The sequence below is a fragment of the Melopsittacus undulatus genome, chromosome 6 (genome assembly GCF_012275295.1).
Source record: "Melopsittacus undulatus isolate bMelUnd1 chromosome 6, bMelUnd1.mat.Z, whole genome shotgun sequence".
Classification (NCBI taxonomy): Eukaryota; Metazoa; Chordata; class Aves; order Psittaciformes; family Psittaculidae; genus Melopsittacus; species Melopsittacus undulatus.
In genome coordinates, this window is record NC_047532.1 from 17,167,104 (window position 1) to 17,239,192 (window position 72,089).

General features: G+C 40.2%; 2 protein-coding genes across 3 annotated transcripts in view; one reads left to right on the forward strand and one right to left on the reverse strand.

Annotated features, from left to right (window-relative positions):
* Positions 1 to 7,700: 7,700 nt before the first annotated feature.
* SPATA6 (spermatogenesis associated 6) lies at positions 7,701 to 49,669 on the forward strand. Its single transcript, XM_034064058.1, has 13 exons — positions 7,701 to 7,748; positions 14,113 to 14,250; positions 15,764 to 15,812; positions 16,700 to 16,741; positions 18,068 to 18,192; positions 22,672 to 22,752; positions 25,537 to 25,815; positions 27,464 to 27,551; positions 29,069 to 29,109; positions 30,812 to 30,987; positions 40,620 to 40,719; positions 44,411 to 44,499; positions 49,185 to 49,669. The coding sequence occupies exons 1-13, from the start codon at positions 7,701 to 7,703 to the stop codon at positions 49,363 to 49,365; spliced, it is 1,437 nt and encodes a 478-aa protein (XP_033919949.1). The 3' UTR covers positions 49,366 to 49,669.
* Positions 49,670 to 63,156: 13,487 nt separating this feature from the next.
* Positions 63,157 to 72,089, reverse strand: part of SLC5A9 (solute carrier family 5 member 9) — a 25,673-nt gene continuing 16,740 nt past the window's right edge. The window contains exons 13-15 of one of the 2 annotated variants that reach the window (XM_031050763.2): positions 72,011 to 72,089; positions 65,864 to 66,011; positions 63,157 to 63,928 (exon numbers count right to left, since the gene is read on the reverse strand). The exon at positions 72,011 to 72,089 is cut by the window's right edge and continues 137 nt beyond it. In XM_031050763.2, coding sequence (XP_030906623.2) covers positions 63,723 to 63,928; positions 65,864 to 66,011; positions 72,011 to 72,089 — 433 coding nt within the window. In that variant the 3' untranslated portion in view covers positions 63,157 to 63,722. Of the gene's footprint in view, positions 63,929 to 65,863; positions 66,012 to 66,958; positions 67,059 to 72,010 lie in introns of those variants that run through there. The other variant, XM_031050764.2, reaches the window with a different exon arrangement.

Here is a 72,089-nt window from a genome sequence, read left to right on the forward strand (position 1 = left end):
CTTCGGCAGCCAGTGCAAAGCCAATGCTAAAGCACTAAGCTGGCACAAACTCTGTGTAAGGAGCTCTGCCTGATTTGATTTACATGTGTGAGTTTTGTTTGGGTGAAGTTTGCTCTGTTGGCGATCCAGCGGTGCAAAGATCCAGAACTGATGACTGGAACTAAGGCACTGATTGCATCTGCTTAAAATGATGTCTTGTATGGAAAGAAAAAGGGACTGATTAAGGTTTTGTTTAGCAAAAAATGAATCCATAATATTCTAGGCATATATGCAGTTTTTAAAAAGAAAGTATTTAACTAATGAGAAAACAACCTTTTCATATAGTGTTAGTTTCTTCACTAACCTTTAATGATGATTCATAAGTAAAAGAAACCCAAACTCAAACACCATGCTATTCTTCCTTATATTGCAGATAAAGCCAAAGCTAGCAATAGGAATTTTTTTATGATAGTATTGTGCAGCTTCTAAGAATAAATAATCTGTTTTTTTTATCTTTTTTGGCTTTTTCCCCCTTTTTTTTCCTTTTTTTTTTTTTTAGTAACTGTTACTATCTTCATTTCATAGGTAGTTAAACTGGCAGCACAAAAAGCAATGTTTCATATCTCAGAGCTGTAAAGGAGACCCCATAACCTCACAGTCCAGCCATCCTGCTTTAATGTCTACTGAAGTAAATGATGGCTTTAGTGGATTTTGGAACTCATCTCCAACCCCAAGGTCTGCAGACAACTAAAGACTGTGGTGCAAACACTGCTCACTGCTACCTGGTACAAGTCGCCCAACTCCTGAAGTAATTCATCTGGACTATGTGCTTGGGCAAATTTACTGCCAGAGACTGGGCAAGCTCTAGTTCCGCAGTGGTTAATTCTCCTGTAAGAGGGAGCTGTATGAATATACCATTAGAACAGTAAAAAAGAAATCAGGAGGGAGTCACTTTCTTCTAATACTAAATGCACCCTTTCAGTGGGTTAAGGAAAACAGTGCTGTCTTTAAACACAAAGAAAAGGTTCCACTTCCCAAAAAATTTCTTCTTACCTTCAGAAGTTAATTGCTTAGGACTCAGAGATATCTCCTGGTATTCTGCATTTTACTTTTGCTCCTATACTTGATGGATCTGGAATTCTCTTCTGAGCTGCTAACTCAATTTTTTCTTTTTAAAGCTCATTTAAAACCTTTCCTACTTTCCTGTGTCTCTAATCCACTCTAACCTTTCTTTTCCTACAGCTTCTTATATTCGCCCCTTGCTGCAGCCTGCAAGAATTCTAATTGGCATCTGCTCTTCTTTTTGGGTTTCCATTTTTTTCCTTTCTTCCTGCTCCATTTTCTCTCTCTTGCTATCTGGGCTGCTCTATGCCATCCTGTTATACTTTCTAGCCCAGATCTGCCTACTGCTGTAAAGGATTTGATGATTTTCTTTAGGAAGAACTCTAATAATAGCCACAATCCTGCCCCTTTACAAATCATCCTCAGAATGAAAAAAAGTTCTTTCCTCCAGAGTGAATTCCATTGAAAACCAAAAGTTCTTGTTAAAAAATAACATCTCCCCTCTCTGTTCCTGATGGATTGGAGAAATTTTAAAGGAGCAATGTTGTAATTCACAGGGAATTTGAGCATAGATCTCAGAGCTCCCTATTAGACTGAGTAACTTCAGCTATTATTTAAAGAAAGCATTTAAGTTTTCTTCTCTAATACAACAGCAAGCTACAGTTTGTAACAGGAAAACAAGCCAGCCAGAAAATCCTTGAGGCTCTCTAGTGACTTCACTGTTGTCAATCAAATTAACATGAAGATGCTAAAACACTGCTGCTTTAATGGGCAAAGGGACAAAAATCCTCACACACTGCAGAGAGCTTTTCGAAAAACAAGTGCCTAGATGCCATCTGAGCTGGATGAGGCTAAGAGAAACCAGAGCCTGGGACTATCATGGGATGTCATGGATTTTGAGCTTTAACTGACATTCAGGTGGCCTATGCCAAAACTGTGATTTCTCAGGCCCTTATTCAGATGCTGCCTCAGCCTGGCAGCCCAGAAGTGAAGATTTTCCCTCTGAAGACTGGGGTTTGATGCTCACCGCCTGGCCCTGATCAGAAGTAGTCAGTAAGACAACTCTGACAAGCTTGGAGACACATTGTGCCTTTGCTCTCAAGGTCTCAGAAGCCAGCATTCTCTGCTAACCTCCAGCATTTCCTTTGGCCATGCCAGGTGCTGCAATGCACAGGCTCCAAAGCAAATTCTTCAGAGCCCTCTCCTCTGTTCTTTGCTCAGTAAGCAATAGTTTATCATTTACATCTTTTTTAGTATCTTTTATTAGTCACAATGTTTACAGACAGAATGTACTGTTACTAAGGTAGCCTCCTATACATCACAGACCATTAAATGCTGTTGTCACTCTTCAACTACAGTATGTTTTGTTTTGACAAAAAGTCTTTCTTTAGTCAGTTCGTTTTCTTTTGGTATTGTTAGAAAATTAAAACTTCATTTTCCTTTTGACAGCTTTTTGACCCATGCTTTTCCCAGTTATATTAAAGATCTATATAGTACCCTGCATTTTTCAACACAAAGGTACTATCAGCTGTACTCAAGCCTCAGCTTTTGGTTTTCTGTTTAGACCACTGTGCTATGGCTGCTGCAGCTGCAGCCATCACAGCTAACCTTCTGCGAGCAATGGTTTTTCAATGCAGAATACAGGTGCATTTTTGTACACTTCCAAGCCAGCTGCTCTGAATTACTGTAGGATCAGAGTTGTTGTCTCTGGGATAGCAGAAGAATGGATTAGAGTACTTGGTGATTTTGGCTTCCTCCATGACCATCATCTTGAATTGCTTTGCCAACCCAACAATGTTCTCTTCTTTGCTTTTTAAATACAAAGCTGTACAGGCGTAAGGAATAAAAGCTCTAATTTATTCTGCAAAAGTGTTCATCAAGTGAGAGACAGGACTCTGGGAAAAGATTAAGAGCTTACATTTTTCATTTGACTTATTTCACATAAAATTTCATAGAGGATAAAATGATGGGAGGCAAAGAAGCAAAGATATTTCTGTTTTATCTCTGTCTAAGGACCATAAATCTTTCTGAAGTACCATTAATTATAGCAGCGCCATTCACAACGCTATTGTTAAGGGTCTATCAGCAGTCCCATTATAAACCCCTATTTTCAGGGGTTTATAACTTAGAAGAATTTTGTTTCAGGCAAGAACTTCACTGGGGCAATGTCTTTATCTAAGACATTTTTATTTTTTTTAATGTAAAACACAAAGGGAAGTGTTACCTCTTTTGAACTGAATAAGGGAGAGCCCAGGAACTGTCTAGGGGTACAAAGCTAACGCTGTCTTGGCTGATTATATCTGTACCATTTGTGAATTCTTAAGACTGTAGTCACAGAAGTTATCTCAAAGATTAATTTAGACCATTCCTTTAAAATGCAAGTTTCCAATTAGTACAACTGAATTCAAGGTCTGGAATATTCCTCTAGTGGCTGTAATCAAATCAGATTTGATTTCTTTTTTACCTGCGGCCAGCCAAGAAAGAATTTAGCAGAATTGGAAAGCAGCTTAAATGTTAAATAAACTTCAGTGTCTTTAGCTTGCCTTTTTCTTGTTGTTGTTACTGCAGGCATGACCTACATCAAGAATCCACATCAAGAATCCACTAAAGAGCATACTGGCTTAACAGCAGTACAGAGGAATTTCTTTCATAGAAATTCATAGGCCATACAGAAATGTTAGAGAGGCACTGTGTTTCCCCAGATGTCTAGTGAAAAATGCTCTTCAATAGGCACTAGTGAGATTGGGCAAGCACAGGGAAGAAAGGTCACTGCTTCACCTATATAACACCATGAGCAGGTGGCCTTTTGCCTGTAGCAACTTGTAGGTTCATCAAGGAAGCCTAGAGCTCTGCCCAGCTGTGTCCTTGCACATTAAGAGCCAGATGCTCCATAAAACAGGATCAACAAAATCATTGTGTGTTTTTTCTAAAGCAATAGATACTAATGAATGGTAAATTCTGGGCAACTTTTTCCTGCTTTAAAGTAGAAAGATTAGATGAAAACGCATTTTGCGAACTGTGCTGACACTGTCAGGTAATCTCCATCATCTGCCCTTATCAACAGTCTAACGCTCTAGCTTCCCTGTTACATTACTGTCTACAGTAATGCAAATCACTTTGGCCCTCTTAGATCCTATCAGAAGCTCTCACATTACAAAATTCTTCCAGCTCTGCTCTACAGCATACTGGGATTGTTTAGTCTTAACTTCTGCTGCCTGTTTTCCTCCACTACGGTTCTCTGCATAGGAACTGACTTTTGTGAACTGCACATTTAATCCAGCCAGAGAGTGAGATCAAAATATGTAATGCATGTGGGCATTCTCCTATGGCATCCCCTACAGTGCTCTGATTCTGCTTTGAACACTGTTGAATATATTGTTATAATGAGTTCCACTATCTAAAGTACTTTCTTCTATCAGTCTTGTGTTGTCTTTTAATTTCATTGCATGTGTCCTCTGAAAGGATAAACAGACATGGGTAAATAGAAGAACCCATTTCTACATATTATTTAATCCCTTGTGTACCTCTTTTGTATTACATCTTATTTTTCTCTTCTCCAAAGTAAAACAGTCTTAATGTTTTGTTTATTTGCCTTTTCTAATATGGAAATCTTTCCATATCTCATAATTCATTGCTGTTATTTGAGCAGATGTCTTCCTGGAATCCTCCACAGTTATTAATGACAAGACAATCATACCGGGTGATGATATCTAAATAAAGGATATGCAGTAGAACAGAGGTCTCTTCTGGCAGCTCTGTCAACATCAGGAGCTTGAAGTAAGCAGAAACAGCTCTCTGACAACACCCAGAAGAACTGCAGCAGAGAGTGGAAAATTGTGGAAAGCTCCTTTATTTCCTTCATTCTTATTGCCAGAACGATTGAGCAATGCCGCTTCGCACCTAGCAGAACACTTCCTAAGCTTAAGGAGAAAACCATTCTTGGCTTCTTAACTGAAAGTTAATCTCCTGATAAATGCAGTCATGTCAGACTTGCTCACTGACCTCCCATCTTTCATGAACTAATTCTGTTTAATTCACATTATTTTACAGATCCTGCACTTCAGAATAGCAACTGTTTGCAAACCTCACTCTTTCCAGTTTTCCTCACTTATTTTGAAGCAAGTTTTCATACATTGAAACTCCTGAGGCCTGACAGTCACCAGCACTGCAACAATAAGGTACAAATCTCATGATAATTGTATTAAATCAGTACAACCTCACTCTTTTGACAGTTACTCTTGGTCTGCAATGATAGAAATAGGAGCAGAATGGAATATTTTGATGACAACAGGGTTCTTCCATAGCAGGCATGTTGGAGGGCCTGGAGGACAGAAAAGGATGAAGCTTTCAAATGGAGGAGATTGCAAAAACCTTAGCATAATGCGAAGCTGTCATCCAGGCTTTTTTATTACATGGAACTAAGCATAAGTAGCGTTACAAGAAGATTTACTTTTCTAAATGCAAAGGAATTCATGTGCTTTCACAGCAGGGAACTTTACAGCAGTTAAAACCTCAGGTCTATTAAAGTAGCATGCACTTTCTGTGGATTTGCTTATCAGTTTTGCCTATTAGCAAATGGATTTATGCTGAAAGCCAGTTTCCCTCATTGTCCCCCAAATTCCTGCAGTGCAAATGTAAAAATAAATTGTGCATTTCAACAGAATGAGAAGGTCCAGATGGATCTCCCCCTGCTGCAGAAAGGGCTGGACAGGAAAAGCACTGCAGCAGCAACAGCAGCCTTTCTTTCCAAGACCCAGTGGGGTGAAGTGGCAGAAGCTCTGCAGAGGGATGGAGAAGCATCTCTGTGCAGACTGTATTGCTCTCCAGTCTACCTCAAATTTTCCCTAACTTACCAAGGAAAAGCATTGAAATTCATCGCTGCCTTATCACTTCAGAGGAGCTTTCTGTCCTGCCTTGTGCTCCTTTTTCAAGGGTTATAAAGTACTTCTGTTCCAGGGCACTGCACATGGATATTAAATTTTCATCACAAACATGATGCCATTTTTGATTTCAGCATTTATCTATCTTCTGTTCTTATACGGCCACACTTACCGTATATATCTCATACTTCACAATCTTTAACACATTACTTATCCCTTCAAAAAGCATGTATGTGAAAGGTAACCAAAAATAAGCAATAAACCATATTAATACTGTTCCCATCTGAAGCTACAGATCTTGGAGAATTTTTTTCTCATTAACTCTGGAATGCTATTCATAACCTTGAGGCTGATAATAAATAGAAAATTATTACGTCCAAGTGGCAACCCCTCCTTAATATATCGATTACAGGTCTGTGATTCAAAAATGAGTCTTTTCCAGAATACTGTCCTTTGTTTAGATAGCAAAATAAAAAGTCCCATTAATAAAAATAAGGCCTGCATTTCCAATCATTTATTTATGCTGAAAGACTGGTATCAAGTATTAGTAGTGATATTTAATCCACATATAGATGAATTTTGTCTGCACTGTCATGTTTTTTGTTTAGTTTCCTTTAAAAAAAACCAAATTAAACCAATTTGAGAATGCTGTTTCTTTCCAGATCACAGCAGTAGCTTTCTACATCACTCAGCATGATTTTTCTTTGACATGGTAACATTAAAATAAAGCAATCCATGGGATGTATTTGAGCCACTGCTCTCTTTTAGAGGCAATCAAAATTTGAGGCTCAGTTTCCTCCCTTCTATACAACTGTACTTGTGAATTTGAAGAGTATTTAAAGGCTTAAACTCCTTCACAGCCTGAGACTGAGATGAGCTGAAGCTGCCAAAACATAAAGTCAGACTAACTTGGTGTTACACGTCACTGCAAATACTCTGAGAACAGCATAGACTTTGGGGAACAGCGTTGTTGTTGTTGATGAATTTGAATGAATCTAGTAATGATAACAGAAAGGCAGACCTGAAAAGACAGTTTCAGACATGGAGTGTTCAGACAAGACTCTGAAGATGGGACTGGTCACAGTATACCATGTTCACTCTGCATCCCACAAGACTAGACACATTGAAATTCAGTGCTTTTGGCTTTTGAGACCAGGAACTCTGTAGAACTTCGTTCTTCCCTCTTCTGAAGGGTCTTTTGGCACCTTTGTGCAGGAGGACAAAGAAACTGGAAGTATTAAGATACTTCACAAGCTTCATGCTCCTTCTGGATGCCACATAATACCACTGCTTATACATGATCTGCTTCCCTGCATAAGCACATACTTCAACTTTTGCACCAGCAATCCATCCCCAACACAGCACCCATGAGTGTGACTGTCCCTCAGTGACGCTGAGAGGTTGGGAATTACCCCGCTTCCCATACACCCCAACAGCTCCCCATCAGCACCACAGCAGCCCTGAGGGAAGACAGAACAGCCTGTTCTGTAGAATGAGGGCCGTACCAGCGCATACTGTGTGTAAAAGGCCAAAGAGCTCTGTGGTCAGCACAGCGAGACCAGCTCAGCTGCACCACACAAAACACAACATGGCTGCCACGCGAGCGGCCATTACCACAGGGCACTGTGGGAAAGACAGGCGCGGCCGCACAGGGCATTGTGGGAAGGCGGGAGCGGCGCCGGAGGGTGGGGCAGGCGCCGGAAGTGCCGCGGTTGCCGTGACGACGGCGTCGGCCCCGCGGCGCGGGCGGAGCCGGAGCGGGCCGGGACCCCGGCGCCCATGCCGCGGAAAGCGCTGCTCTGCGGCCTGCAGCTGGACGTCCGCTCGGTGAGTGCCCGGCCCGCGGGACCCGCCGGGCTGCAGCCTGGGATCGGCGGCCCGCAGCCTGCAGGAGAAGCCGCGGTTTGCTTTTCCGGCTCCGCTTCCCCTCTCTCGGCCGCCGCCCGCCCCCTGTTTTGCCGGCCTGGTGGTTCTACTGGGAGACTGTTGGTGTGGGCTCTGTTGCTGAGCGGGAGTTGCCTTCGGTCTGAGCTTCAGCGGCGGCTGGCTCCTGGGCAACTTGTGCTGCTTTGTGTGTGCATCGCACGGCAGTCGGTCTCCAGGCTCCCCGGTGATGTTAGCACCAGCCGTGCTCCTTCACCGTCCTCACTGCCCCGTAAAAAAGGTCTTTTTTAAAGAGATACTGGTTCCTGGGGAGCTGTACGATGTGGGAAGAGCACTCTTGAACGGAACAAAGTACAAGAAATCCCGGGAAACAGCATCTTACATATGGCATATACATCTCTGTGAGTGGTGAGGTCCCTGTGAGTGCAGGATGTGGTGCTGGGCAGCTATGAAGTACCTGAAGGAGGTTGTGAGGTCAGTAGGTGAGAAAGTGGAAAATTTTCCCATTAATCATGTTAGGACCATTCCCTGTGCACTTTGCAAAGTTTTTTGCTCATATACAACGTAGGAGTAAATATGACTATCATTCTCCTGATAACTTTTAGGAATTAGTTGAAGTAGTCAGGGCAGTTCTGGTGTCCTCAACATAAAAAGGACATGGAACTGTTGGAACAAGTCCAGAGGGAGGCCACGAGGATGATCAGGGGACTGGGGCACCTCCTGTATGAAGACAGGCTGAGAGAGTTGGGGCTGTTCAGCCTGGAGAAGAGAAGGCTGTGTGGAGACCTCATAGCAGCCTTCCAGTATCTGAAGGGGGCCTACATGGATGCTGGGGAGGGACTCTTCATTAGGAACTGCAATGATAGGACATGGGGTAATGGGTTAAAACTTAAACAGGGGAAGTTTAGACTGGATATAAGGAAGAAATTCTTTAGTGTTAGGGTGGTGGGGCACTGGAATGGGTTGCCCAGGGACCCTGTGAATGCTTCATCCCTGGCAGTGTTCAAGGCCAGGTTGGATGAAGCCTTGGGTGATAGGGTTTAGTGTGAGGTGTCCGTGCCCATGGCAGGGGTGTTGGAACTGGATGATCTTAAGGTCCTTTCCAACCCTAACTATTCTATGATTCTAGTCAGTGCACTCTCACTCTGGAGTTGTTGGCTTCATACACCATGGTTGCTATAATCCAGAGGTTTGGCCTCTTCATAGGGCAAGAGCTGCCAGAATACTTGCTGCTGAAAGGAAAACCCAAGTTGCCATCCAAAACATTTAGGTGCAGGTCCAGAAAGTATATACTGGGAAGTGGACTCTGATTGCTGAGACACCTTTTTTCCCAAACTTGTGCAGCTGCTCTGAAACAGTGCTGTGAATTTCTGCACATAGACTGTGAGGGTGTCACTCTAATGGTGTTTTGCTGTCCCAAGAGTTAGTGTTCATAATGGAGAGGCCCAGTTGATTCCTGGAAAGCTACAGAGCCAATTTGGCATTTCACTCCTGGGATGGTTTGAAAGCTTTCCAGCCTGAATTTCCTTCTGGTTAGTTGATACCCTATTCTTATGCAAATATCAACACCACATTAAGTGAAACTTAAATAATTTTCTCCCTTCATTGGTGTTTGCTCTCTTGATGTATTTTTGGACAGCAGTTCTGTCATTTCACAAGTGATCTTTGTTAGCTAGAAAGACCTGGTTCTTTTGGTAGTGTTTTATGTGATAGACTTGGCAGTCTTCCGATCATCTTAGGGGTGTGTGCCGCTTTTCCTCTTTATAACTGCATTGGTCAGGATCAGAATTGAATTCAGCATTCCAGATGGGGTCTCTCTGTTGCTTTAGGTTATATCAGGGAAAGTCCAACATTCATCCTATATGACTTAATTTAATAGTCTCACAGCTGTGCTGCTGTTATGGTGTCATTTATTTGTTAAGACACTCATCTTTTCCTCAGCCCATTTGAAGGTTAGCTACCCTACAGTGAAACCAAAACCTGTTGTTGGTACACAGTAAGTACATCTCATCTCTCTCACTGTGGTGCCACAAAACAGGTTTTTCCTCTTAACATTTTGCTGACCTTTGTTGATTTCTGAATTTTAATTGGAAAATGTCATGAGAATACTCTGACTTTTTGTGTCAGGGTCATTAAAAATATTGAAAGGTGTGGATCCCAGCATATACAGAGGAACATTTTTAATAGTAACCCTTAGATTGATGCCTCCCAGTTTTGCATGTAATTGATGTGGAAGGTGTCCTTGCCCATGGCATGAGTTGGAACCAGATGATCTTTAAGGTCCCTTCCGACCCAAATCATTCTGTGATTCTGCGATGCTGTGATGCTGTCCTTTGGGCAGTTCTGTACCACCTTAGGACTCTCATACTAACTCCCATCTTCTGCATCATAAGTAAAATTTTCTTGTGTGACACCATATGATATCCTTTGTCCAGAAAATAGGTTTTTCAAGAAACTGTCAGGTTTTGCTTGATTGATCTATTTTTATGAAATGCACTGCTGAGCTTTATTCTAGCCATGTTTTCTGCCACATCTTTATTCTCTTCTATATTTAAATATTCTTGTTGATGGGGTTAGACTTCTTCAGATCTTTTTTTCTGCCTCAGGTGGTCCTTGCGTTTGTTATTTTTCAACAGATGGTGCTATCCTTGTTTTCATAACATAGGCTTTATTTATGTATAGACTCCATAAGAAAAAATACATGCTTTCAGAGCTTAGGCTGAATATGATTCAGTCTCCTTGTGGCTGCTTGGTCCAGGCCTATGGCATATTGGGTAACTTCTGTTACCATAATTTCATTCTTTAAGTTGTTTGGTTTTTTGCTCCTGTGTTAAGCATTATTAAAACCAGCGTAAATGATTCAGTTGTTTCTGGGACATAGGTTTGTTAGTTTTCACATCTTGGTTGTTTATTCTTCTTCCATTGCTTTTTTCCTTGTTTACTGTATTTGTGACTAAAGTCTTGTCCAAATTTATGATTAACTTTCCTATTCTTTTACAACACTCTACATATTTCTTAACCCTCTTTGAAACCTATCCACTTGTATCAGATGTTCTGTCCTCTTTGGTTTTCCCTTGCTTTAGGATACAGATGGATTTTGCTCCTTTTAACTTCCTGAAATTCCAAGATCTTTTCCAACCTGAGCCCACCAGCTCTTTGATTTATCTTACTGCTAGTTTTCTTCATTTCTGAAAGGCTGCTCTTCTAAAATAGAAAACTTCAGTTAAAGGCCTTATTTGGTTTACCCCAGCATTAATTAAAGTTGAATAATTCATGATTGCTCAGACTGAGATTTCATTGTTATTTGTTTTTTTGAGACTAATTTTGGTGCCCTCCTCTGCTGCTGGCATTTAGATTGCTTATGTAGGAACAGAATGAAATTCACATTATTCTTCATGTCATTGCTACATAGAGAATTCACAAATGCAGCAGAGAAGGTAGGTAAAGCTTAAGCACTGAGATGAATTAATAGATTGTGGATTACTGTCAGGTAAGGAGACTAAAATCTCTTCACACGGAGAAGATTATTTTTGCAACTCTAAGTCCAAAATGCTGTTCTTTCTGGAATCTTGCACTCAGCAGAAGTTAATACTGTCCATGGCCTTTCACAGGGAGCTCTTTGTTTGGATGGTAATGGACAATTAAAGGTATTTTTCCAGGCCTGTCTTTGTCATTGATTACATAGGCAGCTACGGTTTTAGGACAGCATGTGACAAACGGATGCCATAGGGAGTTGTGGATCAGTAGAATTCTGTTCATGGGATCACAGAATGGTTGAGGCTAGAAGGGTCACCTAGAGCACGTTACTCAGGATTGTCTCCAGATGGCTCTTGAGTATCTCCAGGGAAGGAGACTCCTCAGCCTCTCTGGGCAACAGATTCCCATGCTGAGTCACCCTCACAGTAAATTTCTCCCTCCTGTTCAGGTGGAACTTTCTGTGAATTCAGTGAATTCTTTATGGCCATTTGTGATGTCCCAACAATAAGGCTGATACACATTTTCCATCCTCCTGGAAACTGCTGCAGGGAAGTCCAGAGTAATGCCGTCCTAGGTATTCATCATAGACCTTCTGGCTAGTAGTAAGATCGGTTAATTGCAGCACTGGTATCCCTCTTCCTTAGCTAATCCATAGATAATACTATGGCAGTTTTTAAAGTGGTCCCTGCCTGAACAGTTTGCACTCAGATAAGAGCTTCAATTTGTCTCCTAAGTGTTGTGAAGCTCCATGCATCACATATTACAAAATAGATTTCATGAACTGCAGGAATACATGTGTCATTCATTTTTTGGAGCAGTTTTAAAGTCACATGAACATGTGGATCTGTTGTTCCAGCTGAGGCAGCAAATTGTGCAGTTTATCTCAAAGGTAGTAAAAGCACAAGTTTCCACATGTTTTATCTTGCCCCATATAATGATTTGTAAGGATTATTCTTCTTTTGCAGGGTAGCCAGAATAAATGGCACCTGTTATTTGCAGTTTTGTCCTCTGACGTCTTCAAACCTTTCATTTCAATAAATAGGCAAATATTGTTTGCATTCTCTAAGGTGAAAAGCATGAAACCCCAGCTAAAAATGATAGTCAATTCTACAGAAGTGTCAAGATGAAAAGCAAGAACTAAGCTAACATGACATGTAGTATGTAGTTTGGAGGATCTTGCTTTCTATGAATGAAATCTGTCTCTTTCACTCCCTGCTATTCACACTTGCAACTGCATGAGTGTCATACAAGCTGTTTAATGCTTGACAGTCTGTTTCAACTGGGATATCTATTACTCTGGCACTTCTTTTGCAGGTTTGAAGCCCTCATTTACATGGAGTGGAAACCCTTTTTTTTTCCTCCTTGGATTTTTATGAGTAGAAGCACTATTTTTTTTTCGTGCACTGTATCTATAATAATCCATCACACATTGGTTTCTGTTATTTCTTTCACCTGAGGCTGTTCTTCTGCTATTTATATAGTTTTCTTTTAAATCTGGTTAGGATTTCTCAAGTAAAACATTCACTTGGGAGTAGGAAACTGTAAGCAAAGAACTTATTTTCATTCCTGTCACTCTCCTCCTTTGTCTTTCTACCTGGCAATTGAAAGTCTGAGCACTTTCTCCAGCAACCTTAATTTGGAAGAGATAACCTCATATTTATTGTGTTGCGATAAAAAGTGAACAGTAGTACTGAACTGAAAGGTGACAATTCTCTGGCTGGCTAATAGAATAAAACCACATGGCTTGCAAGGAAACAGCAGATAGTTTTACAGTAAGTTGTGTACGTCCTTGCTGTGAAAACTCAAGAAAGAACATCTAATGTTCATCAGAGCTTTAAAAACACACCACCTTCTTCTTGTTTAAAGAATAAGAATTGTCCAGAGAAAGTTAAGTGGCAGTGTCAGGGAGCCTAATGAGGAGCCTTCACTGTCTTGAATACCCTGCATTGTGGCCAGATTTCTCAGCTGAAGCTTTGTGGCTAAGTAAGTGTCTGATAGAATCATAGAATAGTTAGGGTTGGAAAGGACCTTAAGATCATCTGGTTCCAACCCCCCTGCCATGGGCAGGGACACCTCACACTAAACCATATCACCCAAGGCTTCATCCAACCTGGCCTTGAACACTGCCAGGGATGGAGCATTCACAGGGTCCCTGGGCAACCCATTCCAGTGCCTCACCACCCTTACAGTAAAGAACTTCCTCCTTATATCCAGTCTAAACTTGCCCTGTTTAAGTTTTAACCCATTACCCCTTGTCCTATCACTCCAGTAATAGAACAGTTGTTTTTTCTTATTTACGTATTAGAAGGCAAAGTTAATAAAATGTTTGCAAATGGACTTGCCTTTTTTGGTGACTGGACAGAGTACAAATGTCTAAACACGTACATTTATCAGTGTCATTCTCTCTGTAGCTAGACTAAAATTTTGATTTTTTTTGTGTCTTGGCATCATGTAGACCTTATTCAACATGGCTCTGTGTAGAACTTCATGTGACCCTCAATGGTTAACTCTGGTATAGTTAGTCTATGCCTTAACTGTATTAAGCTGAGATTGGGATGCCTGGTTTCACTTGTGGTTGAAGACTGGAGTATGTTTACTTACAGTGAGAAGAATTTGGTCCTGATTATTTTTAAATGGTGATTATTTTTCCTAGTCAGGCTGTACAAACAGAATTGCTTCAGAAGGGATTTTTTTTCACTCTAGTCTGTTATAATCTGACTCTTGGAAATCAACCATTTCAGCCTTGACCATTTCATTTTTTTGTCTTGAAAACAGTCATTACTTCTGTAACTGAAGTTCAGTTTGTTTAATGAATGTGTTACTCTTACAGATAACTTGCCCTGGAGTGCTGCTGAAAGACAAAGAGGAGCTTTATCTCAGTGTCTCTGTACTTGGGCAGCACAAAAAAACTCAATGTGTCCCGGCAGTGTTTCCACTCTTCTTTCAAGAAAAACTAGTATTTGAGAAGGTAAGATAGTGTCAAGAGCTAATACAAGCCAAGTAAAACCTATCCCAAACTCCACAGAAACTCACTGCAAAACCCCTGGGCAGAAGCAGTCACACTGAGGGTGGGAGTCACACACAGTATTATAACGCCTTCTTTTCTTCAGCACATAGGAGGTGTGTGTGTAAATTATCCACATGGTTTACTCAAGATTTTTGCATGCTAGAGATTATAATGTATGTTGAGACTTTTCAAATGTTTGTTCATTCTTCTGTGAACTGTCCTTTTCTCAGTGTCTGTTTTCCTGGCTTGAAAGGAGCTGAATGTTGTTTTAAAAATTATGGCAGTTGAAGAACAAAAGCTACATGATACAGGAGAGTTAATTTAATTTAGTAGAAAGACAAATAGCAGCTCAAGCCTTTTTGGTGACATCTTTCTCCCTTTGAGATACTTTTCTCATGGTTTGTCACCAGAATTCCCAGGTTGGTACTCTGGCCTTCTAATTTATAGTTGTTTATTACTTATTCTGAGTCCCTGCTAGCTTCATTATTAGTACCACAGGGATAATGAAACACAGTATCTTGCCGATATGATCTGGCTTCTGGCCTGCCTATGAATAATAATACTCTGCCCTTTCTAGTTCTTTTCCTTTAAGCATCCCCCAGCACTTTGAAAACCAGACTGAGTAAACATCAGTGATGCTCTGGTGATGTGGGTAAGGTACAAACAGTGATAATTTCATCAGCTACTGAAGTGTAGAAAAGACCATAGTTCTTTAAAGGCAAACATACCACAAACTACTTAAGGGAAATGTATTGAATATTGTTTTCAGTTTAATTTAGGGGAAGACACCAGGATCCATCTGCTTATAAAAGAGGTGAACAAGAAAGCTGAGAATACTGCCTTCTTACAAATAGCTATTTGTAGAATAGATACTTGTGCAGCACCAGTACTTTGTGGTTTTTAGTGGCTAGTACCTTGAAAGTTACCTGCACCACTCTGCTGAGACTTTTGTACTGAATTAGAGGAAAATCTGTTACCTACTGAATATCCAGTACATCACCCTCCCTTATTCCTTGCCACCTATTTCACGTGTGATTCAGGTTAAGAAGCCCTGAACAGTACTCTGTACAGGCATAGTCACTTCCATGGAAATAAAGCTCAAGGCATAAATATATTAAAGAACATATTTTTCATCTATCAGAATTCTAGTACATTCAGTAATTTCTCTTTCAAAATTTTCTCAGACAATACTTATCTCTATGTGTTCAGCTCTTCACAATACTTCCTAATTTAAATATGGAGAGCTAACCCTGAATGGCTAGAAAGCATATGACAAGAGCTTCTAGCTTTCAATGAATTTGATCATGTGCCAAATGATAATTTCAGTTTCTTTTACCAGTGGGGATAGGACTCTTGGCAACTATCTTGGCAAGGGAGAAAATTGTCTTTTAGAGGGTTTTTTTAACTTCTTTTTCCCTAGAGGTCTATCTGATTACTTTGGTCTATTACTACTTTTTATTAATTTCTTTTCCAGATATTTGCTGATATAGTTGATCCTGGACACCTTGTGGAGTTACTGGAACGTAAGTTCTGCTTTTTATCTATACTATGTTGTATGCATTAATGTCACACATGTGTAGGTTCCAAAGACTTTTTTTGGGATTAACGTATGTGATAATCTTTCTGCCAGGAGCCTGTTCTCTGAAAAGCTGGTGGGTAACCAGTGTAGTATATTATGTACTAAGTAAGTAGAACAGTAACATTAGTGGGTTTCCAGAACAGAAGATTCCTGGCCAGTGCAGGTAGAGTTTTTTTGCCGTCTTACTTACTTACCCAAAATACTGTTTTTGTAACTTACCCAAAATACTGTTATCTAACAAAATGCCTCTAGAAATGTGTGCTACATGCTTTGGAACAGGAAAAGGGTAAAAAGTCATAATTAATGGAAAATCCATCTGGTTATCCAGATAAATAACAGATTACTATATCTGATCTTTTAGTAGTAGTAGTACTTTTCAAATAAGCATAAACCTTTGTTTTTCATAAAATTGCTCATTTCAATTCTTAAGAAAATTATCTCTTGCCACATGTGGAGCATAATGAATTGTAATGAGACAACACTGAACTCAAACTCCACAAATATGCCCCTTCATATTGGGAGCTATATGAAAAGGAAGCAAAGTTTGCTTCATCTTTAAAAGGAAGGACAAACTTGGCAGCAGATAGAACTTACCAAGTTCTAAGTCAATTTTAGGGTTGTCATTTGTACGCTGCTAATGCCATTGTGTTCATCTGTGGTATTATGCAAACTGTCCTGATTTTCTCTTATTGTTGGTGTAGTGGAGGTATTTCAGCTATGTACAGCGCTGTGGAGCTTAAATCAGTGAGCCAGTTTTCTTGGGTTTTGACTGGGAGAATTACTTTCCATTTTATATATTTTAACTCATGAAAAAACTTTTTCCTTTTCTAGTTGACACAACAGTACTTGAACTAATACAGCTTGTTCCTCCAGGTATTGTATCAGTCTCTTCATAAATTATGCAGTTTAATAGGTGAATTTCCATGAGGACATTGCCCCATTACAGCACAATCACTTCTTCCAAGACACAAACAGCATAGAAAGCTCTTCAACAAATAGTCCTCTGAATATAAAATGTTAATAGATCAAGAGGATCTCATTCTTGAAAGCGAATAATAACTGAATATTGAAATGTACCATATTCAAACTTAGGGAAGTGATAATATTTTAAAAATGGAAAATAAACTGAACTCATTTAGTGCACACTAATTAACTGCATCACAATTCACTTGCAAAGTGGCTGTCTGTGAAATTTCAGAGTGCATAATCTTGTTCTCAGAATGACACTTTTTTTCCTTCTATTTTAATGGTGACCATTGGGAAAACTCTTATCCTCACTATAAGTATTACAGGTCTCTTAGGATATGTGAAGATAATAAATAGCGATTTGTCATACTTCTGTTATTGGTTTGTGTGATTATAAAAATCCATTATAATGAAATTCAAGTGTTCCCATGAATAATGTAAATCTGCATTTTATTGGAAATAAAGTCAAGTTTTAAAGAGGAGTCATTTGGAAACTGGTATTAAAAGCACTCGCTGTCTCTTGTCCTTAGTACTTTCAAGGAAGCAGTTCCTTCTCTTGCGTGACTCACCAGGCTCTTTACATGAAGAAATGTACTAAACCCAGATATTTGTTGTGGGAGGGTAAAAGATCTTTCATAAGGAGTTTAATTTCAGGGGTCAGCCTAACATAAGCTGATAAGATGAATGCAATAGCACAGTTTTTCATTTCTTTTATACTATACTTTCAAGGTTTTCCCTTAAAGAAAATAGGTTTTTTAGAGAAGTAGTAAACCAGGATAGTGACAAAATCTTGGGATAATTATTTTGGTGTTGCTTGCATTTCCTTCTTATTACTATGCCCACTATTACTACTACTATTCTGTCATATGGAATGATGCAGCTTTTGATAAGGGATTGGCTGCCATTAAAAAGAATATTGATTTCTTATGTGACATGGAAGTGAAAAAAAGGGGAAAACTACGTAAGAATTGCCTAGAGAAGACTTCTTGTATGTCTCTTACAGAACAGTTAAGACAATCTTATTTATTTTTTTCCAGTAATTATGAATCATACTTTCAGAGTAGATTCTGCACATTGCTGCTGATTTAACTTGATAAGGTTGTTTCCCAGTGTGATATGAGTTTTAGAGCCTTGCTGTTAATTTCTAGAGAGCAAAAGTATGGTCTTGTGTGTGGTGTCTGTACTATGTCACTTTGTCTGTTTTCTAATTAAGGTACATATTTTTCTTTTCAGTAGGAAATGTTCTAGCTACATATGAAGAAAATACAAGAGATTTCCTGTTCCCTGACCCTAAGCTTACCCATGGGCACCATGGTTTTGATCGTGAGATTTTAATGAAGAGGTCCTCTTCTTTTACAGTGAGTGAATACCTGTGAATTGTATTTATGATACAGTGTGTTCCACTGAAGAAGCCCCTTGAACTACTTCAAATGAAAAGTGATTACTTCTGACAGATTTTGCCATTTCAGGTGTTGAATGTACAAATTCACCGTTGAACTTTGATGAAGGTATAATCTCTTTTCAAAATGCTTCAAGAAATTATTCAGTGAGAAAAAGTTAGTTTCCACTTGGTTTGCAGTGTGGCACCCTGACATCGCTTCCATACAGTTTAATCCATGATGCAGCTGGGAGTGGAAGGGGTGCAAGAGAAGAGGAAAATACCACACCAACTTCACAGTTCTCAACACAAAAGCCATGTAACCATCCTCCTCAGTCTGCCTTTGTAGCATTTTGTTTCGGACCGTTTTTCGTACTGTTTAAGACAATGACAGCACGAATGTATAGTGCTATGTCATCTGACTTGTGGGCCTCTCTGAGGTGCAACATCACCATGAAAACAGTAAGGAACTGAAATTCAGCGTAGTGCTGCATGATTATTTTTCAGTTCCAAAGCTTGTTTCTTAAGTCATTCACACTAGTTTAGTGACTTGTCTTTTCTACAGTTTAAAACAGCTATGATAAATGACAACTAATTGGCAGAATGAGTGCAATTAATTAATGTTCATTTTCTGGAGATAACAGCTCAAGTACATAGTAAATGAAAATAAATTCATATCACACTGCCCTTTCACAGAGTTTGGCTGTTGAATCTTGGGCGTTGGTGGAATAACTCAGGAAGGCACTTTGAAGACAATGATGTGGGAGATGTGTTTTGTGGCTTGCTTAATCCTATTTTCATTAAGTTATACTGGTGGATTGGCAGGACATTTGGATTTGGAAAATAGGGGCTTACTTGCCTTGTCCATTGTGATTGGATTGAAAACATGTGTCTGGAGGAAAATTATGATTAAAGGTCATTGGTACCTTTTAGCTGGTATAATCTTTCCCCTGCAAGGGCAACTTGGAAATTGCCCAGTCACTTGCAATTAGGAGTGCTAATTTGTTGTCTAATGCTGTGTTACATTTAAATGAATTAAAGCTGTGATTTTGTGATACAAAATGTATGGTTCTGCAGCAGCTTAAACCGGCCCTGCAAAAATAGCAAAATTGGATTTTGACCATAGCATTCTTTGATATGCATGTTAGTGGTGTCTCAAGAGAGGGGTTGAGACTTTATTGCTTTCATATTACTTATAGAATGCGTACTTTCCTAATGTTGGATAAGCACAGATAGAGAGACAGCAAAATGCTTTCAGATTTTTTGTGAATGCAATGTGAGGAATCTGCAGAAGCAGAACCAATAAGGAAGTTTGTTGGACTGAGGTTTTTAATACAAAAATTAGGTACCTTCTAATAAAGAGAGGGTGCTGTAATTTGTGATCTCTGAGAAGATGTGAGCAGAGTCATTTGGATGTGTAGCTGAATGATGACACTGTAGTAGCTTTAAGAAGTGTAAGACAGATGTAAGACAGAAATGTGCTTCCATGTCCTTGGGAACAGTGTAAATGAAATCCATCTCTGCCCTGGAACGAGGACTGCCGCAGCTGCTGCTCCATACCATCTCCATCGCAGAAACAGTTTAAGAAAGGAATTTGGCACACTGACCCCAGTTTTCTGAATAATAAAGAATCTGTGTTAGATGGAATTGGAGGGAGGCTCCCAAAAAGAACTTGTGGTTCCTCTCCTTGCTTGCCAAATTGGATAGCTGTGAAAGAATTTTTACCTCCAGTAGAAGTGCAGTCTCAAATGCCTCCATCTTCTAATGTTCTTTAATCTTTACTGGCAAGTATCTCCTGCCAACTCTGTCCACACCAAGCACTGAATGTGAATGCTAAGCAAAAGGCAAAAGTGTTAAACAAGGTCACGAGAACCCTCACATAGTTCCTATGCCAGTCAAAGCCATGTTCTTTCTTCATGAAATGTTATTTATAGCTAGCTGAGATGTTGAGTATTTTTGACTGACAGCTGTGCTTCAGCAGCACTTTGATTCCCAATAAATTTGTCTTTTATTAAAAAAATAAAGGTAGCAACAGCAAGGTTACGGTTGTGGAGTTCAGATAGGCAGTGACAAGCAGTGTCTGATTAACACTGCTAATCTGCCAGTTGGAAGGAATCCCAAGTTTAGAGGATCAGAACTCCTCCAGAAATCTGGCACTTGCCTGATAATGTCTCTGGCTAAATGTCTTACAAGGCTTACAAACACAATACACATACAGGACATGCCTCGAGTTATCTCTCCTGGTCCACTGTTGCCCAGCTGAGGCTTTTGCTGGCTCTTCTGTATTTCTCTGCAACCTTTGCCTTGCAGAATATGTTTAAGCCTTGACTGCTGATGACTTCTTACAGATGGTCTTATCTCCATTCCCCACTCTCATGCAGTATTTGCCATATTACTTAAAGCAGTTTCTTTTCAGCTATGCTTTCATTAGCAAACCAATACAAGGCATTCTATTTTATTCATATATACCTTTTTATGCTACAGACTTGTACTTATTCTCCTTACAATCAAAGCACATATTAGACTTGTTTTCTAACTTGTATTTTTCTAAACATGAACCACCTTGAATTTTTTTTCTATGAGCAAATTATTATTATATCCTTATCACTTCTGTTTAATGGCTCATACAGAAGGATTGACAAGCCTAATCAGGGCTGCAGACACCACTAAGCCAGAGGCAGAAGAACAGATCCCAAAAACTTTCTGGTTGGATTTTCATTTACAGATATATTTGGGGCTATGTGGCAGTCTTTTCATAATGCTATATTGAATAGCCTTCAGCAATCCCTAGTTTGGGAACTGCAAAAAATGGAAGTTCTCTGATTGCTTTTGGCCTGTAAGTTACTTTTGACCTCTCCTTGCCTGTATATGCCGGTGCCTTCCTGTATCCGCTCTCCACAAACCCATTTCTTTGAAGAAGACATAGTTTTGTGTGATTTATTTATTTATTTTAGGTAGGAGCATTTTACAATCCTGTAATCATTTCCAGTCTCTGTAAGAGCGGTATGTGCTCAGTTGTTGATTTTTGTAGAAGACTTACTAATTCTGATATATCCTTTTTTAAATTGTTGATAGCACTTGACAATTCATTAGTAATAAAATTAGTTGATTAAAGATGGTCAGCTTTAAAGTCTCTTTTATGTGCCATAACTTGACTTGATTGAATCCCAGGCTCAGTTAATTGTTATGACTGAGTTTTCGTGGCATTTTTGTAATTTCATTTCCGTAATCTAACCTGGAGTCAGATCATATTTCCTTGTGGGAAATCAGTGTGTTCAGTGTGTGTTCAGTCTGGTGGCAGAGCATAGTTTGGTTCAGCAGTAGACTTCACTTACGAAGTTCCTGCTAATTCTTAAGAACATAAGACAGTCACAAACAGACCAGCTCCTTTTTGTTTCTTGATGATTGTGTGTATTCATGTGCACAAATGCCCTTGCACACAGTTGCCTCAGGGAAGCAAACTCTGTGTTGAAAGGAGAGAGGTAGAAAGTTCTAGGGATGCTTGATTCTGTCTTTGCTTCTGCAGAGCTGTATAAGGTGCACATAGATGATCCCCACTTTTTATAGCATATGTGGCCTTTAGTTCTTTTATGCCTTTTTAATGTCACTCAACTTGTGTGTTGTAATCTCTGCCATTTACACCCAGTATATTTGTATACATTGGTCAATTCTAGATAAATTTCACAGGAGACAGAGCTCTTGGAGGTATTATGTTTCTAGACATGGCTGCAGTACAAAAGAGATGAGTTGAACAGAAACTGTTAGCCACATAAAGACAGAGAAACCTGATAGCTTTTAGTACAAGTGTGCTGCTTGTCCAGAAGGTCCAGTTGGACCTCACTGATTCTAAGTTGGTCAAACTAGGGCTGCCTCTTGCCAGCCACACGTGTAAGAGGGGACCAAGAGAAAGTGGAACGTGGTTATAGAACATGGGAGACAATCCATAGAAATCAGACTTTGATCTTATGGTTACAGAATAGAGTATTCTTAATCATGCTGTTACACATTGATGGTAATTTGAGTATAGCTGACCAATTTTCAATATGTTTTTACCAAAAAAGGTTGCACAATCGAGGCTGTTTATAAACACGTTTCCAAAGTTAGAATTAATGAAACTTCCGGAGCATGACCGGAATTTTTATTGATGCTGTATAGCATGGCATGAAAAATCTTGAAAAGTGCTTTTGACTAAGATATGTGTTGAAATAAAAGTCAGACCTTAATTGTTGTACGAAAGCAATATAATCATCTGTAATTGAATTGTCAGAAATGCAAATGTTAGCATCTTGACATTTACCATTGCTGTTCTGTCTTTTCTAATTATCTTTATTAAAGGCTGAAATTAACAAAGGAAATGGCTGAAAATTAGGAATGGTTTGTTACATTAGGTGACATTTACCTCTTTGATACCCTTTATCTTGAGTTAGAGCTTGATGTTCAATTATTGTCTCTCTTCTAGGGAATTGCACCAAAATTGAGATTTTCTACAAGCTCCCTTATTACAGAAAGCCTGTTAAGCTCAGGAAGGAGTCACATACAGGTTAGCATAATTTAATTGTTTGCAATTTAATTTTTAGATTTAATATTGATGGCCTTGCTTCCAATTTTTGCATGTGCTGCTCACTTCAAACTTTTCTCATTCTTTTGTTGTGGTTAAAGCAGTTATCATGGGTGCTTGACAACTTGATTAAATTTTTAATCAAGTATGAGTAAAGAGTGGGCTCGGTGCATGACAGCAAATGCTGAGAGTTCCTTGAATCTGAAACAATTATCAGCTGCTGTGTTCTATGATCAGCTGAAGTGTCAATCCCCGGTGTATTTATAGGTGGGAAGATGCCTTCTCACCATTTCTTACTGACACTTAAAATTAAGGACAATGAAAGCCAGGTGAAGTCAGAAAAGGTATCTTACAAAAACCAAGCCAATTAATTTAATTGTTTTCTGTAACAGTATCAGTAACAGTAATGAAGATGAAAAGAATGAAGGTTTTTTTTTGTTGAAATGGCTGTCACCAATATTAATCTGGAAATGCTGCTTCTGCAACAAGCAAAGTTGAAGGTGAAGTAGCTGAAGAGACTAGGGGGAAAAAATCTCCTGTGTTCAGTCATTTGGTAGCACTTTGGTCTCACAGATTGGAATTTTGGTTGGGTTTCCTGGCACAAGTTGTCACTTAAAGTTATTCATATGTCCTGTTTTTTGCTGTAGTACTGGAAAAATGGTTCAGCCTCATTAAAATGGAATGGTTGTCAGGAAGGCATGTATGCAGAGAAGGTTAGGGAAGTGTTTGTGGCATTGCTAATTAGTTATTGAGAAGTTTCTTCCAAATTTAGCAAACAAAACGTATTGAGACACTTAGATAAAGAATTTAAAAAATAGTAAAAACAGTAATTGTCAGAAAACTAACTTCAGTTTGATTTAAAATTTAAAATATCCTTTAAAGTATTTCATATGTTATGAATAGCATATAAAATTTGCAGAGAAGGTCTAGTTTCACAATTGGTGTAAGCCAGAAGAAGCACAGCTTACTTCTGATTAAATTGAAATTAAGCTTAGAGAATTAGGTCTGGGTTTGTCTGGGACAGTTCCATACTCCAGCTTGCTACCGGTGCACAGGTGCTAGTGCAGGAGTGAGAAAGATACTGGCATGAATAGTCCGAGTGATGCCAGATTCAAACTGTGTTGATGCAAAACAAACGCACATTGTTGTGTGTTTCATTGTTGGGCAGAGAAGAGATTCAGAGCAGTCCTGCAGAGGACTTGGGGGTGTTGGTTGATGAGAAACTGAATGTGAGCCAGCTTCAGTAATGGAACGGGTTGCCCAGGGAAGTTGTGAATGCTCCATCCCTGGCAGTGTTCAAGACCAGGTTGGACAGAGCCTTGGGTAACACGGTCTAGTGTGAGGTGTCTCTGCCCATGGCAGGATATGGGACTAGATGATCTTAAGGTCCTTTCCAAACCAAACGATTCTGTGATTCTGTGTAGAGAGAAAGCCTTGAAGTCAAGCTGGACATTTCTGAGTTCTTCTAAAGCAGTTTGTGCAACATTCCAATTTATGACTAATGTCAATTTCCTCAAGCTTGAAGAGGAATTTCTAACAGGAAAGAGAGTTTTGCTATACAATTTTTTGTCTTTTATAATTTGTGAATTTGGGCCAAATTTGAACAAAAAGTCTAATTATATCTGTACTGTGGTATTCAAAGTTAAAATGCTGCTGACTAAGTAGTCTAGTAAGAGTTGTAGAATCTAGAGTGCCTTGACCTATAAAGCTTGTAGAATAATTTATTGCTCTTTTAATGCTAGGGTTTACAAAGGAATGATAATGTATTTCCAACAAAACTTCAGTGTTGGAAACAGCTTCCCAGAATATGAAATCAGTCACTGAAGATGTTGTTACTTGGAGGGGGTGTCAGCCCTGGTTGCTAGATAGGCTTTCTGGTTGTGGGAAGGGAGGTGACGAGGTTGGTTGTTCCTCCACAGTCCTTGTTTCTGCTGTGCAATGCCAGCTCAGAGATAGACTTTTAAGGCAATATTTGATAATAGTGGGATTTTTATAAGTTTTAGCTTCAAAATCCATATTGTGGATGTCAAATGCCAGCTGTAAAAATAAACAGCTGCTTTACCTCTCCTTTTGTGGAAGCATTCACACAATTTGAGAGGATCTTTGGAAGACAATTTTCAAACGTTTTCTGTTGGGTTTTTTTTGGGGAGGATGTTTTTTGTTTGTTTGGCTGTTTTTTTACTAAACATAGCTGCTTTGTTACAACTCCTTGAAAAATTAGTAACTTCACGATGATTCCAAGAAAATATAAATTTCAGAGAATGCACTGAGACTTCTTGTAAGGCTTTAGGCAACTCTAAATGCACTTAAATTAAAATATTAAACAGGCTTCTAGTTTAATTTATATATTTTATTTTAAAGGGCAAGAGTTCTAAAAGGTTAAAAAGAGTTTAAACAGATAAAAAATGCTTCAGATCTGTGTCTGTGCAACCCAGATACAGTTTGTGTTAAATGAAGTTGTGACAAAACTCAATTTACTTTTTCACAGTCTCTGTACACTAACTGTGTGAGAAAGCTAATTGGGTAAGTATCACTCTACCTTAACTAACATCTAGTAACATGTGGTTTAGCCTCCTTTTGGTTTCAGAGAAAATGGAAAATATGTTGTTGCATTTTAAATTGCTGTTTGATTATAGTTTTATGAGGGGAACTTCAGCTGGCATAGCATCTATTTCTGTTAAAATTATCGGTTCTCTGTTTGCATTATTTTCAGTGATCTTTGTTCCACATCCTGTCAAAGCAGATAATTTCTCTTTTTCACTTTAGGATTATTTGAATTTTGTACATCACTCAACTCCAAATGGAAAAATGCAAACAAAGTTGCCAAAGAAAAATACTCTTTCACCTGAGAAAAACAGTCACAGCTTAGCAACAAAGAGCTACCAGCAGCCTACAATAGCTTCTAAATCACGTTCTCCATCTCCATACACAAAAAGACGAATGTGTGAGCTATCACAAGACGCCAGGCAACGACTGGCCCATTTAAAACTTGGTCCTTATGAATTCAGAAGAGATACCGATAAACCTCCATTTGTAGTTAGACGGGTTTGTATTCTCTCCAAAGTGCTTCCAGCTTAAGCTCAGATCAAATATTGTTCTTTCACTAAATATAGCTCCAAAATTTCATTCAGCTCTTAGTTTATATGAATAATTTTTCTGTCCTTAGCAGTCTGTCACATAGTGATTTAAATGTAAAATTAACTAAAATAAAATTTCTTTTATCCACATTAGTAACAGACAAAGATCAAATTCTTTCATGAATATCTTGGTTAAATTCTCCAAGGCTCTATTTCTTTTCTTCCAGCGCACTAGACAGGATAATAGGTGTATAAATTCAGCTTGGAAGTAATTGATATTGGTATTAAAAATTCCTGAATAAGACTTTAAAGAAAGAGTGTCTAGTCACATTCTGAACATTTGCACTTCCTCTCTTTCAACTTTTTTTATGTTGGCATCCTGTGATCTTTGAAACACTTCCTTTGCTCAGAGCTACATCTCTAACACTTTGACTCATAACACTAACACTTTGGTTCATAATCAGACCGACTTTAGCACCCACATGAGGACTTTGTTAACCATACGAGAAAAATTGTTCTGAAATTAGGTACTTATTTAACGAAACTGTGTTTAAGTGCTTTAATATGAAGGGGGCCCATTTTGCATCCTCTTGGAGGATGATATTCTCATATTTGTTTTCCCCCCTTTTACTATTACATATAATTGCAACAGTCCTTTCTTTTTAGAAAACCACTTTGAATGTGTAGGGGCAGAAATGGGATTGTTCTGATTCTCTGCTATAACATTATGATTTGTGTACAATTTTGGAAACTTGTCAAAGCCATTGAGAATTTAGTGTTTAATTAGTTTGCTTCTCACTTTATTTATTTATTTTTTAAATGTACAAATGAATTAATAATATCTTGTCAAATTTCAGAACTCTTTTCCAAGTTTTGTTCTACATATAGGTACATTCAGAAATTCAGATTAGCCTTAATAAACCATCAGTCATTCATAACATACTGTTTCTCTCTCTCTCCTTATTTCTCTCTCAGATATTTTACTTTTATCTCCTTTTAATCAATTCTTCAGTTTCTTGATCTATAGGTGAAGTTTAGTTTAATTATAGCATCTTTAAACACTGATTCAATTGCTTGGTTATATTTGTACAAAAAGGAAAAACCTTTTTTCTTAATGTATCGTATCCTGACTTTCATGGCCTTTCTAGATAGAGAATGCTCCTTTTAGGGCAGCTTTACTGCCAAGGAGTCTTTTGGCCCGGAGATTTTGTTTTAAATGAAGATTAAAATTAGATTATGTTAAATGTAACTTTTTTAATTAGAAAGAGATTCAGATCTCATTTTGTGACATTTGAACTGTTTGGATTAAGTATGAGATACAAGAATTGATTGAAAAACTGCAGACACAATAGATGAAGGAGAAACTAACTGCATTTTTTTCTTTGAAAAATATGATATTCAGAGCTTTCTAGACCTTCTTAGCACTGTTTCTGTTTATGCTCAGTAATGTTAAAAATATATATAATGTAAGCAAAGTGTAGTAAAATGATTTTCAAATAGTATTTAAATAAAAATAGTATATTTCAGGCAGGACTGGATGTGATCTTATGAACAAAACCAAAAAATAGGAACTTGTGCATCTGATCCTGATCGTTTTAACAGTATCTTTGCTTCAGGTTGAACAATCAAGTCCTGGTGCTAAACTTCATACCTGTTGCCACACACGAGAAAGTGCAGCAGAAGCCTGGAACAAGGTAGACCATGGTCAGTATTTTCTACTATATATCTCATTAATGCTTTTGTTTCCTGCAGAAATGTTGGTCTGTAATGGAGAAAAAGCTGTCCTTTCTTCCTAGGAATAGGAAGAATACTGCATAAGCTACTGCTGCAAAAGGTGGTTTTGAATACTACTTTACTTTATGAAACTTGAAACATAGTTCTATGTGGTATGAAAGTAGGAGTAGAAAATAGCAAAGCTCAGATGAGGACTCTATTTCACTCCACTTGTTTTAATGAGTTTGATAGTGCAGCAGATCTGCACCTCAGCCTATAGGTATGTTGATCAGGCTTGGAGTATTGATCATTTTGAAGTTTAAGGGCTTTTTTGCTTCAGAAATTAGTATTTATTTCAGCAGTATTTCTGACTAGTGGATCAGTGACTTACCATTATTAATGAGCATCCAGGATGTGCTCCAATATCTGCCTCATCATTCATTAGTGTCAGTAAGTGAGAGTTTAATAAGAAGTGTCAGACCAGAAATTTAAAGAAGTACCCTAAAACGCGATTTTATTGCATATGTCTGGCAATGTGAATATTTCACATCTCATCAGTATTTGTTCATTATGTGTTCTCTGCCTCATTCTTATTGTGCCTCCTCGCTAATTGCAAGTTGTTATGTGAGAAATCATTGTGAATTTGTTATTTTATATTTGTTCTTTGTAGTAACACTGAATCTACCTCGAGAGGATTCACTGGTTACCTCCTTGTGTCTTGAAGCTTAACTGTAACTTCTGAACAAAACAGATTCCTAGGATTAAAAACCTTAATGCTGACAGTAGTTTAGTCCTTTTGGCTTTTGTGCAGGTAGCTTATAGAGGGGTGTCTTTCCATTGTTGTACAGCATAGAAGTACCTCTTCGAACTTAGGTCACTACAGACTGGTAGAAATGATCAAGAAAGCAGATATAACTTAATGTCAGTCCCACAGGGATGAGTCTTGTATTGACATTGGTGAAACATCCTCACCCAATATTAACCTAATAGCTTCCTCACATATGTTTCCATGGGCTTCATACTCATGTTTGTGCATCAGTTGTGAGGGATGAAATTAAGAGATGATAAGAGAAGGGAAAAGCAGTCATAAGGAAGCTTGTCCAGAGAAGATGGGTAAAGTGGTGTACTGCACATGAGAATTTTTGGGAATGGTGGAGCCTGGTTTTATACTGATTTACGCAATTAATAGATTAACAAAAGCCAGGACACTGCGTATACCAGTTAATTATTATAAATTATTTAATTATAATAGAATAATTATTATAAATATTCCATTAAATGTGGGAATTGTTTTCAGCTAAAGAAGGTCATCTCCTGAAATATTCTGAGACTGTTTAGAATTTCAGAGGGTATAGTAACAACAATGATAATAGTAATAAGAATAATAACAACTTTAATATTGTTTGGGAGAAGAGGTAAGCTGTTTTGTAGATTTCATAAAATTGAGGACATTTGGATTATTTTATAATTTTTTTTCAATTTCTTCTGGGATATATCTTTTTCTCCAGATTCTTCTCTTCTTGGCAGCTACAGACCCAGGAAAGCCAAAGTGAGTACTCTGAAATACTACTGTTTACACACTGTTTCTTGGGAAGCTCTGAGTGAGAAGAATTGTCTTGCATATTTTCTTGCATAGGTATTTTTGAAACTTTACCTACTGTCGTAGTAAGAGCAAGAAAAGGGACATGTTAAATCTGATCTAACCCAGTTTAGGCCTGCTGACAGCTTATTTACACATAGAAAAATGGAACTTAACACTCTATATTTGTGCTTGTAGGTACAGGCCTTGCTTCTCCTTGGCATTAAAGCTTGTGACAAAGCTATAGAAGAGCTTTTAAAGGCAGTTTGCCTTCCCAGTCCTTCTGAGAGCAAACTCCACTCTAGAATTATATAGAAGGGTAGCACCTGTGCAACTGGGAAGTCACTGTTCTATTATTTCACATCCCTCCTTTAGCTGCCTTGTATATTCCATGGATCTAAAGAATGATGTCAGAGTTCCTTTGGTTTTGGTGGTTTTTATTCTTTCCATCGTCATTTAGTTCTTTTTGCCTGTCTTCCCAAAACACTGTAGGAATCATGGGTTTAGGCATTTAATTATCTATGCCCTCTTGGATTTCCTAATGGCTGGGAAAACTGATGATAACAGGGAGGAGGAAAGAAGGGGAATTACGAGGATAAACCTTGCCATGTATTAAGTGCACTTTTATCAGATTCTAAGCTTTTATTACCAAGGACTGCAGTTTTGCCTACCGTGTAATTCTAATATATTGTGCTGCTTCTAGCTTGTTCCATGGCTGTAAATGAGATACTGTAAAGAAAACAGGGAAATTCTACTAAATATACTAAATATGTATTTTTTGTTTTTTTAAGATGGCTATTTTAAAGTCGTTTCCCACATCCCTCTGCTCTCCCCCAGTGGGAAAACAGATTTTAGGAGCAGTAGATTTTATGCAGATAGCTGCAGGTTAAGTCATCATGTTCTTGATGCCACTAATCACTTGTGATTCTCTGAAAATTAGGGATGAAGAGAATGTATCTCTTTCTTGCCAGAAATATAATACCGCTTTGTTTAAAAGGAGCTGTTTCCCAAAGCTGAGAGAAAATCACCCATCAGCCTGGAAAGAGCTTATGAATAATCTGATTACTGTTGGTTTGGTTTTGTTGTGGGTTTTGTTTGTTTTCCTTAGGTTTGGGAAACAGCTCCTGTAAAAGCCCTCATGCCAGATAAAAGGTGATAACCCACAGAGACTTTTTAGTGGTATGTTACATGTTAAGGGGAATCATGAAAGGAGTAATGAGTGTAATGAAGAGCAAGTAGATGGGCCTGAGTTTTCCCTTGAGGAGCATCAGATCATGAGAGAACAAAAAGTCTAAGAACAAGGGGTGTCAGACTGAGGAGAAATCTAAGGTTTGTGTTCTTTAAACTCTGGCATCACTCTGAATCTGTGAGATTTCTGGGAAGGGCAAGCCTTTAAACTGTGCAACGAGGCAAGGTGATGAAAGGGCTGTTACAGTAGACTTTGCCATAAGATGGTGTGTAAGATACCAGCAAAATCCTCTGACACTTGCTGATTTAGTTTAGACCGGGGCTCTTTCTATGAAATGAGGGTCCTTGTTCTTTCTGCAGCAGGCAGATATTCCTGCATGTATGTGCAACCTTTAGTCCTTTTGGTTGAAAAACAGAGATATGAAATGTGTACATCTTGATACTCATGCTAAAATTCAGCAAGGTTTTGTGGGTTTTTTTACAGGCAAACTCTCCTCATCAAAAATACTTTGGCAGCTCTGATGTTTGCAATGAGGATGTGATCTCAGCTCCAGGCAACAGACAGGCCCATTCTGCTGGTTCATTAGAGCATTCAGCATCTCCAGCACTTCAGAAGCATTCTCTAAGTTCTGTGCTAAACCGATCCTCTCTAAGGGAAAGGTAATGTCCTAGTTTTGTTTGTGAAATTCTGGAGTTACTAACATGAGCAGATGATAACAGTGCTTGCATGACTGTAGTTTGCATGTTTGGAGGTATGCAGGCTGAAGAGACCGAAAAACCTTTCCCCAACAACTATATTGTTGTTTGACTTCTCTTCAGGTGCAGTGTTTGCCATCTCCTCTCTGCTTAATGAATAATACGGCAATGAAAAGGATCTTTGACATCTCTGCTGCTAACCTTCTCTGAAATAATGAAGCTCTAGATTTCAGGCTGCCAAATGTCCATCTAAAACAGAGGATACTTAAGTAATTATTGTTTCACAGACAATTAGAATCTCAGGAATGTGACTGTAGCTACATGTCAAATAGGCTTAATGGGAGGTACCTGGAAACCTTTTGTAAGCCCATACTTGTGGCTATGCTGTAGTCAGATGCATGACTAGTGTGTGCAACATGCTTGGGCTAGCCTTAGTCTAATAAGTGTATTATTTTCCAATTTTTCTGATTTATTGACATCTTAAGATTTTGTTTTGTTTAAGTGTGGGTCTCTGCAAGAGTTGTGTGTATATTAATTGCTATATTTAAGTTAGTTTTCTTACTAGTCTCCACTGACCACAGTGAGGTTGGAATGGAGACAGTTTCCAGTATCCCTTAGTTCAGTGGATTTCAATCCCTGGGTTAGTATTTTGGGCAAGTCTTACAGCTTCAGTCTCATGAGAGTGAGATAGAAGAAATGTCAAAAAGCAACAGATTTTTTTCTTGCTTAAGTCCTCCAGTCCTTCAAGGCAAGTATTCCCTGCCTCCTGCTGAGTGTATTTGGTGCACAATGCTTCTACTGTACATTCAGTTTAGCAAGTAACTAGATGGCTTTCTGGGAGCAGAAAACCTATATGCAAAGCTGGATGTGAATAAGCAAAATACATAAAATAATTGGGAGAAGCTGAGGATCAAACTGATGTCCTGTCCTAAATGCTGAAGTGTTTTCTGAGGCCTTACTTGGAGATGTACTTTGGTGGCTAGTTCACACTCGTTCTGGACTGTTTCACCCATGTTGCCAGTTGTACCTGAGATAGTCAACGTTCAGAGAGTGCCTTTTGTAGCCTACACACAGCCTAATGCTTTTTTTCCAAAGAAATATTGTCTCAGATTTTTTCTCTAAAAAGAAAAATGACAGATGGCAGGTGGGGATTGAATTTTTAATATTCATAAAGATCAAGTTGGTGTTTTAACATCTTTCTCTGCTTGAAAACTTGCTTGTTTGTTGGTCTGTGTAATAGTATTTCTTGAGAACTGTTATACAGAGATTAGGATGCAGCTGGGGTTTGGAGGAGGTTTCTTTGTCATCTTGTCTACCTCCACACTCTCTTCTGATAATGTCAGTGCATTAGTTCCCCATGTGTGGGGAAGAGATACTGTAATGGGAACTTCATTAATCCTTTTTCCAGCTGGACTTCTTTTGGGAAGGGGGGTACATTTTAAAATGCATTATATTTAAAGATGGAAGTGTCCTTTATATTGATAGCAGAAAAGTCTTGTATGTTGTGAGCTGCTGTTACATGCATGGTAATTTAGTCATCTGTCACTTAGTCTTGAACTTGTCTGAATGTTCTTGCTGTTTCTCTTTATGAGCCCCTCTTTAGAAGAGATTTGTGATCTTGTGAAATTATGTTTTTTCTTCTTATTAGAACAAATGTTCTCAGCTTTTGAGAGATGTAAGATCTCTTTATGTTACTCTTTATGTTAAAGATGTAAGCACTTAATTTTGTCATCAGGAAAATATCAAAATGAGAAGGTAAAGGGCATAGGCTCAAAAAAATTTATCTCTGTTTCATGCTGCTGAGAGAACCGTTTTAGCTGACTGTATAGTGAGAGTTATACTTGGAATGACAAACATGGAGCAGAGGTCAATGTTTGGAAATGCATGCAAACGCTGCTGTTAAGATCATAGAAATACAGAGAAAATCAGTACTACTGAAAGTACATCAGTGTTAGTGTATTCGCAAGAATATAGAGTCTTATCTCACAGTATTTGGTGTTTATTTCCTCAATTTTATTTTAAATTACAAAGACAAAGAGCTTAACATATCCAGGCTTATGTTTTTAATGCTAGTCAACCCACAGTGAATATGGAACTTGACTCCCCACCTTGACCTTCAGTTCCCTTTTTTCTTTCTTTTAAAAAGAGTAGTGTGAAGTGAATGTGTGTCTTCTTGGGAGTATTTGCCAGAGCCAGCTGCTGAGTAACTGTGAAGTCACTGCAATACTTTTCCAAGGTACAGAAAATGGGGTCATGCATAAGGTCCTCTGAGCCCTTTTTTATCCTTTCTAGCAGTTTCCAGTCCCTTTGCTTGAGGGACCACAGCAATAGTCCTCTCCCCTTTTCCCCTGGGTTTGAGCCAGAAGCAGAACTGTAAATAGATTTACTGCTGAATCAGGGCAGCAAAGTTTTGAATATTTATTTATCATATTTTAGTTTTACATTTTTCATTATTTAGGTCACTTAACATTTGCTGGTGTTGCAAACTGACTCTCAGTAGAGTGTGGCCGTACAACTCCACTTCCCACTTTGATTCTAGCTGCTGTGCAGACCAGTGGTACATACACACTCTTCAGTTCCTGCCCATGATGTGTGGCCAGCAGTGTATCATTGCACTTGACTTGTCCCCATGGTCTGGTTGTTTGTGCATACATAAGTATCCTTTTGTGTATAGATAGGTATCCTGTATGCTTTGCAAAAGAGCATTAGTGCTATATTCTCTCAGTGCTGCTGAAGGAAAGCAAAATCCATGGTGTCTATACATCCTCATGCGCTCCTAGAAGATGGTATTTTTCCTGGGGACTTACAAGCTAAGCCTTCCTCACAGCACTAAAACCTGCAGCAAAGTACCTTTCATAAAGAAAAGGAGAAATAGTGAAATGGATTCTGTAAGGTCAAGAAGCCCTATGAATGGAGCTACGTGCTGGCACAAGAGAAATCCTTTTCTGAAGAGACTATAGCAATCATAGAAGTATTTGACCATTTCTGTTATGTTGAGTGGCAAAGCTACTTCTCATGCATTTGGGATCAAAGGATTCTTTTTCTTACTCTGGAAATGGCAGGCTTTTGCTTTTGTTTCCAGAGTGAAGTGCAAGTCAATGTCTTTTTTTTATATTCTCCTGGTTACACTTCAGAAATGTGATCTTATCTGCTATAAAATTTAACAGAAACCTAAGTTCTCTTTGAAGTAAGACAGAGGTTAACTGTCTGGATCAGATGCCCTTCTGTAATATTCCTCTATTGTTTTACTACCATCTTTTTATATTATCTTTTTCCAAGTACTAGGGAAATACCGTCATCATTAGATGTTACTGATGATAGATATGATGATAGATCCTAATAGTTAAATGTTAATGAAATACTAGATCCTAATAGTTAAATATTAATGAAATACTAGATCCTGCATGAAGGCCTTGAAAAGTCCAGTTTTCAGAAGCTTTGGCTTCAGTGATCTTGAAATGTGTCACCCCAGGATCTAGGGTGCTAATTCTGTTGCAGAGCAAAATCCAGACACAGGTAGTTCACCTGCTGTTTTTGACTGTGGCATATATCCTAAGACAGGCTTACTTCTGTGAAAATATATGTTTAAGTTCTGACAAGTTTCCACTACAAATAGAACACTGAAAAAGTTAGCTTTTTTGGCAAAAAAAGCTTGCTATAGGGAGAGGCTGTAACTTGGTTTCCTGTCTGTTTCTAGTAATTTAATAGTAATCATATCCAATTTTATTTAGAATTTATTTTGGTAGTAAGGTTGTTCTTGAATCTTTTGGGTTTATCAGTCTCACCTCTTGGATAAGTTTACTTATTTTGCATTCTTTAAGTTAACTTCTGGAATCAGCACTTGAAGATCAGTTATTTCATACTATAATTTGCAAAACTGATCAGTACCTAAGCCTTGTTTCATATTTTTGAGCAGCATCTGCGCGATTTGTCATCTTCATTGGTTGATTTTGCTGCAGTGGTAAGTAAATTTGAAATGGATTGCTGTCAAAGCTGTTTTGTGTATAAATTAATAAATTCAGAGAAGATAGAAAGGAAAAGTTTCCAAAGAGAATAAGGAGGTGCAGCCCATTTATGACGTACTAATGATTTAGTACCAGCATAACTTCAACCTTTTTGGGGGCAACTGCTCAGCTAGGGTATTGTCCTTCCTTGAGCTCTCAGAGTTCACTTTTTACACGAGGGTGATTCATCCTGTCACAGCTTTAAGGGCTAGATCTGAAACTTAGAAGGGAAAAGAAAACCTTTACTGATGTGAAAACTGAACACTGAATGCATCTTTACTGCTTGAAGGCCTAACTGTAAACAGGGCTTGTGAAAATAAGAGGAGCTATATAGAAAGGATGAGAAATGTTTACTTTTTTTTCCCCCCATTTCTTACTGAAGAGATATACACCTAAGCTGTCAGCTTCTGCTTCCAAATATTTAGGCTTCTGTGCTTTGATTTAAGGTGTTGTCTGTGTGTAATTGTTTCAGCTTCATAGTAGTATTCTGGTATTGTGAAACCAGCCTACTTCTTCCACTTCAAATACCGTGAGAATGTAAGGATTTTTATGTTGGCATATTTTCATTACAATTCAGGAACTGGTATGTACCAACATAGTCTCTAAACCACTTCTGTGCTGCATCTACACTAAGGTTTATAGCAATCAGTCATTTTCAGAAAAAGCAAAACAAAATTGCATCCTTTACTAAACAGACCAGTAAAACTCTTAAGTGTAGCCCAGCCTTTCTATCGTGCCTCTATACAGACCAGTATACACTGAAAACCAAGTTCATCATACTGAATTACCACTTCACATGCTCTTAAATGAGAAATAAAGCAACTTCTCCACTTACAGTGAATGCTGCATAAGTACCTACTTGGATATAAAATCTGTGAGGTTTCTCTTCTATCTCAGAATAAAATGTATTGGGCTTTCTCAAGAATCTCTCTTCTTCCATGTTTTAAGTTCTTGCAGATTGTGTTTTCTTCAGGTTATAGTTAGCTTTAAGAGATCTTCCTTTTTCCCCGGTTACAGTAGTGTTTTTTCCAGTTGAGAATTTGGTACTACAGGACTTAATTGATTTTCGTCCTCTGATAGTTTGTCCTTGTATGTGTATTTGCTCAGCATGAAGGCTGTATCTTTGAAGCTGATGAATTCTTCATGGAGCCCCATGCACGAAGTTATTCAGAGGCTAGAAGGTGTAATGGTGGGGGAAGGGGTCATGCTAGGCTTTGCAAATATTCTGCAGTAGGCTTCTGCTTTAATTCTACTGATATGAAATGTATTAGTATCTCCTGCTGAAATGTGATATTAACATTTTGGCTATGTGCAAGAGGATGACTGGATTGTCTGACATTTGAAAATTCCTATTTATTACAGCTCTCAAGTTTGCAAGCTGCTGTTTGACTACAGTACATGAGATGTATCCTGTTTGTACTTCTAATGGAGTACTTCATCTCCATGGATAAAATTATGCATGAAAACAGCTTTAATCTTTAGCAGAGGATCCAGACTGTCTGCTTGGATTCTTTGTTTGTTTGTTTTCTTTGGGGTTTATTTTTCATCAAGGTAGATATTTTCTGTATGACCTTAAAAAAAGTAAAATCCTTATCTCATAAAAGAAAATAAATGCCTTTAGTCACGTTACAGGGAAAATGGTTCTGTTTCCTCGATCGGACTCGACACAACATCTTTGAAATTAATCTTGAGAAGTTGTCTGATTGATCTGGCTCTTTCTAGGTCACTGAGCTATATTTCCAAAGTGTTTATACAATCTATTGGAATCAATAAACAATTTAAACTGATGTAACTGCAGAATGTTTGCAAGTCCCAAGGAAAATTGAAAGTATGACAAAGAATACAGCTGTAGAAGTTTATTTCGTTTATCAGGACAAACTGTCATTGAAATAAAATGACTTTCCTTTCAACATTGCAATATGATAGTGACACCTTAATCACATAAATAAGTAGCTAGTCATTTTAAAAACTCGTTATTGGTGATTTTGGGCAAATAGAATCTCTTTATTTATAGTCTAAGAGGATGTGCTATAAAGCCTGTTTTATAAAACATTTCCAATAGGAGGGTTAGAGTATCATGAAAAGGTTTCACTTCAGAGTAGGGCTGCTGGATTTCAGGCATGATTTTATTTTAGCTTGAGTTTTAGTTGATGTAAATATTAACATTGTGACTTTAAATGTGAATTAGATTCTGTAGTTATTACGTAAATTAGACAATAGCAATACTAGAAGAGCTAATTAAAAAGAAGCCGGTACTGTTTTAATCACACTCCAGGTTTTGATTTTCGTTTTTGTTCTTTTTTTAGGGGGAGTAAATGAAGTTGGGGGGGATGTGCGAGTGCCTAACGTTTCTTATACCGCAGCGCACACTAGTGGACTGATCCATAAAATCACTCGAAGAAAGAAATTTAATAGTTCTTGAATGAAGTACTTAAATCTTTTCCTTCTTCTGCAGACGTAACCACTATTTTTTAAACGAATACAATAGCAAGTTGGGTTTTCTTTTTTCCAAAAGTAAATACATTTATCTCCAAGGATATTTGTAAATTTAAGATTAATAACAATGATCTGAAATCTTACATATGAATTTCATAACATTTATTTCCCAAAGGCAATCTATTCCAACTTCTCTGTGGCAGCAACCTGCATGTTGGAAGAACAGCAGCAGCTGCTGTATAAATAAAAGAAAATGCCATGACTTCATGGGTCTATCTTTCATTTGTCAAATGGGAAATGACTCACTCTTACCGCATCTAGGATGCAGATTTTTAAACATGCATTTGGGGGGTTCCTTAATATTAGTAAATGTTTGGAAATGCTAATGGGAAGTCTTAAGAGGATAGTCTCTTTCAGTTTACCTCTCTGTCCCTTTTGTTTACCTCTCTTCTTTATAAAAAGAAGAAAAAAAGGATGGGGTTTTCTTTCAAACCACCACCAGTGATAGAGCAAATGCATTATAATGCAGCACAACAAACTGGATTTGACTGTGTTAGGGAAATGAATGTTCCTGCTTGCTTAAGGGACTTAGACTTTTATTTCTTTAAAGGCAATGCTTTCCTCCACTAACAAAATTCACTAACCATTTTGCTTTCTCTTAGAAAAAGTTATGTGAGATCTTTTAATGCATCAGATCATTAGATTCTGGTATGCAAAGGAATTGAACAGTATGGATTTGCCATACATGCTGTAGGGTTTGAAATTATTTGTAAGTGTTCAGGATGCTAATGCAAATGTTATAACCAGCTTTATAAAAATTCTTGCCTTTAGTGATCCAATAATAAATAATGTTAAATGACATTAGAAATGTGGAGGATACATTCCCATATAGGTATATGATTCATCCTTCCAATATTGCATCAGTTATCGGCATTCAGAAAAAGAAAGTTTAATTTACAGAAACTCAGAAATAGGCTGAAAATACTGGGGCTGTTTAGAACAGAGATATATGTTTCATGAAGGTAAGCAGTAATAAGTGAGTCCAAATAAGTTGATAAGATACGAGAAAACAGAAGAAAGTTACTTCAAAGCAGAGAAATGGTCACTTTCTACTTATATTTCTGTTTCTCTCTGGTAATAGAAGGAATGATTCAAAAGACTGCAAAGAACTCCCTGCCCTGCCTTAACCTTCAAGGCAGACTGGCACTTCCTATTTTCAGGATCCTGCTTCCGTTAATTTTAGCGTTGACAAATTACTTGTTTTGTACTAAAGCTTTCTGTGTGTACTTGACTTGTCCTTTTTAGAAAGAGCTGTACAGTTCTTTAGCTGTATTGAAATTTCTGGAAGTCTGATGAAGGTAAACTAAGCCAGCCATGATCAGATTGGGGATTTCAGAGTGACATGCTGGATAATGCAGGGAGTATGATAAAATGGAGAGAAGAGGGCAGAGGGGCTTGCAGTCCCAGTCCCACAAACCCATCCAGAGCCCACTGTAGAATCTCAGGGTTTAGAGTCATGATGTTTCTCCACTGCATCAAATTTGTGAAGCCAGCTATCAAAGCATGTCACTGTTCCATGTGCTCCTAATCCACCCAGAGTATGGCAGCCCAGTACTGCTGTTGGCTGTTGTTCCCCCAGCTCAGATTGCACTGGTATGGCTTGCCAGCTCACAGCTTGCCTGGTGACCTGCATTCATATTAACGTGATCCCACACTGTGAGTTTTTATTTTCCTAGTGCAAAGTCAGGTTCTCAGAGGTTAGGAAACATTGGAGTAAAGATGCACAGTCTTGATTGGGTGCCCTTTTACTATCCACTGTGCTGAGGCTGTGTAACCATTTCATCAGTTTACACCAATAATTCTTTCCTGATGTTGACCCCCCTCACTCTTTTTTCTCAGATACATTTTTGAGTGAACTAATTTGTGGTTGGTATGTAAATTATCTTATTCATAAAATCTTACTTGCCTCCCTTAATGATCTGAAAATAACTATTGCTATGAAATTTATAGAATCATAGAATGGTTTGGGTTGGAAAGGACCTTAAGATCATCCAGTTCCAACCCCCCTGCCATGGGCAGGGACACCTCACACTAAATCATGTCACCCAAGGTACTGTCCAACCTGTCCTTGAACAACCCCGAGGGGTGGAGCATTTACCACTTCTTGGGAAACCCATTCCAGTGCCTCACCACCCTCACGGTAAAGAATTTCTTCCTTACTTCAAGTGGGGTCTCACAAGAGTAGAGAGGCAGGATCACCTCCTTTGACCTGCTGGTCACGCTTCTTTTGATGCAGCCCAGAATAATTTCAGCCATCTTCTGGATTTGCTGAAGGAGGTGAGGCACTGGAATGGGTTGCCCAAGTAAGTTGTGAATGCTCCATCCCTGGCAGTGTTCAAGGCCAGGTTGGACAGAGCCTTGGGTGACATGGTTTAGTGTGAGGTGTCCCTGCCCATGGCAGAGGGGTTGGAACTGAATGATCTTAAGGTCCTTTCCAACCCTAACTATTCTATGATTCTATGAGGGGTTTGGGTTTTAGAGAAGTGGGAAAAAAGGTACTGCAAAGCAGAAGGATAAAATCCTAAAGTAGCTGTTAGCTTGAAGTCACTCATACCAAGCAAGCTACCTGGTTTTTAATTTACAAAAGCAACTTAAAATGCAGTTCTATCTTGTGAAATAAAGACTGTGAATTTGCAATTTTTTTACTCCATAGGCTTTCCAATTTGCACTCGTTGGGGTTATCTTCCTGTTGATTTATTCCAGTGAAAAGAATTTGATGTGTATTATACTTCCTTTAAAGAGAGGAAAATAAAACCTGATCACTGAGAACAGAATAACTGTATAGCTTTTCTATCCCATAGAGACAATGCAAACATTACAGAAATATTACTGAAGTTACAAAATCATCAACATTTTCTGTTTCACATCTTTTGTTGGTATTGTGCACTGCTTTGAAATCGCTCTTTACTTGTACCCCAGAGGAGCAAAAGAAACAAACCTAAACATTGTGTACGTTCCAAATGGAAAGAAGTAATGCATGCTTCATGATTTAAAACAACAGCAGAATTAAAAAAAAACACAAACAAACCTGAACCAAAAGAATGCTTGAGCTTTCCAACAAGGAAATGTTTCTTCCCTTTGTTTTTCTTCTTCCAGATTTAGCTCTGGTTGGCCTTTACCAGCAAATGGAGAGGAGATCCACACGAGAGTGAAAAATATTTTGAGGACACACAGTGCTAGACAGCGCCTAATATTTGTGAGTTTGACTGCAAACTAAATCATTTATTTTCTCCAAGATGGCTGAGGAAGAGAACTGTACCTGCAGTCCTGTTTTTATTATAATGTTGTCCTTTGATTGTAGAAATACGGATCTAGTTCCTAAGCTGAACTGTTTCACACTGATTTGAGTAGCCTGCTTATGTGTAGTTGCTATAGGTAACCCTCTCATGGGTTATTGAGAACAAATACTTTCTTATATATATATATATATATCTAGTTCCCCACTTCCAATTCAAGAAAAAAGTATGTTACAGATCTGTAGAACATTAAGGCTTAACATGTTGTGCAGCTGCACATCAGCAGCTGCTTATATCCAGCCGTTTACAGAGCTAATATTATTCTTCAGATGTGTGCTTTTTTTTCCTTAATTACATGACTTTCGGTGAGCAGAGCTTTTTATCTAATAAGATTATGCCCAGGATCAGAATATTTTGTCCTTCAGACTGATGGAATTTTGAAGTGTGGTTTTAGACAGATAAAAATTTTTGCTATTGTGATTTTGAGAAACCCAGTTGTGGCCCAGCACAATCCCAAAGCATTGTGCAAACTCAATAATAGTAGTGCTCATCTGCAAAGGACTCAGACTCTTAAATGTGAGGTGAGGTAGAAGAAAGGTAAGATAAAAGGATATAAGGGTGAGATTAGGTAAGATTAAGATTAAGAGCTCTGATGAAATGACTATTTTTGTCTGACAGTCATAAGACATAAATGTTATTGATGGGTTAGAAGACACATGAGTCTCCCAAAGTGGAGAAAGACATATTTTTTGCTTTAGTTTCTCTTAGAAAAAAGGGAGTGTTGATAGAAATCTGTTTTTGAATGGTCCTACAACTTTAAATTACTACTGTCCCCAGCTGTCCACCTTTCCCCTCTGACGCAGTTTACTGTGTCAGTGAGAAGTGTGGGAGCCTGCCCCATCACCTCACACTTCAATACAGAAACAGCAGATGTAACACACTGGCACATGGTCTTTGCTGGCTGGGACACAGTGACTCCACCTATTACAGTAAACCCGTGTCAGAGTGAAGGATGCTGTCTCAATCCGCTGCTTCAAGGTGTACTGAAAAATGTCTTAGCTCTGAAATCTATTTATTTATCTATTTCCCCAAATTCAGCCATCCTAGGCAGCTCTTTGTGTTGCCTGCATGCTTTCTGAATCTGACTATTTTCTCTTTTCTGTTCAATCTTCATTTTCAGCTTAGTTGTTGTGCTTTTTGTTTGAAACTCAAAAACCCTTCTCTCATGCATGCTGAGACTGTTTGATTTAGTTCATGCTGTACCTCCCTGGGTTTGTATACCATCATTGTGATCTTGTGAGCTGCTGCCTCTGAAATAGAAGATGCCCATCACACTTTTCTGTGTCTCAGATACTCCAAAATAGGTGCAAATCATGTCAAATGCTTCTCTGATGAACTTAAGATAACAAATTGGATTTCATTATGGTCTAGCACCTACATGTAATGAAAGTTTGCACAGCCCAAACTATCTTTAGTGGTCCTTGACTACTTTCCTTGAGCAATAGACCATGACTTTTTGGTAAAAGATTTACTAGTTTATTAGGACAGCTGGATGACTGATTACATAGTTTCTTCAGCCAGTCATAAAGACCATTAAGTACAATAATTGGTAAAGGAGGATTGCATCATTTTCTTCCTATTTACTTACTTATATAATTTAAAACATTTAGAATTATTAAAACATACAGATATTCACTTGTTACTGCAACATTGCACAGATGCACACAATTTTGCAAGCATGTTGTTAGATTCTTGAAGCATGGTACTTTCTGTTGGCTTTCTGTTAGCACACCTTGTCACTTCCAGAATCAAACACTTGCTGAGTACTCACAGGGATTAAAAAACAGAGATGATGCTTTTCTGTTTCCTTTCCTGTTGAAAAACCTCAGCATGTTTGTGCCCAGAAAAATCCAGATATCAGGGTACTGTATAAGATTTTTGAGTCTTTATTTAGCAGCATGGTCAGAACAGTGTTGAAAAAGGACTATTTTTCTTACTCCATTTTCTTCCACCAAGCAAAAGGAACGGGAGGGTGTTACAGAGAAGTCCAATGGTGTTTGATGACTGTGTACAGTTAATCTGTGAAGGCTGTGCTAACAGCAGCTGACCTGCTTAAAACAAACGAAAATCAGGCCTGCTTGCAGTGAATACTGAAAAATACACCAGGATTGGTCTGTTCTTCCCCAGACTGCACAAAATCTAGGATGATTTGTTGCGCAGTGGATGAATGAGGTAAATGAGTCATCTTGAAAGTGAAGGAATAGTAAAACAAGTGCACTGGCAGTGTAGCGAGTAGAGCTTGGCTCCAGTCTGGATTCTCCTTCAAACTTTGAAAGGTTAAAAATATCTCTTATTTTGTTTCATTCTGCTAAATAACTATTCACAGAAGCATTCAGCTGTGTTTTCCAAAATTTTGTTTCCATAATGTTCTATAAAACTAGTGTGACTAGTGTTCTGCTGCACATTCCTTAGGGTGCCCACTGTAGCTTTCTGCTGTGACATTCTGACAGTATCCATAATGTTTCCATCTTTTTTTGCTTTCCACAACATAATTTGCCTCTGGCAAATGCTGCAGTTTTATTTACCACTGTACCCCATTTCCTCTTCAGTGCTTTATATTCTGTGACTGCTGAAGGAAGAGAGTTTTCCTGTTTACAGATACACTTATTACCTCATATTATACCACAATAAATTGTGTTAGGTTTTTCCTCATCCATACACCTGCCGTTCAGTTTGCATCTTACTGCCATCTTCCACTATATTCATTGTCTTTTCTCTCAGTTTTGTGTTACCAGCAAGTGTGATGATTTTTACTGCACAGCCTTTGTTTCCAGTTATTTCTTCTATAGCATGAAAGATGATTTTGTTTACTAATCCTTACAACAACTGGCTTCTGCTGAAAGCCACCCTTAGTTTCACCTCTTAAGTAGTGTCTTTGCTCTTCAGAGTAGAGTGAATGTGGTTGTATGTGGTGGAATTTCTACCATCCTGCCTCAGGTGAGCAACTGTCTCCCTTCACAAGAAATGTTGTCTTTCTTACTTACCTAAGAAGGCAAATATGGCTTAATTAATGTCTAGATAGCATTTAGAAGATCAGACTGCTTTCTAGTGACTCCTAAGAATACCACTGAAGGGTCATTAAGTGTATCATAGATATTTTTTTAATCGGCTATGTTCTCAGCCTTGTATATGGAATCAGAGTATTCAGATGTGTGGAATGCTTCCGTCTGGTAAAATGCATTAAATGGATAATGATGGCTCATTAGAAAAGCTAATAAATAATAAGTTTTAGGTTCTTTTCCCCCCTTTTCTGCAAGAAACAAAAGTAAGGCAGTGAGCAGTTTCATAACATTTTACCCATGTGTTTGTTGGGGGTTACTGGAGCTTGTGCTGTCTGCATAGTTCTCTAGATCTATATTGTCTAGAAATTCTTTCCAGTTTATTACCTGAAAATTATTAGCTGAATTGTACTGAACTTAATTAAAAGTGTTCATAAATGACATTTGGCTCATTACACTTTGTCCCTTTCTCCCCCAAGAAATGTAAGCACTCTAATAGTCTTCTACTAAATGGAAAGAATTTTTGAAATGAGATCATTGTAATCAGAAACCAAGGTAATGAGGATTTGATTTCTTCCTTTTTTTTTTCCAGGATGAGAGTAACTCATCCAAAGGAGGCTTGACTAAGACAAGAGACTCGGCGCTTAAAGCACCCTTATCCATGAGGGAACAACAGAACAGGTATGGAGTTTTTCTCTGATCAAGACAAAGCAGTCATAATCCTGATATTGCCCTTTAAATTTAGCTAAAAATTTCTCTTCCTATTTTGAGCTATGTACTATATTGCACTGGGGAAAAGCTTCTGTAGGAGTTACTCCTACCAAAAGCAAAATGCAGTTAACTATAATTATGTCTTTCATGCCGTTTGGCAGTGTGTCAGTATAGTCTTCATAAAACACTCATTTTGGAACTGGACTTGGTCATAAAAATGATCCTTGGGCAGCATGTTTTAGATTTCATCAACCAGAGAGCAAATGTCACTTTAAAAATAACTAATTAGTTATTTTTTCTTAAACCTATGGGAGTACAAAAATAAATTGGAGTTTATTTAGTGATATGGCTTCAAGCTGTTTGGTTGTTTTCTTCTTTTTTTCTCTAAAACACATTTGGAAAAGAGAAGCAGCTTCAAAATACACAGCAAATATATATACTATGGTTTAGTGATTCATCTTGCCATATTTCAGAAGACATCTTGAAAGCCTGAGATCTTGAAAGCCTGGTTTACGCAGGTTAATTATTCTGTGTACTCCTCACATTTATGACTAGGGTTTTGCTTGAATGTTTTACTTAAAAGCACCAGTTGAATTGACTTTGACAACGTCTTTAGTAGAAGTTACCAATATTGATGTTCTCTATGTATGCACGCAGTAGTTTGTACAACATTTTGGGTACTTGTTGGAAGGAAAATACCAAGTAATGTAAAACGTTTTTTGAATTGTATGGATTTGGATTTTTTGGATTTTCTTATTTTTGTTATATAAAGAGAGAAGTCCTGGAACTGTGGTGCTAAATTTGAGAGGTCCTGACATAAGAATAAATAGGGTTTATTTGGATAATTAAGTGTGATGCAATATTTTATAACAAAGGCTTCCTGAATCGTACTTGAAAGGAGGGTAAGTCAATATGGGTATCGTAGCAAACTTCAACTTGCAGTCAGTTAGCTCTAAGATATTAATTTATGATTTGTTGTTTTTGGTTTTTTTAATTCCTATAAATTATAGTCACCTCTGTGCAAGGGATCTGATTAGTCAGTTTTCTACATGTATGCGAAGTTGCTGTTGAAGTTGTTGGTATTCCTGTGCTCACTCCTTTAATCTGCGTGTAGCCTTTTTGCTCCCTTAACCTTGGCCCTGACAGCTGCTGCAGTTACATTTTGTAGGATGTGTCTGTGAGAAAGAAAGTGTAAGTTTTTGTTTTGGGGCAGCTTTGGGACTTTGAGGTTGATGCTGAAACTGCAGACCATGAAAAAAGAAAACCCAGCCCTTAATACTACAGAATCTTGAAGTGATGAGATATGAAATGTGGCACTCAGATTGGGAAAAGACTGTGCCTTGGGTTTAGAGGCCAGCAGCACTAAGGACGAGACATGAAAGGACTCAAGGAAAGTGATTGCTGAGTGTTTGCCACAGTGCTCATAAACAGGATACAAGGACAGAGACAAAGTTCGTAGAAGGACATGGTACTGTCGACCAAATGTTGGCAGTAAAGTAGATAGATGATTGAAAACCACTGGGAGTAAGGAAAAGGTCCGTGTTTTGTGAAATATTTAGTACGTGATTCACTCAGAAAAGAACTTCTGTGACTCTTAAAGGAGATGTATGAGGGAACAAAAGCCTATGACAGGTATTTCAGAGCAGAGAGTTGCATGCAGAAGTCTTGGTGCTAATATGATTTGTAAGTGTAATTTCCAGATTGCATAGCTTGGATTGTCAGCTGGTTTCCAGCTGAGGGACTCTTCTCTAGCTTGGCTGTATCTTTTTGCGCACCAGTGCAAGTTCTGGCCAATGGAAATGCACAAACTCCCCCCTCCAAAAAGAGAAGGTAAAATGAAGCTTATGTCGTTTTTTTTAAGTCTTTGTCAGTACCAGAATAAGGAACCTGTGAAAGTTACTGTTGGGTTTTGGAGTCTTTCCTTTGCTGCAGTTAAAGTGGTTGGATTTTGAGTGTTTCTACATGTAGATCAAGCTTTTAGTCAAAGAAAAAGAAAAGTCAAGCACAAGGCTGCCTGCAGGAAATTAATACCAGGGAAAAGAGTGTCAGAGTTATTTCTTGTATAGTTACAAGTGCCACTTCTAGCACCGTGCTTATTTGTTGGCCTGAGAATACTTCATCACAAGTGAGGTAACACCAACTGCAGAAAAGAGGAGGTGAAACTTCACTTGTTGGTGGGTCCTGAGGGTATTGACTTGTCTACATTTAACACAGGCCTATATAACTTTTCTATCACTTTTGCTGTTTGATAGGTTGGTTCTTTGTGTCCAAACTGAGCACAGTTCACCCTCTCCAGGATGATGAACAGGTTTTAGTTTGCTTCATACTGTTGACTGACTTTAAATATTGGCTCTTTTGAAAAAGGACCTTCCTTTCTGATATCGAAGCCACGTGGAGATCTTGTTGTTTTACATGGCATAGGTCAGCATCACCCTAATATTTGAACGTTAGAAATCTAAAAGCAAAAGCTATTCCTACTTTTGCTTTCATGGGAGAGTGGAAACTTAGAAATGGGAATTTAGAAAACTGATCCTGTATCTTCCTCTTCTTCCCTCACCATTTTTCTTTCTTAAAGTGAAAACTTTGTGTTTTGGTGCAGCTCGATAGAAGCATATTTGTGAATCCTTTGACAAAAGATTTCTTGCAGTTGTGTCAGAGATGTTTACTGCTATTAATTTAGAATCATAGAATCATGGAATAGTTAGGATTGGAAAGGACCTTAAGATCATCTGGTTCCAACCCCCCTGCCATGGGTAGGGACACCTCACACTAAACCATGTCACCCAAGGCTCTGTCCAACCTGGCCTTGAACACTGCCAGGGATGGAGCATTCACAACTTCCCTGGGCAACCCATTCCAGTGCCTCACCACCCTTACAGTAAAGAATTTCTTCCTTATATCCAATCTAAACTTCCCCTGTTTAAGTTTTAACCCATTACCCCATGTCCTATCATTGCAGTTCCTAATGAAGAGTCCCTCCCCAGCATCCCTGTAGGCCCCCTTCAGATAGGCTGCTATGAGGTCTCCACGCAGCCTTCTCTTCTCCAGGCTGAACAGCCCCAACTCTCTCAGCCTGTCTTCATATGGGAGGTGCTCCAGTCCCCTGATCATCCTCGTGTCCTCGTCTGGACTTGTTCCAACAGTTCCATGTCCTTTTATGTTGAGGGCACCAGAACTGCACACAATACTCCAAGTGAGGTCTCACGAGAGCAGAGTAGAGGGGCAGGATCACCTCCTTTGACCTGCTGGTCACGCTTCTTTTGATGCAGCTCAGTATATGGTTGGTTTTCTGGGCTGTAAGTGCACACTGCTGGCTCATGTTCATTTTTTCATCAACCAACACTCCCAAGTCCTTCTCTGCAGGGCTGCTCTGAATCTCTTCTCTGCCCAACCTGTAGCTGTGCCTGGGATGCTCTGACCCAGGTGTAGGACCTTACACTTGGCATGGTTAAACTTCATGAGGTTGGCATCAGCCCACCTCACAAGTGTGTCAAGGTCCCTCTGGATGGCATTACTTCTCTCCAGTGTATCAACCGAACCATACAGCTTTGGTGTCATTGGCTAACTTGCTGAGGGCGTACTCAATCCCACTGTCCATGTCACCATGTCACTTGAGGACAATGTTTTAAGTACTGGTTTGACCATAGTAGATTAATAAGTTACATGTGTGTAAGAAAATGTAAAGCTTCCCTGCAATATGTAATACATTTCCTAAGCAAAGATGGACACTGTGAACTTCATATTTCTGGTTTCATTTTGCAGACTGAGATCATTCACATAAGGCTGAAGATAACTCTGTCCTAATTTTCACATGTCTTAAGTGTCTGAATCTTTGGGCAAATGTGAAAAATATCACCTCAGTAGCCATTTTCTGCTTATGTTTTTTTTAACTACTTGTTTCATGCTTTATTACAGGAAAATGCTTGTTTCATTATGTGACCCAAGCCTTTGTTTTGAAAGTTTGAAGAGAAGGCAAATAGTCATGAAGTTTCGCTATACATACTTCAGCTCTGTCAGTGTTTTGTAATGATTTTCAGAGAATAAATTTCACTTTGTAGATCTAGGAAATAATTTCTCAAAGCAGCTGAAATATGAGGCTGTTATTTGTGTTTAATATTAAAACAGTGACACAGAAGATGGGGTGGGGAAGGAACATTCGATTGCCACTATATCATAATGTATTTGGGAGAATACTTAATCCAAGATGCTTCCGATAGAGCACTTTGCAGCTGCAACCACAGTAATTTAGTATACCTCTGATAGATTGTCTTCATATTGAAATAGCTGCTTGTGGTTACATTTTAACCTTGAAAGGACACAAAAATCCTACTGTGTTGCTCTTGCATAGGCTTAGTGCCTAGCACGCTGCCTATCAATATACAGCAAGATTACTGCATGCTCTTTGAAAATTAATTTCCTTTCTATTTGGGAGGTATTATCAAGTGCACTCAGATAAGTGGGGGAGAATTTGTGTGTATGAATAACATGAGGCTCCCATTTCTTAGAAGTAGGTGCAATGCAGTTTTCATTTCAATTTGTGAAAGGTAATCTGTGTTTAGCAGCTCTACATTTGTGATTTCTAATGATTTTGTGCTTCTGATTCCTATTCCTTACCTTGATTTGTTCATTATTTCTTCTCTCCTTTCTTTTGACAGCTCACCAGTGCAACAGAACACTACTGTTCACTTGGATAATGGTGAATATTGGTCTAATCGTGCATCTGTATACAAAGGGAAGCCTCACAGAGCCATCTTTGAAGAGAGTCTTGAGAAAATATACAGAAACATGTACCAAAAAGCTGCTGGCAGTGCTTCAGACAAAAAAACACATTCCTAATAACAATTCACCTGGAAATGCACAGTATGCAGTGTTCGTATTTGTTATGAGTTCTATTTTTATGTAACAAATATTTGTACTCTATTTTTAAGGTGTAATTATGGTTGGGCAGGGTTTTCAAGAAATGGGGTTTTGGCCTGGGTTGCCAAAGGAAACTATTAACTCTGCTCCTCACCTTGCTCTTCCTTTTCTTCCTCCCCCTCCAAACAACAAATCAAACAAAGAAACAACAGCAACTAAGCCCATCCACAGTTCAGCAAGATGGTGTTACTCCTTTGGGACTAGGAAAAGAAGGCTCATTTGAAAACATTTGAAGAGTAATAGGTTTGCTGGATGTTGCTGTCTGATACTAACTCATGTTTTTACTGCAGCCAATTCTTACTTAATAATTAAAGCTATTTAGTGACATAAACAGACTTGACTGACAAAGCAGTATGTCGTAGTGTTCAGAGAGGGGGTCTAAAAAGGAAGGTGAATGTGAGCATTGACTTAAAGCATTCCATGTGGGACAAAGGGAATTGCTTTCTAGAATACTGGCTTTGGATTATTTAGTTTTGAGAACTCTGATACTGACCTATAGACCTGTTTTCAAAGTGATTTCAAGCACCTTTAGTCACAAATTTCCTCATACTGTCAAATTTTAAAAGAAACACACAGCCCAGCAGCCTTTGTATCCGAAGAAAGGTCATCTTCACACACCTTGTGCATTTGAGAGCTTCCAGCTTCTCTTGAATGCAGCCACAGTATTTGCCAATATACTTGTAATTTTAACCAATATGAATAACAAAAGAGTGTGGAGGGGGAAGGACTCCAACTAGTCAGCAAACTCCTCATATACTCTGCGCAGGCCTTCTGAAGTTCCTGCATCACAATCCCACCTAATCTGGAGCCTGTCCTTCCCAGTCTGCTGGGATCCTGTTGGCAGAAATAGCATCGTTTTTGCTAAAGGCCACCAAATGTTCATCGACAGTTCGATGCTTTCCCCAGAGATGGAACCTTTACAGCCTCGCATTGAACAGATCCCACATTAGCAGACCAGGGCAAATTGCCCATGTATTGAAAAGCAGAATGTTTTAAAAGGGCAAGAGTGTCCATCTCCTGCTTCCTTTCAGAATGGAGGAAAAAACAAATGCCTGTTCTGGCTCCTTCTCTGTCTGAGAGAACAGATTCAGTTACACCAATGCCATTTTACCTGTTATGATTGGATAAAGGATAAAGCTAGCAGCACAGATGGCAGAACATATGACTGTAACCTGCCAGCATGCCCAGATAAACAAGAAGTTGGTCTACTCTGCTTTCCATCCTTTAGTGCTGAGACAACGTAATTGAATTGAGAAAGCAGTTGGTGAGCAATTATGCTAGTGGGAAAGCATGTTGAAAGGCTTTGTGCTTCTGTTTCAGGAATGGGGACTCTCAGAGGAAGTGTCTTGCATATAGACATTTCTATTCTTCGTAACTGTTAAACCAGTTGAAGAGGATTAGCACTGATAACTTCCTGTCCCTGATGCCATTTAGCACATTAGTGCTTTCAAAGGGCATTAGTTGCACAGTCTTATGCTATGGATAAGTGTTGAGTCACTCTGTGAAGTAGTAATGCACTTTTTTTGCAGAAGTGAAAAGTAAAACTTACTCAGGCTGTGCTAATGAAGGCATGGTGGCCATGGAGTATTGTGGTACCAGTACCTGGTATTCATTCATCAGCCTGTTCCTGTGACCCCCATATTTGTCCATAAGGAACAGTTTCTTTCTCCTTACTGCTCAGGAAAGTAGGTGTATTTAAAGGGATCCTATATAGGCAGGGAACATTCTAAGAGATACTTTCCAAGCTTTTGGCTTAAACGAATCTACTGAAATCTGAAGGTTGCTGCAGTTACCTAAGTTTGAGCCATAGGATTTATTGTGCTTCTTATGGTATCTCACAGTTTTCGTTCAATATTCTCTGTGTTTTTCCTCCCCAGTGTCATAGCTTAGTAGAAGTTTCAGTCTTCTGAAGATTGGCTGCTCGCCTTTGGCCTAATCTGCTTCTATGACAGAATGACTTTTCCATTCCTGGCAATCCAGCAGATTTTAGTCCCTGTTCTGTGCATTAGAAGGCCTGACTGCTGAGGCTTTGGTGGGGGGGTTTAATGGATGAGTAGGGACACAAGTTGCCATATATTCAAGTCACAAAGAGGAGATGAAGGAAGTTATAGGCCATGGTGTAATGTTTTTGAGAGGTCCAGAGGAATGGCTAGTGTATATCTGTTTGATTCCCCTAGCTAAAGAAAGGAAACATATGGTAATATGGCAACCTTCAGTTTTTCAGCAAAGAGGAAAATTTTTTCATCAAAGTTGAGAACTAGATGGGAATTAAAAAAGCAGTGTCATATATTGAATGTTGACCGGCATGAATATCCTCAGTGTAGCATTCGTATGCAGCATAACAACAAATGAAGCAGATAGACTGTGAGTGTCTTTGGTCCTGCTCCAGCTACGAGGGGAGATGGTGTGTATAATGTCTTTCTGAATCAGCTGCTGCAGGATATGTGCTTCTCTCTTGGGTCAGAATCATTCCACAGCTTGTATGCTGTGATACAGCAGAGAGTGTTCTTTTCCAAGCACTGCGCTGGAAATCTGGTTTGGTTAATGGAAAACTTTTCTCTGAAATGTGACTTAAAACCTAAATTACTCTGATCTGTCCATAAAATCTGCAAGCCACTTTGTTTTCAGAACCATTTGGCCCCTTCCCTGTTTGTTCAGCTAACCTTCTTATTAATATGCATGCAGCTCAAGTGCACAGAGCACTGCTGCTCCTTTGCTGCTGCAGTATGTGATAAGTATAGGTTCAGGCAGCGAACCAACGTAGTAATAAACTGCAATTGTTTAGTGCACCTTGCCTTCTAATACAATTTAAATCCCTTCTATCAAATGCAAATTTTCAGGTTCCTGAGTGGATCTTTAAATAGCATTTTTCTATGCTCATTCCTTATCTTTTGCCATCCACAAAGTGGTCTGTTAGTGACAGTGGGATGGCATAATTCCACCCCCATCATTTTACCTCCTAAAGGAAAGCTGCCTACTCAAATCTAGAAATAATGGGCTAGATTAAGAGGGAATTAGTGTTTTTCTGTGGAGTCTGTCTCTTTCTCTTGCACTCTCCAAGTTATTATAACCCATGAGTATTCTCACCAAGTGCTTTTCAGCGCCCAGTGTTGCTTGCAGTATGCACTGCAGAAAATCACTTTCATTTTAAATAAGTCAGTCTGCTTCCTACTTACTCCCTCCCCTCTTTCCTACGAATAACTTGTTACAGTTCAGATTCTTGGGGTGGCTTTAGACAAACTATCCACTTGTGTTCAGTAGAAATGCAGATCCTTTGGTGAGTGGTAGTTGCTTTGGAAATCACTCAGTCATTGACCTATTATGGATTAAAGGCAAAAATGTCAAACTCTAATGATTTGTCTTATCTGAGTTTTCCACTAGAAGAAGAGAAGCTTAAATTGGTCCACTGGGCACAGGAGAAGATGAGTAATGGGGACACGTAAGAGCATCTTGGCAGTCCTGAAGTGATGGATCTTAAAGGTCTTTTCCAATCTAGTTGATTCTGTGATTCTATAGATGGACAGCAGTGTTTATACTCCAAATCTGAGCAGCTTGGAAGACGATGAGAGCTGTTCTTTAGATTGTGCACCACATGTTTGTATTTTGCTATTACTTCAGAGGCTGCCAGAATGGTGAGGGGAGAACGAAATCTACATAGAGTTGTTGGGAATCTATATTTTTGGTAAAGTAACAGGACATTTAGCTCTGCTCAGTATTAAAGAGTCTTCCAAACTTCCTCTCATTGTTACCTCAGCTGTAAAATGGGGAGTTTGTGCTCTGTTGAAGCTTAATTAAATGACTGTGAAGTGCTTTGGGATCCTGAGGTGACTGTTACAGAAATTATTTTGTGGAAGCTTGGCTGAAAAGTCCCATCTCATCTCCAGGTTATTAAAGAGGCTTTATTTTAATTTTCCTAGTTTTATTATGTTTTAATTAGACAGTTATTAAGCAAGTGTTAATCTTATCAAGATAGAAATCTGTTAAGTCTAAGAGACAGCTGAAAAAGATAATGAAGTACTTTACTACACGTGCTTTTAGGCGCTAATTTTTGCAGTTGGTATCCTGCTCAGCTTCTGTCTCCTGCATGATTTGGGTTCATCATACTCAGACTGATTGTTCTCATGATATCTTTTCTTTTCTAATACAAATCATTTTTGTCATCCTGATGTCTCCGTGCTGTCTGCTGTGTGTACTAATCAGCGCTATTAACATCTATCACATCATTTGTTCTCCTCTTCTCCCCAGGAGCAAGGGGTGCAATGATGTGTGCAACTTGACACTGGAAAAGTTTGTGTGGTGTGCCATGGGTTTGTCAGAGAAAGTAAGTTGGAAGGAATCTCTGCCTTTTCAGCCGATGTGCATGGAATAGCTTATTAAATCTACTCTTCCTGATTTCCAAGCTTCAGAGGCTTTGCTGAAATGCTGAACTATGCAATGAAATTCTTCACTTTTTAGCAGTGGTCACATAACTGTATAAATCTTGTAACGTGGAATCTCTGGGTCACAGGAAAACCTACCATGTTGTTCATTTCTTCAGTGGTTATGGAGTTATCAGGATGCTGAGAGTATGTCAAGAGATTTGGTTAGTAGTAAAGGAATTTGGGGAAACTTTCAAATCAGTGAAACTTAGCTTCTTGATTCTGGTTAAAGTAATTGAAGCTATAAGAATATTTCTGTGGATGATCTTGATGAGCTACCTCACTGACAAATGATGTCTGGTGTAGGTGATGGTCTCTGATAACAGCAGAGAGCCAATCTTTGCCCAGTTCCTTTCGGTTTCAACAAATAAACCAGTGTGGTGGGAAGCTACCAAGAACACCTAATATTTCTATTATACAGTGAACTACTAAGCACAAGCCCCACTTGTGCATTGGTTTCTACTGCTTTCTCCATGGAATTCAAAACAGCATCAACCAAAGCCCTTAAAAGATGAAGCTGTAGCTCTTTTTGTTACCAGTGTTGGCTTGCCAAAGACTTGCAGTTTGTTTCCTGTTTGTCTTGAGTGAGAAATTCTCTGAAGTGCAGTGATAATTTGTCAGGATGACAACATAAAGGAACTGTAATCTTTTTCTTTGCTTGATCGGTTTGGAGATTGTGCTCTTTCTTCATGTGTATTTCCATTCAGCTCTGGGTGATTGCTTCTGACCTAGCAGAGAACACTCTGCAGTCTGAGAAGTGGTGATCTGAGCCTTCTTAGCTCTTCAGGGAAAGGAGTTTGCTGTTACACAACATCCCTCTTGGTTCGTAAGAACTGACTGATCCTGAGGATACAGCACAAAAACCCTGTCCTATGGTCAGGCATTTATGTAACCCTGAAGAGCTGATGCCATTGACAGCTTCACACAGAGGTGAAGGCTTTGAGAGTGGTTTGAGAGTGGCTTCTCGTGGCATGCCACGAATGATGCATTTGTATACCATGAATAATCAGTGTGTATAATAACCTGTGAAACTTTGACATAACAAAAGCACTATTGGCATTGCTGAATGGGGGTGAATTCTAATGCTTATATTTGTGTTGTTACACTGACTTGAATTTTTGAACAGTTAGCTAATTGTGTTGTTACTATAGTTGTATGAACTGTTTCATTCACTACTCCAGCAGTAAACATTTGCTAAGAGGTTGCTTTCCCTGCCTGCCTTGTTTTTACCACAGTCATCTAGTGTTTACATACATTTTAGCCTCTGTGCCATTTTTGAAGGCTTTATTTGTCTCATTTACGTTTTTGGTTTGGATAATACTTAAATATGAAATCCATCTGGGGAACATATTGTATATTCACGTTGAGGGATAAAACCAGTTTTTAATTAAAATTTTATACAGCACTTGTATTTCACTTTGTCCTGTTTTATTATGAAACACTTCAATCTTCTTCCTAAAACACATATGTCTTGTGTGTTTCAAGATGTTCCTTGTTGCTCATGCAGAACCAGTTTCTGAGCCCTGTCAGCAGAGTGCCATATGTTCTGGGGTTCATTTAGCTTCTCTGGCGTTTGTGTAGGCAGCATATTGGATGTAATGCAGCTAAGCTCTGCTCCATTCTTTTCTTTGTAAACTTGTCAAGAGATGAAAAAAGCAGAGAGAAGAAAACACTGAATAATACTGATTTGAATTATCAATAAGTTATGGTGGCTTGACCAATCAAAATTGAGGTTTCTCATGTACTTGAGGATTTTCCTTAATTGTGGCTTATGCAGAGCCTGTGAAATGATGCATCCCTCAGTGCTACCCAGTATTACACCCCAAACAAGTGCTGAAGATTGAGATATAACCCAAGCCATTTGGAAATGACAAGCATTATGTGCTCTTAATTTTGCTTTGCTTTGCAAAGAAAAGCGAGTGTTGGAAGACGAGCGTGTGAGGGGATTGTGCTCCTGTTTGTTGTCTTCTGGCTCTGTGGAAAATAACTCTCCACTGTTGAAATGCCTGATACTGGAAAGAGAAAACTGGAGACTGATGATGCCCTCCTGCCATTTTTCTTACCAATCCATTCCTGTTTCTTCCCTGCCTCTCCCTATCATGAACCAGTAGGTACATCAGTCTTTAATACACTAGTGTGTAGGAACACAGCCCTGATGTTTACAAATATGTAAAGGGTGGGTGTCAGGATGATGGAGCTAGGCTTTTTTCAGTGATATCCAGTGATAGGACAAGGGGCAATGGGTGTAAATTGGAGCATAGGAGGTTCCATGAGAACATCAGGAAGAACTTCTTTACTGTAAGAGTGACAGCACTGGAACCCCCAGGTTGCCCAGGGGGGTTGTGGAGTCTCCTGCGTTAGAGATATTCAAGGCCCGCCTGGACAAGTTCCTGTGTGATGTACTCTAGGTTACCCTGCTCTTGCAGGGGGGTTGGACTAGATGATCTTTTGAGGTCCCTTCCAACCCTTGGGATTCTGGGGTTCTGTGATGCCTTATTGATGGTAGCCATATATTGTCAGATACGGATCTGATCTGTTAAAAGCTTTTCAGAACCGTCTTGGTGCCTGTGACAGAGGACCAGAGTACTGCTGTGATTCTGTAACTAGAGCTGAAAAAGGAAAGAAGAAACTAGCAAAAACCAGGGATACATATGAAGCTGTTTCCCCTTTGCTGAGGTATGAGGGTGGAGGGAAAGGGCTGGAGTGGCTCCTTGATACTGAGTGTGTGGAGGAGAAAGGAGGGGAACTCCTGCAGTGCTGACCTAAGGTCAGTCAGAAATAACTAGCTGGAGTGACATGAGTGCAAACCTGGTTGAAGTGACAGGCAGCTCAGCTCCTGGGACTCTATTTACATATGTTTAAAACAAACAAAAAAGCTGCCTTTGTTCCCCAGGAAAATCTATTTACTTGGCATTCAGCTCTTGTATAAGCTGGAACTTCTTTCATGGAAAGATGTAGAAACAAAGCAACTGACATTTCTGCTTTGATGTGAAGCTGAAGCTGAGATTTGATTTTGAAATATGAAAGTAAACTGAAACTAACTCCTATTTAAAGGGAGGAGGAGGGGGTTTAATGACCTTAAAAGTTTGGGGAAGTTTTTTTTCCCTCCCCTTGGGGACCAGAAGAAATTATAACAGTAATTTTACTTATAGCTGTAAGTCTACAGAGACAGTGGCTGTAGGTTAATGAAAAATTGACACTGCTCCTTGCCTGTGCTTCCAGCAGGATTTTTTTTTCTTTAAACTGATGTGAACTATTGCACTGGATGAGTTGGTTATGAGGCTCACATACTAAATTGGCTTCTGCATTTTGGAAGCTACAGCAGCGAGTCACAGCTGAATGTTTTGAACAGCATTCCTGTTTTGAACGAATACAGCAAAAATTAGGGGTTTCTTAAAATGGTTGCTCTGGTCCTTCCCCCTCACACATGCACACACACAGTAATAAACCAGTATAAACCAGAAAGCAGGCAGAGGAATTGTCCTCAATGATCTCCAGCCCAATACTGAATCAGGAGTGTCGTCAACCCAACCTCATAGTAGTCTAGTAGAGAAACCACACTGTGGAGCAGTAACTGGGTGTTTTAAGTGCGGTTGGTCTTATGTTTTGTATACATGTGTGTACTGGTTAACACATGTACTGTTCACACTTTCTCTTGCATGGCACTGAACTCCTCGGGGGACATCCTGTGGCTCACAGAGTGTGGCTCAAGTGCCCTTTTCCAGGAGTCTATTTCTTCAGTGCCCTGGGGGACAGCTTCTTTGTCGATCCTGGGAACCAGGCACAGAGATGGCATAAGCTCAGCAGCTCAGGCTGACTTTGGTTTGTACTCTGACAACTTAATATCTGTTTGTTGTCCTTGGCATGGTGGTGCCATCTGGTCTTGCTTGGACAGCTTATCTGTAATACTGCACTGCGTGGTATTTCAGTTTCTGCTTATGAAATCTTGGGCTGTGTTTGAATGGCACAGCAATACCTTGATGCCAGCCTTTGATCAGATGGCACATGCTTAAATAACAACCCCCCGTGTACTGTGGTGAAGGTTGATTCACAGAGGTGTTTGAGACAAGGGGAGGGAAGGCATGAAGATAGCTTCGGGTATTAAATGGGATCCAAAGTCAGGAATTAAAGAGCCATTGGATGGCCACAGACTTCCCTTCTTCCCTCAAAGGAGTTCATAGCAAACTTTAAGAGTACCCAGTACTGAGGCTAAGGGGCTGTTCTGGGGCAGAAGTGTTCTCCACCTCTCCTGTAGGAGTTTCAAGACTCACTGGATTACAGAAAGGTGGAGAAAATACATGATTCTGAGGGTCATGGTACACGTGGGAAGAAGCAGCATCATGTATGGTGGAACCTGGGCCAGTGATGGGCAGCACCAACAAAGACTCCTCCTTGAACACTTTTCTAGTCAGAAATGGGGAAAGTAAACATACCCCAATAAATGTATATACAGGACCGTGAGATGAGGGCCTTGAATGTGGTTTTCACATCCACTGTGTTTCGTCCTTTGCCATTTCCTTTTGGCCTTATCTCTTTTCTGCCTTCCCAAGGTTATCAAGTCCTGTGTCTCTGCATGCACTCTGTGATTTTTATGTATGTGGTGTGAGTTCATAACAGATGACTGCTTAATGTAGCAGAAAAGGCTTGATCAAATCCAGCAGTTGAAAGCCAGAACAAGATGCAGTCACACTAGAAGTAAGGAGCATATGCTTCATATATATATCTATATATATACACATATATATGTGTGTGTATATATATACATATATATGTGTGTGTATATATACATAATGAGTATTGACATTTTAGAGCACCTTAACCAGAAACTTGTTTCTTAGCTTGCAGTCTTTATGCCAAAATTGATAATTATGCTAAAAGAAATATGTCAGTTTGGTAAGAAAATAGGGCCATTCTGCCATATGCACTGTGGTTATTGCTCAGTCAAAGATCACAAGTTCTACCAGTAAATGCTAGGTCAAAGTAGAAGATTAGACCTTTCAGAAGCTCTGAGTCTGGTCCTACTTCAGTGCGTATGGCCTGGACATGTGCAGCTGGGTTCTTGCCACTTACTGAGCTACAGAGTGTCCCCAAGGTAACTGGTGATACAGCTCTAGCTTAAACAGATGGGCAACTTGTTTCACTTATTAACTCATTACCTTTTAATCTGAGAAGCCAAACCCCGCTTTGGGGTATATTCAGGCTTTTCTTATTTGTTATAAACTTTTCAAGACCTATGGTACGTTGATGACTTTTTAATTAGAAAGAAGACTTAGGCAGCAATACAATGTGCGGTTCAATACCCGCCAGTTCAGTGAGTGTGCTTTTGCTGCTCTGCAGAGATAGATACACAATGCACACCTGGAAATCCTCTTGCTGATACGTCAGCATTTTGAAACTGCTACAGCTTGAGGTTACCAGGGTTATTTTCTGTAGTCTGGGGCTTAAAATATTGCTCCCAACCTGGTATCTGAGTAAGATAAGATGAATTCAGCACAGGTAAGGAGTTGACCTTAGTATCTGTAAGTGAGATGCTTCTTGACTGTGTCATGTGAAATTGTTTCAAGCAACCTTCTCCTTTCCCCCCCTGGCAAGGAAGAGGAGCGTGGTGTGCTGGTGTCAAAAGCACTGTGCACTGAGAAATGGAGAAGTGAGTTGCATTATCTGGGATGGGGGGAAGCACCCCTCATGCACAAGGCTGTGGAGGGGAGTGGTGGGATTCCCATTGCTGAAGATGTCACAGCCCAGAGGCAGGCATGTGGGGAAAATCCTTTGAAGACGCAATGGTGGGTACCCACACAAATATGGGTCTCAAAATGTAAGTTCATGAGTATGAGCAAAGCAATGCAAAGGCAAAGCTGATTTTAAGGTTTTGCATTACTAGTGGCAGTAAAAGTAGGAGGAGGTTTCTGATATGTTCTTGTGTGTATATTTATTGTTACTTTATTCGGGAAGGGAAGGTAAAGGAAGGGGAAAGAAAGAATGCAAAAGAAAGGAATCTAAACAGTGTACATTTGCTGAGTTTGTTTGTTTTCTTCCTTGGGACCAAAAGTGCAGCAGATGCTGGGCCTTTATAGCCTATGTGCCCCCCTTTCCATGAGCTTTACCCCAGTGAAGTTTCCCTCTATATTTTGTCCTTTATCATTTCCTTTTGGATTTATCCTTCTTTTGCCTTTCCATGGTTATAAAGCCGCGTTTCTCTGCACGCGGATCTTTGTGATCCCATGTTTTAAAGGGTCTGCTTTAACCCAGGAACAGTGACTATCAGCTACGATTCACCTAGGCAGGTGTCCGTCTGCCCAACAGAGGCTGTAGGAGCTGCTCCTCCTTGTCCTGGAAAACAAGTACAAGGAACCAGAGGAAACACAGTGCCCTGTTCGCAAGCTTACTCTCCACCCTGCTAAAATGCTTGTGGTTTCATTTCTTTCCTTTGTAATAAGCTGTGCCCATTCAGCGTATATTCTTTTAAATAACATTTTTAAGTATTTTCCGGTAAATTAAAGTGATGACATGTTTGTAGGGTTCATTGTTAATTTCATTTCCTTTGGCTCAGCCAGCCAGATAAAATGCAACGTTATTAATCTCTGTTTAAAAGAAGATCCTTTGCTGAACAGTAATAAATGATCTTGATAGATTTGTCAGGAAAATGAATGATAATCATTTGCAGATAGACACAAGCCTAGTATGGAAGATTAATAAGAAAATATGTATTGGCATCATTAATAACATCTGCTGCCAATGGACTTGTATATTGGTTACAGCTCTGAAAGCGATGTGTTCTTGTTAGGTTGTTGCAATTCATCCCATGCTGTGACGAGCGAGGCTGTGCCATGCTCCTGGGGCGATGACAAGCTACTCCCCAGTGATGAGCCCAGCACCAAGGCTGCGCCGCAGCCCAACACATCCACTGTTGGGTAAGTGTCATCACCATAAGCCCGGATCCGCTGGGCTCTGACTTACTTCTCACTTGCATTTCCTCATAGCACTGCTAAAAGCCCTCCTGGACCCCATGGATTTGCTCATTCCTTGCTTGTGGGGCTACGGCTGGCTTGGATCCATGTTCTGTCCTCATGGTCTGGGCTGAGAAGTGCCAGTGTGAAGCTGCTTCTAGCGCAGCACAACATCAGCAGCACCTGGTGTTTGATGTGTGCTTTTGCTCAGGGTCTGTGCTTGTCCCACCTCATGTATCTCTATAAAGGTTCCTGCAAAGCCTGCCAGAGGCATTTTAGCACTTGGATGTCTTCTGACAGCTTTAGAAACTACCCCCGCATCACTGGGTGCACAGTGCATTAGGAGATAAAGCTCTTCACAGGTGCTGCATGTGACTGTCATGGGCCTGTGTTTTTTTGGCCTTGATTGTTGCTGTTAGGAAAAGTGCTTTATTTGGAGCTTATAATCACTTCACCTGCAGAGCCTCTGTTGGGGTTTCCTCTCTTCAAACCCTCAGAGCATATCAGTGCAAAGAGCTGTATGCTCACAGCACTGCTCTCTGCCACAGCATCATCCCACACCATCTCATCCAGTCCCTGTCCTTGTCCCTGCAGCTCCTTAGCACGTAGGGGTGCTAATGGGGAGATGCTGGGGTGAGCATGGGTCTGCTTGCTGCAGGAGGGAGACCATGGGTTCAAGTGCAACCCATGGGGAGATGTAGCATAAACTGGAATTTATCAAGGCTGCGAAGGAGTGGATGTGAGATGCAGGGGAAGAGCTGCACATGGATGTAGGCAGAAGGAATGGGTGTAGAAGAAGAAAAGGAAGGAGCAGAGGCATTAAAATGAGAAAAAAAGATTAAAAGGCAACTCCCCCATCCCCAATCTTCAACCAGAATGAAAAATATAACTTTTTTTTCTGTATGATTATTTTTCCAGCTAAATATGGTGCTTTCCTAGATAGTACAAGCAAAGGTCAAGATGTTTTGTGAGAGCTTTGGCTTATTTCAATAAACCATTTCAGCCTCCTCCTCCCCAATCATTCTTTTATCTTTCATTTCAATTTAGTGGTTTCAAGCAGAGTAGTAAGTCAAATAAAACTCCCAATGAAATGTGTTTCTCCTGTAGGCACACAGCTGGCTGCATCTGGCAATGCGGATGTCTCCATTCCTTCTGTGGGCCAAGCTCAGAGATGCAGTCACATCTCTCAAAGTGCATTACTTTGTTTAACTGACATAGACACCATCACATTAAAAGAAACATCATCTTCCAGGATCCATGGGGTGAGATGGGTCAGGGTCATATAACCACAGATCAAAGCTATTTGTGTCATTAAAAAGAAAAGGCTTAGTAACTTTCAGTTTCTATTCCCCACAAACTGAAGTTTTCTTGGGGGAAAAGAATAACCTCAAACATTTTAAACCCTGCCCCGATATTCCTCTTCTTGCTCTGCATTGTTTTCCACATGGCCTGAGCGGATGTGTGGTCCATAAAGAGCCAAGAAAGCCATTGAGCTAAGTGCTGCTGAGGGGCTCTGTGGCTCAGGAGACAGGCAAGGAGGCAGGAGCCCTGGTATTGCTAAATGCATTAGAAACATGTCCGTTATGATTAGACATTTACCAGCTATTAATCACAGCTGGTAACTTGATTTCATCTAAATGTGTTGAGGCACCCTCTGATCTGGGCACCACCTGCTCGATACTGAGTAGTGGAAAGGCAAGGCAAGCTCTGCATCATATGCCTCTTCCCATGGGGGTGCACAGGTGACTGATGGGGCTGAGATCTCCCTTATTCAAAGGAAATCTATTTTTTCCTCTTAGAAAATGCTTGCATTGACCTGCACGAGCACAGCACAGACCCCATCCTGCACAGCTGATTCAGATGCTGCCATCCAAATTGATGATGAAGGAACCATGTATCCAGGTGGGCACAGAGCCGTGTTTCTCCTCTCCTTGCTGGATCATGACTCATTTTCTTTGTTTTTATAGCTGTGCTTCACTACATGCACTTACCTCCCTGCACAGCCCATGCAGGATGGCTTGAGCATGCCCTTTGGATACTGGAGTGGAGGGTTACATCCCTATGGGCATTTTTAGCCTTCTCCAGATGAGCATCCTAACACCAGACAGAGACATTAACAGTGGGTACTGCTCTCCATTCTTCTGGAGGTGGTTTAAAAAGTTATGGCCATGCCACATTATGTGATAGTAACAAGATGGATCAGAGAAGCCTGGACTTGCTCTTGGAAGTAAGATCCAGCCTTGCTGGATATTTCCTTTCCTTACCACAGCCAGGTCACTGTGGTCCCAGGGAGACCTTTGTGCATCAGTGCAGTATATATAACCACAATAACCCAAAGTCAGAACTGGCTTTGTTACTAAGGCACCTTTATTGCTGGCGATGCTGTCAAGGGGCAGGAGCAGCCTGATGAGCAAACAAGCTCAGGCTGTTGTAAGACCAATCACATGGCAAAGTGGGCAGGATGACAGGGCTCAGGGAGGGTGGGAAGCCTCCCCACACCAGTGTAAAACAAAAGTCTGTCCCCTAAATACAGCAGTGCAAAATCAGCCCTGAACTGGTGCACAAAGGGAGTGAGGACTCAGCCATGCCACAGCTGGGCTTTCCAAAGCCTTTGCTCCTTGTTTGGCTTAGACCTTTAAAATTGACCCCAAGCCTCCTGATTTCACCACATGTTGCCTCACAGACCCCCTGCATCCTGGATGTGTTGAGTCTTGGTCACATCTAATGTTACAGAGAAACTGAGCCCTGCAGTCATTTCCAGCAAGCAGTGCCTCCAAGGAAGGGCTGCACCAAGGTGTTCTGGCACATCTGGGAACCATCACAAAGGTCTCTGTCACTGCATGGTTCTAGTTTAGACAAAAACATGAGGTCCCCTGAGAGAAACCAAAGCCATGCACTTCCTGACCCTACCTCAGCCGAAATATGCCCATAGAAAGACATTAATGGTCAGCAGGAGAACAGCATTCACATCACAAACAGTCTTCCACGGATGCTTTTCCTCGATGCTGGTGAGTTTCTGCTCCAGGGCAGCTTTCTCCTCCCGGGACAGGGTGGGCTTGGGGCCGGTAGGCAGACCACAGAACCACAAGTACAGCATTTTCCAGCAGGGAGGCTTGCCTGTTGTGAGAGATGGACCAAAAACTGGGTGTTATCATCTGCCCGGGACTCTTCCCTCCCTCCTTTCACTAGTTTGGAGGTGCATCGACCAATGTGGAGTAGGGTTCAAGATGCACCTTGCATGGGAGGTGCCAGATGATGACAGGAGATGGGGAAGGGAAGGGTAAAGAGAGCTTTCTGGTTCAACCATGTACAGCACAGCCTGATTACACTCTGTTGATTGCAACACCAATCGTTCATTAGTTAATTAACAGACCTCTTCCCCCTCCTCCCTGACCCAGCTTCCATCCACTTTCACGAGCTCCTGACAGCATGATGGTCCATTTAGAGACATCGTGGCTTATTCATTACACGTGACAGCTTTGTCAGCCCTGTGCCGTGTGTATTTCACTGCCTGTTCTTTCCAAATATAAACTTTTTGTGAGATGCAGAATGTCAGAAGGCCTTGTAAAAGGTGTTACCTGGGAAAAGAAACCTCATTAAACTGTCAGCTGCTGTGTTTCACATTTCCTTCCCCATCAGTACTAATTACCAAAGTACCAAGACACTTGTTTATAAGAATCCGAGCTAGTTAAGTGAGCTAGGAATTGATAAGCAATAATAAATAACACTGAATGGCTGCATTAATCTTAAACCCAAACGCACTCTACTGGGTCAAAAAAGAGATTTCTTTAGTTGTTCGTTTCTCTTTAGAGTGGCTGTGATTGGTACCAGTGTGGTTTGGGTTGACCAGCAAAAGGAAGCAGCAAAAACATCTTATGTATATACCTTTCTTCTGAGATCTCTGCTCTGTAACCTTGGAAGGTTAAGCTCAAAACCAAAAAGCTGCACTTTTGAATGGGTTTGCAGAATAAACCTCTGTCCACTCTGAAAAGAACTTGCCTATGTAGCATCTCCTGCTACTGTTCTGTCTCGTGACACCTCTTTGAGTTCATTTGACTCTTTGCCTTCTTACTAAGTACCCTTGGTAGGACACACAGCTATTTAAGCAATTTGGGTCTGAGTTGTAACCATGGCTTATATCCTAAGGGAAGATAAAATATATTATTGGCTTAATGTAAAAGAGGAAGCTAAGGCTTGTGGATTTATCCTAGGACATCCACGAAGTGCACATCTGCTCCTAGTGTCTCATCACCCCTTTGGGCCATGATGCTATTTTGATACAGTACATTACAGCAACACGGGGTGAGCTTGGCCCATGGAGCCCACACAGGGGTAAGGAGGAGGCATCTCTAGCACATACACAAGGGGATTGTCTCCTATCAATGATAAGGACATGAAGAAGTGCCACTTTAATGTGCTGAAAGCTGAAATTACAGAGCCTGCCACAACTTTTGTAGTGCTAGTGGTAGCTTTGGTTATGCCTGCAGTAGTGCTGTGGATCTCCTCATGAGCATATTGGTGGGACAGACAGATAGATGCAGTATCATGGCACAAAGTCCCAGTGGCAATAGAGCAAGGAGCAGTGTCCCAGCAGCACAGACCTCTACCCTCCCAAGGGGTGTTCATAAGTAAGTGGCCACTGACTCCCATTTAAGAAGTCCAGCGCACCATTAAGTGTGAAGGTCTTAAATGCTAACACTGTAATGTGGGCATAACTGGAATGGGGTAGTTTGCATAGGTGAATAACTTGTTCTAGGGAGGAGGAAGGAAAAATCACTTTCCTGAATCGTTTTCTTTTTTTTCTAGGAATGGCATCTCTTCTGAGCCATTCAGAGGATTGTAACATTTAGATGAATGCTAGGAGAGACACTGGGAGGACCAAGAACCACAATACTTACATTTGTCACATCCTTATAACTGATATACCATAAACCCATGCCCCAATTCCAGTGAATGTAACAGATGGCCTGTTATGAGCTTTAGAGGGACTTGCATGAGATCTTGGCTGTGCACTCACGGGCGCATGATTGTGTTTGTTCTGAGTGTTCCTACCTGCCTCCTGCTTATCGCCAGGATCTGTGCTTTCGACCAAGTCACTCTCTCCATTGGCTGTGTTGATCTGTGCTGCTCCACTCTTGTCATCCTTCAGGTCAATGGCAGGTGCTTTTCTGTGCCTTGTCCACCACGTCAGGGAAGCGAGCTGCAAAGTGGGACAGAGAACAAACACATTATTGCCTATCATATCCAACCTGGCATGCCTCTTGTCTCCCTTTCTGGGGGTGCAGATCCAAGATGGTGCTGAGAGACCTGTTCCGGGGTCACAGTTGTTCACCCGCTTTATCTCACTTCCCTTGTGCACAGGTCCCCACACTCTGGGAAAGAAGACTGGAGCCATCCAGTTGGAGCTGAAAAGCTGAGGAAAAAACATGAGTTAATAGTTTCTTTCCTTGTATTTTTATACTTAACCTGTTCCATCCCTGTCTTCACCAGGAGTAACCTTTTAGGGTTTCCTCTTTGCTAGGGTCACTTGATTGACATGAAATAAAGATGATTTGCATCCAGAATGGCAGCTCTCCAACAGGGAAGGGTAATGAAAGCAATTAGGAAAAAAGCAGCAGGCAAAATAACCCTTTCTGGTTACAGTCAATCACAGACAGCCATGGTACCCTCAGCAGAGAAAGAGCAGTCAGGTGTTAGCATGTAGGTATATGGCTATAGGAGCACGACGCAGTTATATGGCCATGGGAACACTGGTGTTTGAGCAGCTCCTTCTCTGGGACTGAAGGATCTTCTGTCTCAATTGTCATTTTATAGGAAAAGAAAATCCAATGGGAGCATTAAACCCCACAGCTGGGACAAGGGGTCTTCCAAATGAGCTTATGTCAGGGCTCTAGTGGGAAAAGCAGCAGTATTGTGTCTGTTCTATGACTGCATGTACGTGTTCAAGAAGTGCAACTATGGGGACAGACAGAGCCATAATATGGTGAATATCAAGTCACAATTCACATGCAGGATTACACCATACATTAGACCAAGAGAGATAGTTAAAAGTATTAAAAAGTCATCTCTGGGCATACACAGTAAGACTTGGCTGTTCAAAAGCCTTTCCTCTCTTTTTCCTCTATTGGGCCAAGACAATACCATTACCTCTATCTGCAGTCTGTCAATGAAGATGATGGAAGATGATGAGCAGGCTGCTGTGGCTGCAATCTGCTTTACAAAAGCAGGTCTGAAACTCTTCTCCTCCCTGGGAAGCAGAGAGTGCACAGGAGGTGTTAATCTTGCAAACCTCACAGTGGTCCTTTTGCAGCTGTGGGATGGAGTTAATCATCCCAGGGGCTCCAGTGTGAATCTAAGCCAGTCCTGCTGCTGCTCTGACTGATTATGGCACACCAACACATCCTAACCCCTGTGTGCTCTGGCCAAGGATGATGCTCATCAGTCCCATTGGAATGCTGCTACCCAGGGCCGTGGACTGTCCCCCAGCTCCAGCCCATCAGAGGAGCCACAGGATGGGACCACAGCAGCAAAGCCACAGTGGTGACAAGAGGCCAGGTGAAGTCTGGTGAGCAGCTGCCTCCCTGTTCTGCCCGTATGGAAATGAACATCTCAAATGGGTCACTTACAAAGTAAAGTGATGTCCCTGATGCATGAGTTTAATTCCTGACTTTTATACACACAGATCTAGGCAGGAGTTTCCAGCTGACACAAAATGTTGCATAATTTCCAGAAGATTTATAGCTTTATTTAAATCATTTTCAACCAAGATGAGCATTGGGCAGGGCTAATCTTTCTTGTCACGATGTGCTAAATTGCTTTGATTTGATGATCCTCATCTTTTGCAGGGATTTTTTTTTTTCATTTTAATCACTTAGGAAATGTCACTGGAACACAGCAAAGTTTCAGGCTACTAGAGGATTTCCAGAACTTTCCTTTCTTGTCCCTCTTCTTCCTATGTGTCTCTGAAGGACTGACTCTTTATATTGCTGCTAAATCTGCAGGGGCTGATGTTTACTTGTGACTCAGACCCTGCCAGACAGGAGCAATTTCCAATTGAAAGCAGCATAGGCATACAGGTAACCTCATACACATTAGCCCACTGACCCAGCCAGATGCTGGTACTTTGACCATGGCCAGATAAAGCAAACCATCACCTTAGAGGGCTCCGTGGTGATGCAGCACAGCAGCACTCAAACTTCATGCTCCCCTGTGTGGGTTTTGGGTGGCTGAATTCCCTCAGTAAGTCCCCCCTTTCTCCTCTTTGCCATTGCCAGAAGGATGCCTGCTGAGGCAGAACGGCAGCACTGTGTGGCCATAGAGGCCACTACAGAGATGGGTATAGTTCCCTGGCACAGACCCACAGAGGGATAGGGATGGGGGAAGCAGATGATGGCACTTGTTCTGCATGCCTGGAGAAAGCAAGCAAATACATAAATAAGAACTGCTGACAGGGGAGCTGTGTTAGCGTAATTGACTTTGTCCTTGGAAATGCTGCCTGTGCCTGCCATGACCAAGAGCAGGGGAACAGGGGGTAGCTGCTTGTCTGGTCCTCTAGAGCCCCGTAGCTCTGCTCCCCACTGCAGAACCATGCATGGGCACTGCTCGGGGAGCCCTGTGTCCCCCCCCACCTTAGTCTGCCCCTCTCTTAGTGCCTGGTTCCCATAGGAGCTGAGCGTGCTTTGCTATTATAGCACTAAATATGATGTGAGACCTTCAGCTGCAGCATCTCAGAGTGCACGGGGTGGGTTCAGGCCAGCCAAAGCACTGCTGGGCTGTACACCTAAAGGAGTCACTGACACCAGACCTCAAGACACAGGGAAAACATCTCCGACCCCAAAGTACATCATGTGGAACTGCCAATCCATCAGCCTGTCTGCATGAGCCCTGACCCCTAGGGATGTCACCTAACTTGTGTAGCGCTCGTGTTTTGTAGGCTGCTCCTCTCCCTTTCCTCACCTCCTATTCTCCTTGCACAAGGGAGTTTGCAAGAGCTCAGCAAAGTTTTCCTTTTGTTGTTTGTAAACTAGAATAAATCCTTCTGTTCCAAAATGCCATCTGGCACCTGACAGTTGTGTTTCAGCTTCACAGTCTCAAATTTAATTGTAAGCTCTTTTGCAAGGCTTTCAAGGACGGTGTGACACAATATGGACTACCTACAATGAAGACATATGAACTCGGGAGCATACCAAACAAATTCCTTGCATACTTGTTTTCCAGCACGGCATCAATCACCACAGGGATGGGAGAGTGTCCAAAACAGCAGGAGAAAATGCTACAGCTTGCAGTTCTTGGATTGTAATTCATTTAAAGCCAGACACATTAGCTGTACCACTAACATCAGATACAAATCTCTGTTCTCCTTTTGCACATTTACTATCTCAAAAGCATTGAGATTCAATATTTAAAGTTGTCCAGTGTGGATCCTCAGCTGGTGTAAAGTGGCATAACTGTGCTCAACAGCTGCTCCTGGTTTTTGAAGACAATGGAGCTATGCTGATTTACATCTGCTGCAGGAAGATCTATCACTCTATTTCCTTGGCTTTTACTTTGGTGGTTTGTTTTTCTTTTCCTTTTCCTTGACAAAATAAATGGTGTAATTCCTAGCTTTTATGTGATGTCTTTCATCATTACACCTCAAAGCACTGCACTGGCAGAACTAGTTCCATGCAATCTTTAGGGGGGAAATGTCCAGGGATCATAAAGTGAATTGACCAGTACATGGGACTGGGAAGCACCAGAGCTTCAGGTATCCTCAACCAGGACACCCAATACCAGCTTGCCCCTCTTATCACCCATGATAGTGGCTCTTCAATACAGGTTTGCCTGCTTGCAGGCCAAGCCCCAGCAGCTAGAACAGCCAAACACAAAGATCAAGTGCTGGTTTCTACCCAGTGTTAGGGCCTGCCACATCCATCCTGATTTCCCAAAACCTTCCTGTCCTTGAGCCATCTCAGCACAGCCACAGACTAGCTTGGGATGAGGAGACAAGCCCTGTTTGCAGGACACCATGAGAAACCATGGTCCAAACCTACATCTGCACCCATGTTTAAGGCTAAAGTTGGGGTGAGTTTGAGGGAAAAATGAGTAATGCTGGTTTTAATGCTGCCCACTGATTCATGCCACACAGGCAATAACCCAGTAATGTCAGCACCTACTGCAGCTTGAGACCCACACCTTCACTTTGGTTGTTCTCTGAGGAACAAGGTCAGAACTTTCCTGTTGAAATTAGGATAAATAGTAGAACCTGAATGGAAATCAGAGTAAAACCAAAGAGGAGCAGACTCTCCCAAGCTACTGAGCTAGGGGAAGAGGGAATTAGCTACCACTGTGTGGCACAAATTACCTGTCAGCCCATATCATTGTCTTTGTGGTAAGAAGGTCTTGAAGGCAGGGGGGCACATGGGACACGGATGGTCATCACTATCATCAGATGATTGATTTATCTGGGTCTCTGTGTCCAGCCTCTCACTGCCACAGGCACTATCATTAATTCTCATTAGATTTCTTCAACAGAACCATTAATACAGAGGTCAAGCACTGAGCTCAGCAGTACGTGGGGTCCATTGCCTACTGAAAGGTTATCCTGAACCTAGAAAACTTCCCCCAAAATGCCCAGCCTATGTTTGTTCATGGCAAGCTCTGCCCCTTTAGGAAGCTCTCCTCCCTCCCTGGATCTCTACATGTACCTGGTGGGGCAGTGACCACCTCCACCAACTCATCCTTTGCTTCTCTGGGATAGCTGCACACAGTTTTAGACAAAATCCTATCCTCCCTGACCATTCCATTGGCTTTCCCTCCTGGACCACTTCCAGTCCAAATCCACCTCTTCTGAGCACTGGCTCTATAAAGACTATGTCAAATAAGGTTCCATAAGCCCAGCACCTATAAACTCACCTACTGCTACAGAAAATCTCCACTAAGGAATCTCTTATGCTCATAACCTGTCTTTCCCTGATGCTATTACAGTACAGCTTCATCTGGACCTCTCCCTTCTAAAATGTGCTTTAAATGCTCTACCTCCAAGGTCAGACTAAGTCTGGAGGTGCTGTGGCCAGCTTCTTCATTTCTTAAGCTGCTGGTGTGATGTTCACTATTTGCCAGTGCTGTGTTAATGCATCTTATCTTGCTATTGCTATGGGCAGGGAGCACTGCACATGTTTAGTTATCACAGGTCAGATGATGAGTGGAAACTCATTAAACCACAGTAATTAATTGCTGGCAACCATCTGGCCACCCCTGAGCAGCAGTGAACAACGTAAGCAGCAGAACTAATGGTGCCTCCTTGTCAGTATTTCTCTCTCCCATGTGGATCCTCTGATAGCTAATAAAAGCTGAGACTTTATCTCAAAGCAGACACAAAGACAATCTCCCTCTCCCTCCTTCTTCTCTATCTGGGCACCTGCTTTCATGTAATCTTTAGGAGCCGGGTAACATTCAATCAAACATTGATGGAACTGGTTAATGCTTTACAAGTTATGAGGAAGCAACAGATAGAAAATGCTCTGATGGCATCGCCTGTGTTTCCTCATGCAGTTAGACAGGAAAAAAATAGGTCTTTTAAACCTTTCCAGTAACCTTTGTTTGGAGGTAGATGGCAGGATTTGTTATATTGACAGCTGCTTTAAAACTTGGGGCTGGGAATAGCTGCTCTAAGGTCTTATTATATAAAGCCTCCCAACTCTGCACCACTTTAATGTGTTAAGTAAAAGAAAGTTGTGCCTGACTCAAAGTTATTAAATGTAATTGAGATCATATTGGGACAAAATGTTATTTTCCTAAATGCCCATGTTGCAAAAGATATTAATCTTGTTTGCCTGCAAGACTGATGCTGGCTCTGCTGAAACTGGGTAGATGCTACAATTAGATATATTTAATTCCTCCTCAGCAGTGCTCTGTAATGCAATTTCATCTCCTTCCCCTTCTCCTTTCCTTTCTCTTCCAGCTATGATGGGCTGTGGTGTCTGCCCAGCTCTAGGCACAGCATGGGAACTCACACTCAATTTGGAGCACTCAGTGCCTCAGGAAGCATTAACACTATGCAACCTGGGGAACAGAAAGCTGAGGAGCAAGGGTTTCTTCACAGCATATGCATTACACACCATTTCTTAACCATGGGAGGAAAAGAAAAGGACAGATTTCAGACATCTTTTGGAAACCAAACGGGGGCTCTGAGGAAAGGTGCCACTGCACATCACTCACCTTTTCCTCGGGGATCGGTGGGGTGCAGAGACTGATAAGGACAATGACAATCGCAGTGAGGACACAGAGGATGAAAGCA

What these genes read in the sequence shown, in the direction of transcription:
- SPATA6 (XM_034064058.1), top strand. Translation starts at nt 7,701, where the DNA reads ATGCCGCGGAAAGCGCTGCTCTGCGGCCTGCAGCTGGACGTCCGCTCG. An exon ending in AAAAACTAGTATTTGAGAAG is followed by an intron (nt 14,251 to 15,763) that starts GTAAGATAGTGT and finishes TTTCTTTTCCAG; the next exon opens with ATATTTGCTGATATAGTTGA. An exon ending in AGAGGTCCTCTTCTTTTACA is followed by an intron (nt 18,193 to 22,671) that starts GTGAGTGAATAC and finishes TCTCTCTTCTAG; the next exon opens with GGAATTGCACCAAAATTGAG.